At 48.1% G+C, this 65,141-nt stretch overlaps 3 protein-coding genes across 5 annotated transcripts; 1 reads left to right on the top strand and 2 right to left on the bottom strand.

Annotated features, from left to right (window-relative positions):
• Positions 1–6,015: 6,015 nt before the first annotated feature.
• LOC131418547 (putative testis-specific Y-encoded-like protein 3) lies at positions 6,016–10,431 on the bottom strand. The gene has a single exon (XM_058562966.1). The coding sequence runs from the start codon at positions 9,642–9,644 to the stop codon at positions 8,556–8,558; it is 1,089 nt and encodes a 362-aa protein (XP_058418949.1). The 5' UTR covers positions 9,645–10,431; the 3' UTR covers positions 6,016–8,555.
• A 1,417-nt stretch (positions 10,432–11,848) lies between these two features.
• Positions 11,849–25,433, bottom strand: PLAGL2 (PLAG1 like zinc finger 2). The gene is made up of 3 exons (XM_058562961.1): positions 25,356–25,433; positions 19,639–20,011; positions 11,849–17,019 (listed from the first exon to the last, which is right to left on the bottom strand). The coding sequence occupies exons 2-3, from the start codon at positions 19,896–19,898 to the stop codon at positions 15,789–15,791; spliced, it is 1,491 nt and encodes a 496-aa protein (XP_058418944.1). The 5' UTR covers positions 19,899–20,011; positions 25,356–25,433; the 3' UTR covers positions 11,849–15,788.
• A 200-nt stretch (positions 25,434–25,633) lies between these two features.
• POFUT1 (protein O-fucosyltransferase 1) lies at positions 25,634–49,857 on the top strand. 3 transcript variants are annotated; one of them, XM_058562963.1, is made up of 7 exons: positions 25,634–25,785; positions 27,426–27,547; positions 31,503–31,685; positions 32,849–32,961; positions 43,214–43,406; positions 45,644–45,886; positions 49,104–49,857. In XM_058562963.1, exons 1-7 carry the CDS (start codon positions 25,653–25,655, stop codon positions 49,290–49,292), a joined length of 1,176 nt encoding a protein of 391 aa, XP_058418946.1. In that variant the 5' UTR covers positions 25,634–25,652; the 3' UTR covers positions 49,293–49,857. The 3 variants fall into 3 exon arrangements, with proteins under 3 accessions (XP_058418946.1, XP_058418947.1, XP_058418948.1); XM_058562964.1 differs by lacking the exon at positions 49,104–49,857 and adding an exon at positions 48,288–48,405; XM_058562965.1 differs by lacking the exons at positions 43,214–43,406; positions 45,644–45,886; positions 49,104–49,857 and adding an exon at positions 33,240–34,922.
• Positions 49,858–65,141: the final 15,284 nt, after the last annotated feature.

The raw sequence follows: 65,141 nt of genomic DNA, 5'->3' as shown, positions 1-65,141 counted from the left end.
ATGCTGCTGTGAACACTGGTGTACAAATATCTGTTCGAGTCCCTGCTTTCAGCTCTTTGGGGTATATACCTAGGAGTGGAATTGCTGGATCATATGGTAATTCTATGTTTAATATTTTGAGGAACTGCCATACTGTTTTCCACAGTAGCTGTACCATTTTACATTACCACCAGAAATGCATGAAAGTTTCCATTTCTCCACATCCTTACCAATACTTGTTATTTTCTGTTTTTTGATAATACCCATCTTAGTGGGTGTGAAGTGGTACCTCCTATTTTTTATTTGCATTTACCTAATGATTAGTGATGCTGAGCATCTTTTCCTTTGCTTATTGACCATTTGTACATCATCTTTGGAGAAATGTCTGTTCAAGTCCTTTGTGCATTTTTAAATTTTTTTTATTGAGTTGTAGAAGTTCTTTATATATTCAGGATATTAATCCCTTATCAGATATGTGATTTGCAAAATATTTTCTTCCATTCTGTGGGTTGCGTGTTCATTCTGTTATAGTGTCCTTTGATGCACAAAAGTTTAATTTTGATGAAGCCCATTTTATCTATTTCTTTTGTTGCCTGTGCTTTTGGTGTTATAGCTGAGAAATTGCTGCCAAATCCAGTATCGTGAAGCTTTTTCCCTGTTTTCTTCTAAGAGTTTTATAGTTTTAGGTCTTACATTTAAGTCTTTGATCCATTTTGAGTTAACTTTTGTATATGGTGTAATGGTCCAACTTATTATTTTTTTTTTTTTTGTGAGGAAGATCAGCCCTGAGCTAAGGTCTATTGCCAATCCTCCTCCTTTTTTTCCTCAAAGCCCCAGTAGATAGTTGTATGTCACAGTTGCACATCCTTCTAGTTGCTGTATGTGGGACGCGGCCTCAGCATGGCCGGAGAAGCGGTGCGTCGGTGCGCGCCCGGGATCCAAACCCGGGCCACCAGTAGCGGAGTGCACGCACTTAACCGCTAAGCCACTGGGTGGCCCCACAACTTATTCTTTTGCATGTAGATAACCAGTTTTCTCAGCACCATTTGTTGAAAAGACTGTCCTTTTTCATTGAATGGTTTTGGCACCTTTGTCAAAAATCATTTGACCATATATGTCAACTTTTTTAACATATGGAATACAATTAAAGCTTTTAATGTCCTTATCTGCTCATTGTAACATCTGTTTCAGTTGTGGGCTGGTTTCTATTGTTTCTTTTCCTCATCATGGATCATGTTCCTGCCACCTTATAGGCCTGATAATCTGACTGGATGCTGGACATTGTGAATTTTACCTTGGTAGGTACTGGATATTTTTGTAATCCTGTAAATCTTCTTGAGCTTTGTTCTGGGACAGTTAAGTTACTGGGAAACAGTTAATCCTTTCAGTTCTTGCTCATAAGATTTTTTAAGCAATTCCAGAACAGTGCTCATTCTAGGGCTAATTATTGGCCACGACTGAGGCAAGACCTTTCTGAATATTCTCCCCAGTTCCCTATGATACTCTCCCCAGTGCCATGGCTGGTGGGAATAGACACTATTTCCCACTCAGGTGAGCACTAGGCACTGTCCCCTTAATCCTTCCTGATGGCTCTTTACCTGGCCTCAGCTGGTTTCCTCACACGCTTGTGCTGATTAGTATTCTGATGACTACTCACGGGCACCCTCTGCAGATCTCCAGGGGTTTTTCTCTGCAGCTCGCTCTCTCGTATTCTGTTCTATGAATTCTTGTTACCTTGGTCTCCCCAGACTCTCAGCACCATCTCCTCAACTCAGAGTGCGACTGGGCTCCACTTCAGTTCCCCTCCCTATGCTGCAGCCTGAAAACTCTCAAGGCGGTAAGCTAGGGCAATCACAGGGCTTACCTTGCTTGTTTCCCATCTGTCTGGGATCACTGTCCTTTACTGGTCGATGTCCAGAGCCTTGAAAACCACTGTTTCATGTATTTTGTCTGGTTTTTCTGCTTGTTTCAGGTGGGAGGATAAATCTGATTCCTGTTATTCCGTCTTGGCTAAAAGCAGAAGTCTCTACTGCCACCTTTTTTACCTGTAAGGACACAGGGTCTTTGTGAAGGAATGTATGAGTTCTGTAAGTGTTCAGTAAGCTCAGTGCTCACTCACACAGTAGTTGCTCAATTATGCCCTCACCCACCAATGGTGAGTCTAAAGGGCCTGACCCCTGGGAATCTTAGTTTGACAGTGACTTGGCTGGACTTGAGGAAATCTCTAGGTCCAGAAACCTTGTATTTGAACCTGTGCTAGGCCAGAAGTCAGCACCTTCTAACCCTGAAGGTCATCATGGGGTGGAAGTGCCATCTAGGGGGTCCCATAGAAGGGCTGAATTATGAGTGAGCTCCTAGGGATGATGGTCTTAGCTATCCCACTGGACATTGTGGGCAAACATCCATTTCACCCCTGGTGCTTGGTCCGGGCAAGTCATAGTACCATGCTACCCCTTGCCGATAACTGATTCAAGAGCAGACATGTTACCCAGTTCTAGGCAAGGAGATACAGGACATGGAAAGTCTAGAGTGGCCTCTGGAAGAGGTTTCCTCCGTTTTAAGGGAGGCATGGGAAGACACAGTTGGCCTTCTCTGGAGTTGCCATATCCCAAAGTGACTCTTTGAGCTACTGCCACCATCTTGGCAGCAAACTGAAGATGGAACCAACAGGAAGAAGGGCAGATCACATAAGAAGGCCCAAGTCCTTGAAGACATCATTGACCTGCGGAATCAAACAGCCCCAAAGCCCATCTCACCTCTGGATATTCACAGAAGGAAAAAAATCTCTAAGTCTATTAAAGTTAGAGTTTCTGTTAGATGCAACCTAAAGCACTGTCACCAAGCTAGCCACCTGGAGGGCTAGAGGTATATGTGGAGGGGCAGGTACCTTGAAGGGACTTCTTCGTCCTGCCAAGGGATTCCAAGTTCTCCTTTAGATCAGAAACAGGCTAAGAGCTGTGTAAAGATGTGCCCAAGGCCACACAGTGGGAAATCAAGAGCATGCAGGCCTATCAGCCTCCCAGCTGGTGCCTGCTCCACCACGGCCCCGTGCCCTTGAGATCCTGAGTCAGCCCTGATGGGGGGGCCTGTGGGGTGGGGACCTCAAAGTTCACCAACCCAAGTCGACATTTAGTTCTGCTGAGCAAGGACAAGCAGATACCAGAGACTTCCTTGAATTTTTGTGCTGAAATCGTGTCCTTGGAGGAAAATATCAAAGTCCCCCAAGCTGTAATCAGGGTGGTTACAGGTAACAGCTAATTGCTATAGTTTCTGGACAGATTTTTCTGATTGAAAAGAACTTGTTCAAAGTTCTTTCCCAGGCCAACAGAACAGGGCAGACCCTTGAGAGCAGAGGTGAGCAAAACCCTGGGGTTAGAGGCTCATGTTTGCTCTCCACACCAGAGCAGGAAGCGCCCCCTCACCCTGACCTCCTTCCTCCACCCTTGGAGCATATGTAAGCCAGGCGGCCATCTCTCTGTAGGAGGGACCAGGAGTGGGCCCAGAGACATCACCTCAGTTCCAGAGGCTGCCTGGAAAAGGACTGCCTTGGACCATACAGAGTTCCTATCCCTAGAGATAGTCTTCCCTTGCCACCTGGAAGACCCTCCTGAACCTCGAGGATGTGAAACATTCACTCATTTCACAAAGTTTCTGAGCCCCAAACTGTGCCAGGAGCTATTCTAGGTAAGGGGTATTCAGCAGTGAATAAAACAAAGTCCCCACAAGTGTAGAGAAAAAGGCAGAAGGATAAGTGAATATACAGTATAATGTCAGGTGGTTGTAAGTAGTATAACAAAATCCAAATCAGAGAAGGGGGAGGGAGAGTGACCGGGTGTTTTTAGAAAGGGTGGTCAGGGAAGGCCTCCCAGAGGGGGTGAAATTGTAACAGGTGAGCTGAGAAACCTTAATGAATCGAGGAGCCAGCCATGCCAGTACCTGGAGAAGAAGGTTCCAGGCAGAGGGAAGAACAAGCACGGTCGTGAGTCAGGCTGGAAGACTAGCGGAGCTGGTGTTGCTGGAAAGTGATCTCGAGGAGGAGAGGCGTGGGAAATGAGCTTAGAGAAGTGACAGGAGATCAGGTCCTGAGGGTCTCGCAGGCTGCGAGGAGCCCATTGGCTTTTCCTCTTGCGGGCCATCAGAGCCGTTGGAGTCTGGAGCAGAGGAAGGACACGGCCCAACTCAGGTTTAGAGAGCCAGTCTGGCTGCTGTATCCGTACAAGCCCCTGGCACACAGTAGGTGCTCACTAAATGTCGGTGGTTATTATCACTGTTTTCAGTCTCTCGGACTCTTAAGCCCACTGAAGGCAGAGACCTGAATAGAGTCATCTTGTGCCCCCAGTGCCCAGTACAGAGGGGGGGTGCTAAGACGGGTGGATAAATAAGTGCGAGACTCAGGACCGAACGAGTGAGCAAGCAGGAGTGGGTTCTGAGGATGAGACTCATGCCCCAGAAGGGTGGCTGGGACACACGGTTGCCAAGGCCCCTTGCCAAAGTCAGTCACAGCGTGAAGGAAGCACGCCACTGGTCACGCAGCAGAAAGCTCAGGTAAGCACCTGTTTTGTAAGCACCATTGTCTAGGGCCTAAGGATGCAGCTGGGCCCAAATTTGGGCTGCAGGAGCCAGAGTGCACCTGCCAACTACCAGGCGAAGGGCAGGCAAACCATGGGGGGCACCAGCTTCCAGGGTTGCCAGGATGCTTTGAGGCTTATCCTGATTGCCCTGGGAGTGTCAGGGACAGGTGTTTAGCACAAAAGCGAAACCCAGAGGGTGCAGTCCAGATAGGCACTGGTGTCCAAAATTCGGGTTCTAGGCTGTACTTGGGAGGTGGCAGAGATTGTTGTGGACTGGGCCAATCATGGAGGGCTTCCTGGAAGAGCTGGAGCCTGGACATATGGATAAGATTCAAACCGAAGATACTAGAGAGCTAGCGTTGCAGACACTCCCCACCTCTTGCCTCCAGCTGCCCTGTGAGCTCTGCCACCTCTGAAGCACATCTGATACCCCTCCCCATTATCCACCGGATAATGCCTCAACTTTGCATTCAGAGTTCTTATTTCCAGAAAATGGCTTTAATGTACCCCTGGAGCCTTGCTTCTCCCAGGCAGCCACACCTAGGGCACATGCTGTGCACTGAACACAGCATACGTTTTCTAGCCCAGTGCCTTTGGTCACGCTGTTTGCTCTAGCAGGAATTCCCTTCTCCAGTCCCACTTTCCAAAGTATCGCCCAATCTTCAAAGCCCAGCCCAGCATCAACTTCAAAGAAGCCTCCACCCTCTGATCCCACATCACACACAGCTGGGATGAGCTGTGTGCCAGGCTGGACTTAGCTGGGTTCTGTTTCTTTCAGGTGACCGTTATATACCAGTTAGGCCTCTTATCCTGGTGTAATTATTAGTAGTGCCCCTTTCACTCCCAGATGTGTTCCAGCTAGATGACAAGTTACATGGTCACCCTTCATTGCCCCCACCCTGTGTGCCCAGCTGAAACCCTCTGGGCAGGGTCCACACTGTCAGGGCCCAGCACAACACTCAGACACTTCTGGATAGTCATTCACTCACACAAGGAACTTCTAAGGTGCACGTGAGGCAAAGCAGCAGACAGATAGGTCCCTGTTCTCCTGACGCATTTTGGAGGGGAAGGAAGGTAAGAAAACAAGATCATCTCAGAGTCACAGATGACATGGACAGAATCATGGTGGGCAGGGGAGAAGAGACAGAAAGGGTTCGGGGATGACTCTAGACAGGCGGGGCAGGGAAGGCCTCTGAAGAAGCATTTGACTGATGCCTGAACAAACTGAGGGAGCCAGAGATGAGAATATCTGCAGGAAGAAAACGAGAGAGAGAGAAAAGCAAGTGCCAAAACTCTGAGGTTGGAACGTGCTAAGTGTGTTTAAGGAGCAGCAGAGAGGCAAGTGTGGGGGACTGACGGGAGATGTTGGCAGGGACCAGAAAATGCTGGGCTTTGTCAGCCATGATAAGGAATTAGGATTTATTTTTTCCTGCCAATGGAGGATGGGGGAATAACATGTTCCGAGTTATTTTTCCCCAAACTGAAAGGTTTTTATTTCTTCATCGTGCATATAGAAGACAAAAGTGCCATTAATCCTCTTCTAATTGGACAAAGCCACCTCATGAACATTTCTGTTTAGAAGCAGAGATGTCAGTTACAGCGATGTCAATTACAACACGGCCACTGGGGCTCAGAATCAAGACCATCAGAGTTACAGATTTCTTTTTGCAGGTTATCTTCACAACACGTGAGGAATGTGGTAACAATTTCCAGTCTAAGTCCTACAAAACCACCTTATTCAAACTACTTCTAAGTACAGGGTTATATTAACAGGCCACAACAACTTGATTACAATCATGAATAGCCACACAAGTTTCCAAATGGCATAGAAAGATTACATTGACATTCTTTTAAATGTTCTCAACGAAAAGCGAAAAACAATAAGCAGGCGTGGACAGCTCACTTTCCCCAGTGGGCAGAAACGGAGAAGGGGATGCCTAGGGTCTTACTTAAAAGCAGCAAAATGAAAAATTACATATAGCATTAACTTTCTACATACACAAGGTTATACCTGGACCGAGAGGACCTCTCAAGTTGCAGTGTTCTGTTATTAGTTCTTTTATTTTTTTTCCCGCCAAAGCCCCAGTAGACAGTTGTATGTCGTAGTTGCACATCCTTCTAGTTGGTGTATGTGGGACGCGGCCTCAGCATGGCCGGAGAAGCAGGTGCGTCGGTGCGCGCCCCGGATCCGAACCCGGGCCGCCAGCCGCGGAGCACGTGCACTTAACCGCTAAGCCACGGGGCTGGCCCAGTTCTTCTAATTTAAAAAACCTATTGGTGAATCAAAAAAGTTAGGAAGAATCAGGGGGCTCTCCTCCCTCCACCCTGCGGGCTCTCAGCCATTCCTGCCTTTCCGCTGGCTCTGGCTCTGTTGCACTCCCCTGCTGAGAGCACCTGCCCCTTTATTTTGTGTCAAGGTCTCTCCATGTCCTGGGGAGCAGAAGACAAGGCCTTCCATGGGAAGGGGCCTGGGTATGGTGACCCTCCAAAATTAAATGGAGACAGCCCTCAAAGCCGGCAGAGGGGGACTTGGTGGAGGCAGCTAGGTTCTTGTACCTACAGTATCCCATGGGGGGTGTGGACCTGGTGGAAGAAGAAAGTAGAGTTGGGGCCAAAGTTAGTCTAAAAGGACACAGCACAAAACAATGAACTATCCCTGCCGCTGGGGACCTAGACCTCCTGGTCTCTCTGTTCAGCAGCCTGGCACCATCCCCCCTTAAAGATTCTAGGCCTTGCTGACCAGGCAGGGCATGGAAGCAGAGCAGGCAGAGAGAGCTTGGGTGTACGGGACAACCTCCCTCTCTGGAGTCAGTCAAAGACAGGCAAATTCAACAAGAAAGCCCATCTCCTCAGCTGTCTGTAAAGAACCTTGCTTCTTCAGTTTATTTTGTTTCTGAGCTGTCACTTTAAAGAATAAAAAGAAAGATGTGAGGACTGGGCAGGTGTACACAGCCCCCATGACCAGAAACACCCCCTCCCCAGCACCTCCAATCTGGCAGCCTAAAAACAGGTGGAGACAGGAGGAGCTGGATTCTGTGTGAGTCCAGTGACTGGGGCTCAAGGAAGTAGGATTCTGGAAGGGACCCCGTCATTGCCCTGCCTTGAGCAAACACCCAGATATGCCAGTGCAGCAGAGTTCCTAGGGGTTTGGGGGCTCTCTTGTGCATTGGCAGGTGGCCCACTTGTGTCCACAGGCAGTTCTTGAGGTCCTTACAGACCTGGGAGCAGGTAACAAGGTTAGTGGCAGCCTGGGCAAAATTCACGAGAAGGGCAATGGCCAGACGTTGGTAGGGCACGGTACAGACCTTCACAAGCTGATAGCAGGCTGCAAGGTAGGACCAATGCAGCCGTAAGAGGAGCAGAGTGGTCACAAAGAATGCATTGCCCACTTCTCTGTGTCCTTGACCTCACCCATGCCCAGAAACCTTCTGCTGGCTGCATGCCCATTCTGCTAGGTGCCCAACAATCCACTAGCCTGGGGTGGCGTGGCCTATGAATGTCCAACGCCCTGGAATGTCCAAGTCAGGTTGACAGCCAGCACCAAATGCACCCATTTCATCTTGGGTGATGAGACTTGGCTCGCCACAGCCAGTGTGCAGGGCCAGCATAAATATGAAGACCAGCATGTTGTGGCCTTGAAGCAGTGGGCCTCGAAGAGGCACTGGTCCTTCTAGCAATGACTTGTGGATGCCCATGTCAAAAATGGCAGAAAGGCCATGATCAAAGATAGGTCCTGGACATGAAGACAATGGCAGTACATGTCCATAGCATTGGGTGCTTGAGTAGACACTGGCAAGTGACAGTCACGTGACGCATGAAGGCCACATGGAAACAGAAGAGCTTGGCCACGAAGGCCACAATCTTGGAGCTGAGTCCACTGAATGTCCAGAGGGGCCAGAGTGCACAGAAGAGAAAGCAGATAGCAGAGTGCCATCACTAGCCTAAGCACAGGTCCACAGGAGGCAGAAGGGACTCTTATGTAGGGGCCAGGTCCCAGGGCAGGACTTAGCCAGACTGGCACCCGTAGGGCCTAGGGGGCACCTCTGTGGGCCACCTGGCTAGGCCTCGCCTGGCTCTGTGGGGCCTATCCCCCAGCAGGTAGTATTGCAGGGGGTTGGGCCACAAGTCCTCTTTAATAATCTGGGCAACCCTGTCAGCCTCTGGGAGGCTGTGCTGTGAGAACCAGGTGAAGAAGCTGCGGACAGTGTCCCGGTTCCTGTGTACCAGAGCAGGGGGTTCCTGGCCCCGGTGCCATCGGATGCGAGTTGCGATTGATACTACCCGGCCTGAGGATCTGCACTCATACTCCTTCACGATCACCTTGTTCTGGAAGTAGGGGTTGCTCCAAAAGCGGAACTTGAACTTGCAGCCAGTCCTGGCGTGCCTGAGCTCCCTCACCTCCAAATTCATCAGGTAGTAGAGCATGTCTTCATCTCGGGGGCTGATCATGGCTGACAGCTGCGGGTGGTTCAGGAAGGCGGTGACCCAGAAGCCAGGAATATTCTGGATGATGAAGCTCCTACGGGCTAGGTGCAAACGGCGCATGCGCCCAAACCTGCGTTCCAGTCGCAGGTAGGCCCTATCCGCCTGGGCACTCACGGCCTCCAACTCCCACTGAATGGCCTCCAGTGGGTCCACAACTGGGCCATCAAGGTTAAGGGGCCCCAGGCCCTCCTGCGCTTCCGCTTCCGCTCCCACCTCCAGCTTCTCCTCCTCTACCAGCTTCTCCACCACCTCCATCTCCTCCCCTACTTGCTGCTTCTCCACCTCCCCCTCTGCCTCCTCCTTGAAGATGGCGCCCTTCTCAGTCGTCACTTCCTCGGCCTTCCCGCCGGCCCCAGCCCGAGCCCCCCACCCCTCTGCGCCACAGGTTTCTGGGTCCTCATTCCCGATAAAGCCGTTTTCCGGGCTCCGGTCAGTCGCCGCAGAGGCCGCTTCCCAGCACCCTGGGACAGGCAGGGCCGTCCCGGGGTCGGGGTGCCCGCGTCCCCCGGCTTCGCGGGCCCCAGCCGCGGGACCAGGGCCCCCTCCCTGCGCGGGGCCGGACGGCGGGCACGCAGCGGTTTTTAGGCTCCTCGCACCCTCGTCCGCCATCACCTGCAGGAGCCTGGCCTGGAGGGGCTCGGGGCGCGGGCGACACTGCGGGTTCCGCGAGAGAGACCGCTCGGCGCCTGGCGGCAACCGCGGGCGGGAGGCGGGGAGACGCGGTCTCCTCCTCCGGGGGGCGTGCTCCGCCCCTCGCGCCCCGCCCTTCCGGATGTGATTCGCAAGGGTCCCCCGACTGCGGGGCTCAAGGGGCCTGGAGGCTTGGCGGAGGGGCAGGGGGATGCGACCGTGGACGCCAAACAGAACTGGCCCCTGATTAGTAGGGCGCTGGCGGGGGAGGTGGGGTGAAGTGCAGGGATGAACCAACAAGGAGCAGCTCCGAGCAGGCACCAGGGATCAGTCCCAACCCCCGGTCACGGATCAGAGAGAATATTCCATCACCGCCGCCACGCCAGGCGATTACTTTTCCCGGCATCTGCGCATCTGCGGTAGCCAGGTGGGAGCCGCTCAGCGCCCACCCTCGACTGTGGCTTTGCACAGGATAAATTAGCCGTACGCAGAGGACTCAAGAGGTATCCCTTGCAAAGACTGACCAGACTCAAACTGGGAGCCGCAGATGATGGTAATTGTCGGACACATGGAGGTGCTCAAATATTTATAAGAAAGGAAGAAACAAGATCGGAGTAGAAGGATCTGGGACAAGGGAGGTCTCAAACGCTGCCAACCAGGGAGCAAGTGGGCATCTGCCTAGTTTCCTCCACATGAGGTGAATTGTCCTAGGCCGGTAGGCTGAAACGTGGACATTGCTTCACCCTGTCCTAGGCCCAGGGGCTACCCCTTGCTCTGTACCAGACATTTCACAAATGTGAACTCTAGTCTGAAGTACAGGGTCTGTGCTTGCTTGGATAGGATAAGATGGACCAGCTCCTGCAGCCCTGATCCTGCAAATGCATCCACACTTCTGTGGTCTCGGCTCCCAAACTTGTGGCCTATAGAAATCAATACACCTAATGCCCATACCCCTCCACCCCCCCCCACCTGGAAGTCCTTGCCACCTCCTACAGAAAGCCTTCCCCCTCCTCCCATCCAATGAATAAGATAGCTCTGAGCCCCTAGACCCATCCTAGGGTATGCACCCCCTAGAGGGCAAGGTGGATTGCTGTGGGGCCCTAGCTGGGATCTGACCCATTGGGGTGAACAGTGAACATCTGTCAAATAAATGGAAGGCCAAAGAGATGAAGAGCCAGCCCACTGCCTTTGTACCCAAAACACCTGTTACACACATTAACACTTGTTAATGTCCCATGGACTCTGGGGTTGGACTCCAGAGTGACTTGCACTGCTTGGCTATGGATGCTGGCGCCAGACCACAGAAGTTAGCTCAGTCTGAGCCCTGGATGGGAGGATCTCAGTATGAGATGGGGCCCAGCATAGTGATGACCACGTTCGTTAGAGACTGACCAAGCAATGACGTCAGGTGAAGTCACGCCAGCCTCTCAACAGTCTGTCTGAACCCAATGAGTAGGCACAAGCATGGGCAAGGTCAGGTCCTAGCTCTGTCACTTACCAACTGTGCACCTTGGGCAGTGGATGAACAGTACCCCAAATTCCCTTTGAGAAACCACTCCTCCCCTTGTCTCAGCCTTGTCATCACTGGCGTATAGTGACTGGTTTGGGGATGGTACAGAACCCCAACAAGGCCAATAAGTAAGACAGGAGATGCTTACTGGGGCTTCTGTGAATAAAAGGACTCCTCTCTCCTGAGAGAGCCTGACAAGCGTCCCCTTCTCTTCATAGTCAGCACTGTGTGAGAATGACAGGTGTGGAATCGTGGCAGCATTCTACTCCTACACAAAGGGACAAGCCACTTTGTGGGGCCTGAAGATGACGTCACAACTGCACAAGATAGGGCAGAGAGAAATAGGAATGCTAAGGCCAACCATGTTTGAGTCACTGGATCAATCCTAACCTAAAGAGCACTCTACATCTGGCATTTTGAGTTATATGAAATTTCATTGTTTAAGCCAATTTGATTTTTCTGACACTTGCATCCAAGATTATGTGATGCCACTTACCTCAAAGACATCCCATTAAGATCTTCCATTTCAAAGTACAATGTTTGTAGGTGCTAATGTGAAGGGTTGTTACCATCTGCCTACACTCACCATCCCAATGGATGCTAAAGATGTCTGGAGATTCCAATTCTTCCCCAGGCTCTCTCCAACCCTTTCCCAATCAGACAGGTTCACAACTTCCAAACACATCATTCAGAAGTTTTTAATAAACAACTTCATTATAAAAACTTTTTTTGAAAATGTAATTCTGTAAAACATTGAAAAATCTACTTTAACAAAGATACGCCCTGTGCATTTTCTAATGGCACTTATATTTTACAATTAAAAACCTTGTTTTATATAAAGCCAAAAATACTCCAAGAGGTTATTCACTGTGTTTACAAAGTGCTAGAAGGTTTTGTCTTGTATTTTTCTCTCTTTAAATAATCTGGCATTACGAAAGAGTGGCTCCAAAGCCTTGACCACTGGGAGGGAGGGAGGCGTATGAGGAGCAGTGGTGTTCCAGGAGTTCCAGTGCCGATTACTGAGGTGGAGAGGTGCATATGGGGAGAACTGGCTAAGGAAGTCAGCTTCCATCCAAAGAAACTAGACTGAATACTTCTAAATCCTTCAGAGAGGCACTGATCATCATGGTGAATCCTCCTGTCAACACCAGAACACCCCTTTTCCTTGCCACAGACCCTATTCTCCAGTGGTGAAGGTCACAGCCAGTTCCTTCCACAGCAGGTTCAGAGCTCCAGGAGAGGCCAGGGTGGGGTCTCAGAGGAATCTGGACTTTTCTGGCCAACACCTGCCTAAGGCAAAGTTTCTTATTACATAAATATCCTTGTTAAAAAGCAAAATATTGATCCTGTACAATATAAACTGTTAAAAAAAAATCGTGCTTAAAAACAGCTCCTAGATAAGAGGGGAGGTGGTGAGGGGTTGGAGGAAACAGCTACCAAAAAGAAGGGGGGGTAGGGATTTAAAAGTCTACTAGGGAAAGTCTAGGGCAATGGGAGAATTTCAACTTAGGACAATATCTACGAGCAAAAAAGTAATCACACCTGCTTCCCGGATTTCCATTAACAAAATGCCATTTGTAAAAGGTTGGGGGAAAAAACTCATTGGTGCTCCTCTCCCTACCTCTCACCTCTTTTAAGATGTGCACAGATCCTTTGAGCTGACACAGCTGGGCATGTCATGCCCTGGCCCCCAGGACTGCACTCAACCCAGACCAGCTATTGTGCAGGGCGTGAGGTGCCTGCCCCCTGTTCAGGGTAGCTCATCGCTGACAGAGGTTGGAGGAGGTGGTGGGGCAAGGAGACATCACTCCTTTTTCCTGGTCCCTGTTTGGTCTCTGCCACAAGCCATGGCTCCTTTCCTGGGCAGACGCCCCTCAGGCTCTCATGGCCTCAGTAAGGGTACTGAAGTGGGTTTGGTACTGAGTGTAGGATAAAGCTATTCTTATCCTTTGAACAACCAGGCCAATAAGGCTTTTTTTTTTTTTTTTTTTTAATTTTGGGAAGAGAGGTTTAAGAAACAGCTGGGTGGCTATGGTCCAAAAAAAGGTAAAGGCAGATGTTCCTCTGCACCAGCAAAGTTCACAGTGATAGGGAAATTCTTTATGGGTGTTGAGGGCATTGAAGGAAGAGGAAAGGAGGGGCAGGATGGAAGGGGAGGGAAGGAGGGGCAAGGCCCCAGTTACAAGGTTTTAAATAGTTGCTTTGCCTGTCCTATGAGTTTCCCAGCATCACTAATGGGGGGTAGAATTCAAGGAAGGGACAGGAAAGAGCAGAGAGGAGGGGACTCCTCTAACAGCCCGACACTTTATATTCTGTGGCCAGAGGCCCATTTACCTCTGTAAACTAAGGGTGCAGGGAAGGTGGCAGGGAGCGGTGAAGGGTTGCTGGGTCTAGTGACAAAGACCAGAGACAAGGAGAATGGCAGCACTGAGTCCTGCTTAGATCCTCACATACCATTCCCTGTAATACGAGTCCCAATAACATGCACAGCATGCAGGAGGTGGCTGCGTACCAAAGCGGACGCTTTTAAAAATAAACCTTAATTAGTCCCTGGGACTCACTGAAACTAATTTTTAGAAGCAAATCACCTAGTCTGATTCTAACCTTGCCAGACATTTTTATATCTGGTTTTGTTTTGTCTTCTTAAAGGTATCCCAAGCTACCTTACTTAAATCAAAACATGCTTATTTACTTGACATTACTTCCAATCAAGGGCCAGGGAGCTACATTTTAAGGCTTTCACCTCAAACAAAGAGTACTGGCCTGGGCTGAAGCAGAAGCCTGGGTCTTGAACCTGCTCAGTTCCTGATGATAAATCAAAGTGATTTCTAGAGAGAAGGGGGAGAGGGGGAAGACTGGGAGGAGGCTGAGGCAGTTCCTTGGTAGTTTGTCCTGAAACCCTAGTGGAGAAGCCAGCATGAGGCACCCGCTGAGAGAAGTGCCCAGAAACTGCTGGCTGCATCTGTAGGAGTTAACAGTAAAGAGGTAGAAGTGTGTTTCTGAATCAGAGTGGAAGTGTCTCAAGAGGGTCCCACATTAGTGGTCCCTGAGCTGCCTCCCTTCCACGAGTGGGAAGAGCGAAGCCTATGCAGAACTGAGATGAAACAGATGGAGTTCAGCCGGGCAAGGCCTGTTGCTGTCTGTGGCAGGGAGCCCCACAAGTCAGAAAAGAACTAATCATTTGTTGCAAGAAGCCCTGCTGCTGAGTGCCGGGGGCAAAACTGAGGGGGGCCACAAAACAAAGGTGGAAGTCTTTCGATGGAGGGCAGAGAAGCCTATGCACAGTGTCCCTGAGTCCGTGGGGACTGCAAAGTGGAGAGAGGAGGGACACTGGATAAGAAAAAAGTTTGGTATGGGAGGCAATGATGTACCCACAGATCAGGACTCAACTATCTGCCCAGTCCCAACTTTCTGAAAACTCTTCTTCCAACAATTCCACAATTTCCTGGAAAAGGAACAGGTAGGAGAAAGACAAATGACGGGTTCACACCCTCTCCTTTGCTATCCACACCAGCCTAGAACTAAAGTCCCTCCTTCCAAGACTAATGATAACAGCTCATGATGTTCAGGGTAGGGGATAGGGAATAGGGAGGTGATAGAAGTGGGCATGCCTTTCATTTCTTCCCCTCTCCAGTTCAAAAGGAGGATGAGGGGGCCATGATGTACTTGGAGAAAAACAGAATTGCAGATCTGTGAGAAAACTGCTCCAATCTTCTTCCCTGCCTTCTGTGGACGCTGCTGAGGAAGGCAGAACAGACACAGTCATGGAAGATGGCAGAGACTGAAGCAGTCCAAAGTCAGTTTATTTCCCCACAGGGGAAAAATGTGACCTCAAGTGAAGAGAAGTCAGCGAGATCCGACTCCGCCTTGTAAACAGGGCTCCAGTAAACACCAGGTACCAAATGGTTCTGGCTGGTGCCAACTGGAATGGACTGGTGGGAATGGATTCATGGTGTGTAAACAATGTTCACCGCAATCATTCTAAGGCTAACAGCTTGGCAAGGGAGGTGAAATGATGTGTCTGAGGCGACTGTGTAAACGGTACCGTTGCTGGACAACACTGACTGAAAATGGAGGTGTTGGTACAGGAGGGATGGGGGATAGTGGGGAAGAACAGAGGCTCTTTTTCTTGCCCATTGGTTGGAAGCAGGAGATGGAGCCAAGTGACCCTCTCCGGAAGTCTGACCAACTGCTGTGGGGTCTGCAGGTTGGGACCAGAAGGCAGGCTTCTTGGGCTATTTCTCTCGAGGTCATCCAAAGTGAAACCTTCCGGGTCTCCAAGAGACCTCTCCCTTCTCCGAAGAAAAGGAGGTGCTGATGCTTTGGAGATGGAGAGGGCTAAGTGTGGCTCCCGATTCAGATTTAAAAAATAAAAGTAAAAATACCTGAAGTCCTATGGTATGAGATCTTTTCATGGGGTTGGGGCTCAAGGCTCCTCCTGGAACTGATCCTGGAGCCTGAGCCCCCAAACCAAGTGCTCCAAACAGATACTGGAATTTTTTCTTTTTGAACTCAGCTCTGAAAGCTCAGCTGCCTTCACGGGGGATGCAGATGGGGTAGGTACTGAGGCTCCCTGACAGAGCCCAAGACTGAGCTGAGAGCCTCCTTGGGGACTACTGGAATGCCTGGTGGAAACGAGGCAGGGTGGTGGTGCTCAGGCCAGAGGTGAAGACAGGAGGCAAGGAGTGCAGAGGCCCGAAGTTCAGCGGTCCCCCAGCTCCCGGGGAATCTTGAGGCTGAGCTTGCAAAGTGGTGAGCAAGGGCTGTGCCTCGGCCTGGGAGTAGCCCATGACCAGGCCTCCTGTGGCCCCAGGCGGGTTACACGGGGGCAGGTTGAGTGGAAGAAAGCCCAGTAAGTGGGAGAAGTCCACATTAGCAGCGCAGAGGGCCTCAGAGAGGTTGGCGGGGCTCTTGGTGAGCAGTGCTTCATCTAGGAGGGCCGCAGCTGCCGCCGGCTGAGGTGAGGCGGGCTGGGGTTCAGCGGATGAGAGAGACAAACTTCCAGGAAGCTCCGCCAGAAAACTATCCACCTCCACTTTGGGCAATTTGTCAGGCAAGTATGAGGTAGATCCAAGCTGGTATTTTGGAGGAAGCTGAGGTGGGGAAGAGATAGGTGAGGATTCCAGAGGGTAGCTCATACCCATGGGCAGCGTGTTGTGCACCAGGGAGTGTGGCACGCCCGCGCTGGGCATGGTAGGGATGTGGGCACCATACATGCCCATGGGCAACATGCCAGGGAAGGCCTTGGCCCCCATCACGTCCCGAGAGGCCATGCACAGCACAGGGCTCAGCTCTTCCTTCACGCTGACTGTGGAGCTGCAGCTGAGTAGGCCTAACATGTCCACTGGCTCTGTCTTGATCTTGAGCAGCTCCTGCGAGTGGCTCTTCTTGACATGACGCGTCAAGTGGTCCTTGCGGCCAAATCGCTGGGCACAGTACTGGCACAGGAAGTCCTTTCGGCCTGTGTGCACCACCAAGTGCCGCCGCACATCCTTACGAGTATAGAACCGCCGGTCGCAATGGTCACAGGGGTGCTTCTTCTCCTTGGCACCGCCTGCTACCCGGCGTGAGTGGGCCTTTAGGTGCTCTAGCAGGGCCTGGGTACTCTCAAAGGTCTGCAGACACACCTTGCAGCTGAGGTCACCGCTGCTGGCAGCATGCATGGCCAGGTGGCGCCGGTAGCCTAGCTTTGTATTATAATTCTTACCGCACTCGGAACAGTGGAGGGCCTCTTTGTTGGGGTCGTGGGTCTGCAAGTGGTTCCGCAGATGGTCCTTGCGGTGAAACATCTTATCACAGTACATGCACTGGTGGGGTTTCTGGGCTGAGTGGGTGGCCATGTGCCTGGGGGTAGGGATAAAGCATAGAGGAGAAAGAAGGGAGATCACAAGGGCTGGCCAGACAACCGAGGTGTCCATTAACAGGGAACTAGATATAAAAATTATGGTAGAGCCACGCAATAGAATGAAATGGAATACCACCAACTATATTCTATAGATATCCTTGCCCACCTACAAAATCACATATGTACTGCTCTTTGCAGCGTATTTTGTAGTAGCAAAAAATAAGAAACAATCTAAATATCCATCAATAGGGAACTGGTTAAATAAATTATGGTAAGTCCATAAAATGACTCAACTTTTAAAAAAATAAGGCAGCTTTATAGGTACCCACAGGGAACAAGCTCCTAAATTACAGTCAGTGGAAAAAGCAATGAGATACAATAGTGCATGTACAATGGTACTATGCATATAAAAGACGAAAAATATATGTATTATTGCTTGTATGTGCTTACAATATTTCTGGAAGGATAGTTAAGAAACTCACAATACTGGTTGCCTATGGGGAGAAGAAATGGGCAGCTTATGGGTGTGATGGAGAATTTTCAAAAGGTATACCTTTCGGTACCTTTACAATTTTGAATTATGTGAATATATTACCTTTTCAAAAAATTATATTTAAAATTTCTTAAATAACACAATAAAGGGAAAATGAAATACATCTAAACTTCCTGATCTGGAACAAGGGAAAATGAAATACATCTAAACTTCCTGATCTGGAACAATCTCCCAAGATATAGGGACTAAGTCAAAAAAGGAAGTTCAGTATAGTGTGTGTAATACAATCCCTTGTGAAAATAAAAAGGGAAGGGAATACATGTTTGAATGTCTCAACAAGGATACACAATAAAATGACCCCACTCGTTGTTTTGGGGAGGAGAATAGTAGCTTCGAGTGTGAGGACAATTCATTTTTCACTGCGTGACCATCTGTACCATTTAAATTGTTTGCAAACCAGCAACATTTAAAAAAAACATTTCTATGGCATGGCACCTCAGTGCCTTACCTGCTCCCATCTGGTTGGAAAGCAGCTCAGAGTCCGGAACTGCAATCCAGAGCATACATTCATACATTCAGAACCAACTCAGCAAGACTTCGAGGGCCCACCACTTGCTGGGCCCTGTGTGAGCTATGTCATTAACCTTCCCCATAAGAGGCCGAAGGGCAGCCCCGTCACCAATAAGGGGCAGAGGGAGAATTTAAACACAGACCTCCTTGAGACCTGGGTTCACTTAGGTATGCCACCGCTGTCTCTGGTATAGCACCCAAGGATCCTTTCTATCTGGACAGTTTCAGACAATATTACCCTCATGCTACGTGTGAGTGCTCAAGAGTGCTCACACCTATGAGGGTTACTATTAACCTGCTGGTTAATAACTGACGTGATAACATATGAGAGGGAGGTGCTGAGTGATCCACAGTCCATTTCCCTCATTCTGCAGGTGAGGAAACTGAGACCCAAAGAGGTATAGTAACTTGCCTAAGATCACACAGTGACTATAGGTGGAATGGGAGCTTCTGCCTCCTGGACCAGGACCTTTCCTGCAGCCTCCCACTGACACCCAGACTGTCACTAAGAAAGTCTAAGAAGATGGCCCCAACTGGAGTCCACCTAAGACATAGCAGTACACAGAATCAAAGCATTCCTGAGGACCACAGAACTGTCATGAGGGCAATCCCGGTCACACACTACCCTGTTACCTGTTTTAGTTCCTTCCTATCAATTGTCTTCCAGACAAGGAACTGAGGTTTTCTGTGGTCATCTTGTTCACGTATTTACTTGTTTACTGTCTGCCCCACTTTAAGACAGTAAATTCAAAGAGGGCCAGCAACCCCATCTGTCTGGCTCACTACTCTGTTCCTAGCACCAAATACTGTGCCTGGTATTAGCAGCAGCTCAATAAATCACAGTTGGACAGATGAAGGACTGTGCATCAGGCAGACGATCTCATTTGTAAAGGACATGCTCCTCTGATGGAAGGGCAAGGAAAAAATCAAAATCGCTTCTGAGCAGGCCTACCACCCTTCAAAGCTGCTCTGCCATATCTGCTTTACACCAAGGCTTTCACATTTCATTTCACTTTAAGTAGAGGTTCTTGGGATTACAAGTTTCAGGAAAGCCACTGACGCAGAGAACACCAGGGATCCTATGGAGACAGAAGTAATCATCTGAGTGGCAGTCTGGTTCAGTAGAAGAGGCAATGCAGGACCTAAGAAGTTATGTGACCTTGGATAAGTTACTTCCCCACTCTTAGCCACCACTTTAAAATTTACAGATTGGACCAGAGGGTCTCCTTTTCCTTCTAAAGTTCTAAGACTCATTCCTAATTTCTGGCTAAGATTCTCACCATTACCTGACAGGGGTGAGGGAAAAATAGTATTGAAAAAAACATTTAATCTAGTTTGTTCATGGTTGTCTGATATTGTACCCATCAGATTGTAGTGTCTGAATTAAAAAATACCACCATTAGTTTTTAGTGAGCGACCTCAAATGGCTGGTGTTCAGGGTATACTTATGGGACAAATTAACCTCTACTCTTCTGCCACAGAAAAAGCCCCACACTCAGTGGAGTCTCTCTAGCTTTGTCCTGTGGGAAGGAAGAGGTATAGGAGTGTCACCTACCTATACAGCTTGTACTTGGAGGCAAAAGCCTTGCCACAGTGCAGCTGAGGGCAGCTATACGGTCTCTGCTCTGGATGGGGGAGGCTGTGAGGTCTCAGCTTCTCCCCATTTGAGAAGGGTGTCCCCGAGATTTCACATTGGCACTTCACTTGACTCTCCGCCTCCCGGACCCGAGGCCTGGGAACTAGTTTCCAGCCCACTTCCTCCTCCTGCTTTGCATCTTGAATCCAGGGGGGAACGCTGGTGAAAAATGTGGTCATGGCAAGGCTAATGGCGAAGGGCCATGTTATTCAGAAAGCCTCCCCATCAGCTCCACACGGGCTTTCTCTCTGTCACAGCCTTCAACGCAGCCTTCAGAAAACAATCTCTTCACCTGAAACATCAGAACACCTGGTGTTAGGGAGCCCCATACCATGAAAACATGGGCTCTGGAAGCAGACAGATCCCCGTTCCAATCCCAGCCCTTCCACTTAGAAGCCTTGTGACTTGCAGCCAATTACTTACTTCCCTGAGCTGTTTCCTCATTTACAAAATGGGCTTAATAATCTCCTAAATCATAAGGATGTTTTGAGGATTAAATGAGATAATGAATATAAAGCATTCACCAGAAGACTGGGCACCTAGTAAGCGCTTAGTGGTAACTATTAATACTAGTACTACGTAGGCTAACAGGAAACAAGATAATCTGAGGAAGTAAAAGCCCTAAACTCCAAAATTTCTCTTCTGACTTCACTTTTACATCCTTTCCACTAAATTTGGAGATAGCAGCTCCTCCTCCTCCCCTTTACCCTACCTCCCTCTCACTCACTACTTTCCACAGTTCTCCTCCTCATGGAGGTGCTAAGGAGCAATAAAATGCCCAAAAGGCAACAAAGGAGAAGGAAGGAGAAGGCTTTACTTAGGAAATTTACACCCTAGAAAGTCAGGCCCTGTGCCAGATGTGTTTCTTACCAGTGCACCAACATCAAGAGGTTCTGTCTGAGGAGGCAACAGCAGACTCAGCACTTCCCCTAGACCAGTACTGGTCCCATCCTGCCCTCCACTACCTCTCTGGGTTTTGGGGCCCAGACCATGCTTCTTTAGCAAAGCCTGTCCAACACCTCAAGGCGTTGAGTGGCCCCTACTACAGACCCTCATGGCACACATGCATTCCTCCATTATGAGCAGGTAACACACTTGCATTAGAACTTAGTCTCCTCCACCAAACTCTGATTCGTTGAGGGCTCAGATCATATCTCTTTATCTCCACACACCTAGCATCTAGAAGAGGACTCTCAACTTTCTTTTAGACAAGTACATTAGTCACTGAATGCAAGCTGATTCTCATAGGCTAACTTATGCTCAGGAAGGTCTGGTTTAAACTGGGTTCACAGCCCTTCCAAAGTGAGGAGCCAACATCATGAAGTCTGATCCTTTCTCTTGTGGCGGCAGGGAGGCTAGAGCAAAGATGACACAACTTCTTTCCTGACATCAACTCAGAGGAAGAGAGGATGGGAGTTACCATACTGACTCTCAAGAGTGGGACAAAAGACCCACATTCACACTCACAAGCTCATCACAGATTACCAACAGCAATGCAACTTGCTAAAACAGGGGGATTCCCTTTGAAGAGGTCATGCCAAAATTTGGTCATGAGGCTTTTCCACGTGAAGGGAGCAAAGGGGGTATCTGGGGATTGTCCACAAGAATCTGGGGAGGGCTCCAACTGCACAAACTAGCTGTGGGCCACAGAATGCTTGCTCAGCTCATCAGCACCTGCTGCTTACAGTGACCATTCATCCAACGGACTGGCTGTGAACGAGATGATGGGATCAGCGGGTTCATGCCCCAGAGAGCTTTACTCATCATTAACGTGAGCTACCTCCTGTTCAGGAACCATTCCTCTTGTTGAAGAAGCATTGCAATGTAATATGATAAACATTTCCCCATCACAAGTGGAGATTTGCCTAGAAAGATCTGCACAAAGGTGGCTGCATTTTGCATGAGTCACATGCTGGGAAGGGGTAGGCAGCACTAAACACTAGTCCCACTTGAGCCTTCGAGTCACCATGGCATATTTGCCTGCTTTACTATAAACCTCAAAGGCCTCTGACGTCTGGCTTTCATTGTTTAAGCCCCCTCCTTCTTTGCAAGGGTGGAATTACCTGTTTATAACACCAGTGATTACTATGTACCTTGGAATTCGGTAGAGAGCAAGCACGAGTTTGAATGTCTAGTTTGGAGGGAATTTCCCCTACCTTCAAAGTCAAATTCTGCTCTCCCTTGATATCTGAAATCATGCACCTTAGCCTCTGGAAAATGGGGAATGGCAGCCAGACGGAAGCAAGTCACATCACTTTGGCTGATGTAAGAGGGGAGTATGGCCCTGGAAATTCCGCACAAACTCAGAAAGAGAATGGTACGTCCCCCACCTCCCACACGTCCACCTCATCTGTTCTCCTGAACAAGCACAAACAAGACACAGCAGTTTAGTATGCTGCTACTGAAAGAGTGAGTAATGGGCTTCTAGGAAAGAGGCCGGTGGTGGCTAAGAAGAGCTTGTGAGGTTGTACTGACAGAACCAAAGCAGGAGGGCAGCAGCCATGTGCTTGCCCTGATCTGCATTTAATGTGGCTATGGCTTTAAAAAGAAAACAGCCAACACCCTGATCCTATTCACCTCATGCTTTTAAAAAGGCACAGCAGAAATCCTTACCTACAGTCACCAACAGGCTGCTGGATAACCAAAGCTGCTAGTGTTACCTTAGGAACCCTTTTGGGAATCTGGTCTCTCTTCTTCTGTCCTTTGTCTGCAAACTCCTCTCATCCAGGTAGATGCCTGGGTTTCTCTCACATTATCAGAAGGTCTGTTCCCTCAGACTTCCTCCTCAACAAAACTGTGAAAGAATTCTGCTTCTTTCAAAGCTGCTCTGCTGGTCTCACACTAACCTTAACAACTATAGAGAAGCTGACAGAACCTGTTCCCATAAAACAAACAATCAAGCCCTCCCAGTTACTGGTATAACTCAGTATATTTTCATCCTGAGATTCCTTCTGGCGCCTGATCTTAAGGAGGTAGCGTGGAAAAGAACCTTGGACTTGCTATCAGAAGAGCTGCCACGTACTGGCTGTGAAACCATGGGCAGGTTACTTTGTTTCTCTGAAACTCAGTTTCCTCGATTTCTAAAATAGAGATTTATTCTCTTTACCTATAATATTCTCATGGACAACTAAGTGAAACAACACTCTTCAAAGTGTCTGATATAAAATGTGTGAATACACGCAGTGCCGTCTCTAAGGTCTAAATTGTGTCTGCCTCTTTTCCACACGGTGCCGGAGTAGTACTTTTTTTTTCCCCTTTAATGTTACTTCTCAGGCCTTGGAGTGAGTTTCCTTCCCTTCCCAAGATCTCCCCAGAATGCAGCCTTCCCCTTTTTCCTCACAATTAACCCTCAGTACATCCTCTCTAACCAGTCCCCCTTACTTTACCTTCCTCCAGCACCACATCCCGGGCCAGAGTTCTCCCACTTTAGGAATCTCTTCCATTAAGGCTCCATACCCCAAATACAAATGCTGGTTAAAAACTCTGTACGGCCCTCTTTGAAAGCTGAGAGGAGACAAACTGCTCCCTAGTCTGCCTGTCCTCTGTTGTGTGCCATGACGCCTACTGCCCTCTGATGAAACTATAGTTTTTATGGTGTTACATCACCTCTATAGAAACTGCGTTCTTTCTCCATTATTAGCCTGTTTCCTCATCTGTAAAGCTAAAAATACTTACCTCACAGGCTTGTTGTAAGGATTATTTTAGTCGGGTATGCAAAGGGTTCAGTATAGGGCTTGGCTTGCTGTAAGTACCCAAAAAAAAGGCAGCTATTATCTCTGCCTTTGTATTGACTTGCATGTTCCCACCTTCTGCTGCCACTTGAATTCTCCCAACCCTCCCAAAAAACTGTTGAGAAGTAGCCTCCCTGCAGCAAGGAAAGGGTTAATCTCCAAGTGTTCTTAACTAGAGAGACCCACAGAGGATTAACAGCTCCACTTCAGTGACTACCCTAAAATAGCTTTTATCCCTCCTGCCCAAGAGCTACTTGGGGATCTGAAGAACTCAATTCAACACCTGCCGAGGAGGAAACACAGCCGGGAACGTTCCTTGGGGTGGACAGAATCTTCCCTTAAGCAGCACCCAGAATAGCAACTGGGAAATTATATATAGACTTAGGGGAAAAAAACAGATCCTGACCTGGGCACCAGAAACAAATCCAAAAGACACACTGACCGGCTGGAAAACAGTGAGAAGGAAAGAAGGAAATGGGAATAGCTGCCCCTCTCACACGCTCTAGAGCGGTGGGAGAATTAAATTACAGGGAGGCTGGAGAGTCTCAATGACTTGCATCATTCCAGGAGACATCAAACAGGATTAACAGGGGTTGGATTTACTCTCGGGCTGCTAGTTCTTCTGTCAGTATAGACGGGCCCTCTTTGGAGTCCCTTTGATTCACTATTTCCTCTGATTCCCACTGCCTCCCACTCCTGACCAGGGCTTGGGCAAATGGCTGCAACTCACTACAGCCCCATCTTCACGAAAAGGAAAGCTGATTAGATCGCCACGCCAATCCGGTGGCCTCACCTTGGGGGGGAGGGTTAGAAACCCAAGGCCAGACTCGATCACAGTCCCAAGCTGACAGGTGGAAAAACACACAAGCCAGGAGACACGCTACACTTGCAGGTGTCAGCACCAACAACTCCTTCACACCAGTTGTCCCTTATCTTCCACCTTACAGGTCCCTTTCCCCCACCAAGCTGGGGCGGTGGTGTGGGACTGGATTTGCAGGAAATAGCCTGGCTCCTCCAGCAGCTTCTAGAGCACCCCACTGTGTGGTGGGAAAGGTTCAACTCCCCTGGGGTAGGGAGAGATGGGAGTGGACGGCTGTCGGAGAAGGGACAGAAACTCCAGGAGAAGTCTGGAGGAGACCTCGGGGATGGAAGGAAGGGCAAGTAGGGTAAGGAATCACGAGCGAGTTAAGGAACCGAGGTAAGGAATCACGGGGGGTCTCTAGGGGACCCCCCCAAAAGAGATAGGGGGATTATAAGGGCCAGAGGATTCCAGGAGTTGAAGATAGAAGTGAATCCCCTGAATTTCAAGACAATCTCAAAATGGGTATCCGGAGAGAAGACGTCTAAGGTTTGGGAGTATAGACACTAAGAAGAGAAGTAGAGCGAGGGTTTATTGGGGTTCCCCAGAACCAGCTATCTGAGGGAAGCTTCAAAAGGGGTTATGCGGCTCTGGAGGATGAAACAGAGGGACTACGCGGAGCAGGAAAGGGGGTTGTGTGGGTCCGGGTAGGCGTGTCCGAGAGGGAGCAGGTGCAGCTTATCTGCGTCCCCCAGCCCCGGGTCCCTGGTAAGGTCAGGAGCGCGTTATCTGGGTCTCCAGGGAGCCTGGGGGTCGGTGTGGGGGACTCTCAGGGCTGCGTCTCCAGGTTTCGGAAGGGAGGGGGCCGATGGGGTTTCTTCGGGTCCCCCAGACCCAGGTATCGGGTCCCGGGAAAGTTTTCGTCCCCTGGGACCTATGTGGGCCCGGGTTGGCGCAGAGGGGGCCCCCGGTCGGGGGTGTGGGCGACCGCGCTGAGGGGCCCGAGATGAGGGGCGCCGCCGCTCCGGGTGCCGGGCGCGCGGGCGCAGCGAGACGGCCTCCCGCCCCGCTCCCCGCCGTCCCCTGGGGCCCTCGCCGGCACTCACCGCGCTCGGGACCCCGCGCTGCGGGCCGGGCCGCGCTCGGGCTCCGCCAGGCCCGCTCAGGCCCCGGTAGTGGCGGCGGTCGGGCCATTGTGCGGTGCATTGTGGGAACCGCGCGAGCGGGCGCTCGGGCCGTGGAAGGGGCGGTGCCGCGGGCTCTCTATGGTCCCGCCCGCCGGCTAGAGCGGCCGGGGCGGCGCGCGGGTGGCGCGCGGGGACCGCCGGGAGCGGGGCGGACGCTCGCGCCCCTCCTTTCCTCCCCGCCTCCGCGCCGCGGCGCGCTCGGGCTCGGGAGCCGACATGGGCGCCGCCGCGTGGGCATCGCAGCCCCTGCCGCTGCGTGTGTCTCTCCTGCTGCTGCTTCTGCCGCTCCCGGGGCTGCCCGCGGCCTCCTGGGACCCAGCAGGTTACGTGCTCTACTGCCCATGCATGGGTAAGGCCTCCTGAGCCCTCTGCTCAAGTGGGGAAACTGAGGCCCAGAGAGGAGAAGCCACTCCTCCTAGGCGCCCAGAGACACCTTGACAGGTCCAGGAAAGAACCCTCGCGCGGGGCCAGGCCTGCTTCTCGTCTCTCTGCCCTAGTTGCAGAGGTGCTGAGGGGCCTCTGTGTCCACCTTTCCATTTGGCAGATGAGAAGACTGAGGCCAGGAAAGGTTAGGTGTCTTGCGTAAGGTCTAAGCTAGCCCGGAGTGCAGTAGATGGAGTTAGTGCAGCAGGACTTGATGTCACTGACCCAACGCTGGCTCTGGGCGATTCTTTCATTAATTCAACAAATATTTATAGGGCGCTTACTCTGTGCCCAGCCCTGTTCTCTGCTCTGGAGATATAGCAGTGATAAGACAGAAAACTCCAAGCCCTTGTAGAGCCTTCATTTTAGTTAGGGAAGACAGACAATAAAAGATAAACATAAAAAAATAAGAAATTACGTAGTATCTTAGAAGAGGATGAATGCTGTGGGAAAATAAAATAGAGAAAGGTAAGGGAGGTTGAAGGGTGCAGTTTAAATGGGGTGGTGGATCACTGTAAAATCCAATCCTTCTTAAAACCCTCCAGACTCCTGACCATGGTGATTTGGCCCTCTGCCCATCTCCACCACTCCCTTCTCCCCAGATCCTCCAGCTGCAACCGCACTTGTCCCCTTTCTGTTCCTCACACATACTCGGGTCCTGCAGCCTGTGCAATTGGCTGTGCTATTCCCTCTACCTGGAACATCCTCCTCTTCACTTCTGCCTGACCAGCTCCTTCCCATCTTCAGGTCACAGCTTAAATGTCACCAGAAAGGACTTCACTGACCCCAACCCAAATAATCTCCTCAGTGTTCTCCATCACCAAACTTTTTTCATTCTTTTTCTTGAAATTTTCAGAATGTATCACTATGTATTTGTTTACATGTTTAATGTCTCCCTAGCTGAACTGGGAGTGTCTTGAGGGCAGAGACCTTGTCTTCTGTGCTCACTCCTGTATTCCAGCACCTAGCAGAGAGCCTAGCATGTAGTGGCCTCTCAGTAGTATTTGTGGAATGAATGAATGGAAGCCATGCTGGGGATAACAAAAAGAGTCAGACAGGGTCCTTGCCCCTTGAGGCATTCACAGGCTGAAGAAACAGCCAGTACAAAGGCCAGAAAGTGGGAAAAGACATTCTAGGAAAAGTGAAGAACCATAAGTAACTCCAATCCAAGGTGGGAGGCAGAGGAGGGAGACTGGAGTATGGCAGGGCTGAAAGGATCCCAGTGAATGAGGCATTGGGGTTGCCCCTTCATGTGCAGGTGAGTGGAGATAGAGGTGGAAGGGCACTCCTGGCTGAGGGAACAGCAAGAGCAAATGCATGGGGTGGGGATGAGAAGTGTAAAGCAGGTTCCAGCAAGGAACCTGGAGTGGCTGAGGCAGAAGGGACAGGGCCTGAAGGGACTTGAGTGTCAGACCCAGGACTCCAGACTTGATCCCATGCTGCCAGCTCCTCTGGCTCTCCTTGGTGTCCTGGCCCTTGCCACTCCGGCTCCATATCCTTTCTGAGCCCTGCATGCCCCATGCCCTCAATGCCCCAGCCTCCTCTCACCCACAATATACCATCCAGGGCGCTTCGGGAACCAGGCTGATCACTTCTTGGGCTCCCTGGCATTTGCAAAGCTGTTGAACCGCACCCTGGCTGTACCTCCTTGGATTGAGTACCAGCATCACAAACCTCCCTTCACCAATGTGAGTACCTCCCACGGACCTTAGCCCTTGTCCACCCTTCCCTAATCCTGTTCACCTCTGCTTGACCCCAAGTCCTTGTCTGGGCTTTACCTCCTACCCCTCTGAGCTTGCCCTACCACCACTCAGAACTGTCTTCCCTGGAGTAACAATGGCTAACAGTGGCTGTCTGCCAGGCACTGTTCTGAGCACTGCATGAAGATTAGCTCTTTTCTCCCTCATCACATCCCTATGAGGAAAGTGGGGTTTAGAGAGGTTAGGTAGCTTGCCCAAGGTCACACAGTCTTGTCAGTTGTAGAGCTGGAATTCAAGCCCATGTCTGTCCTACTCCGGAGCCTGTTACCTGAACCTAAAGCCCCATTTCCAGCCCTGGTTGGTCCCACCCTCTATGTATCTCATTGGTCAAAGGGTAATGGGTGCTATTGTCAGTTTTGAAGAAGAAACTGAAACACAGGTTAATTAATAACATGTCCAAGGCCACAAACCCAGGCAGTCTGGCTCCAGCACCGCCTCTCACCCCACCAAGGGACTCCCTTAGCATGGTGATGCTCATCATCCTCTAGTTCTTCAATTGGTCCTGTGTCTGTCTTTGTTCACTTTGTATCCCTAGGAGCCTGGCAGTAGGAACTGAATTAATATTTAATGAATTGACTTTAAAAGTTTTTAATACGCTTCAAAACTTATATTTAGTAAGTATAAAACACTGTATTTCATTCTTATAGTCTTTTCTCTGCATTGGTTTTATTTTTTCCTTTGCATGCCTGTATTTAGAGAGGTCTTTAATAGTTAGAGGTTAAAAGCCAAAGTATGTGAAATTATAGCCTGGCTTGGCCGCCTACTGGCTGTGTAGCCTGGGCAGGGTACTTGACCTCTTTGTGCCTCAGTTTCTTCATTTTTAAATCAACTGAGCTCAATGGCGTAAGGTGCGTAAGACACAGGAAATCCTCAGTAACTGGGAGCCATTGATGCTCAGATTTTTGGCACTCAGCTGTTATAGTTGAGACACTACCCATTCATCTCCCTCTGGTTGCCTGCTTTCTCTCGCCTTGCCTTCTCAGCCAAGAGTGTTTTGGAGTCTCCACTTCTTGCTTTGTACAGGTTACTCAACCTACCACAATTGGGCTCCCCTTCCCCACTGGGACCCTTCTCACAGAGGTCACCGGGGACCTCAGAATTGCCAAGTCCAGGGGTCATTTCTCAGTCTTTATCTCAGCTGACCTCCCCGTGGCACCTGGCCCCATGAGCCTCTCTCCTCCCTGAACTTCCTTATTCCCCTCGCTTCTGACACACAGCCTGTTCCTGCTTCAGCCCTGACCTCTGGGCATTTTCGTCTTTGTGCTGTATCGGGGGCTCCTCTCTCTCCACCCACTGTTTAAAGGTTGGTGTGTCTCCTCTTTCTGTTTGCTTATTAGCCATGTGACCTCAGATGAGTTATCTAGACTCTGTCCGCCTGGATTTCTTCATAAGTAACCTGGAGATGGTTGTATTCCTACCTCTTAGAATGAGAGGAACAACCCCATGAAGTGTGATGAGCACAGCACCTGGCGCTAAGACAGCACTCAATAAATATTAGTTGCTATTATTACCATTATTTGCTTTGCTATAGATTTCTATAGACTCTTGTGGCTTTCACTCTTCTCCACATACCTCCTAAGTTTTATCTATGGCCTAGATTCTCCTCTGACCACAGGCCTGTGTTTCTAACTCCTAGACCCTTGAGTCTACTTGTATGTCCCATAGATATCTCAAATTCTTAAAGCCAGAACTGAACTTGGCATCTTTCCCTCAAACCTATGTCACCTCCTATATTCCCAGCCTTAGTTTCTGTCACCTCCATTCACCTGGATACCAAGCCAGGAACCTAGAAGTCATCCTAAATGCCTCCCTTTACCCTCTACTTCACCTTCTTTTACATCTTCTAACCTGTCCATCTTCACTTGGACTTGTGAGAGATGCTCAAAAGTACGTACTGAATGAATACTTGAACAAATAAAAGGACTATTGCGGTAGCCTCCAATTCCTCTCCCTCTAATTTTACCATCGATACATTCTCTCCTGGGCCAGCCCGGTGGCTTAGCGGTTAAGTGCTCGCGCTCCGCTGCTGGCAGCCCGGGTTCAGATCCCGGGCGCGCACCAACGCACCGCTTCTCTGGCCATCCTGAGGCCGCGTCCCACATACAGCACCTAGAAGGATGTGCAACTATGACATACAACTATCTACTGGGGCTTTGGGGAAGAAAAAAAAAAGGAGGAGGATTGGCAATAGATGTTAGCTCAGAGCCGGTCTTCCTCAGCAAAAAGAGGAGAATTAGCACGGATGTTAGCTCAGGGCTGATCTCCCTCACAAAAAAAAAAAAAAAAAAAAAAAAATTCTCTGCCCTACCACCAAAGTAATCTTTCAAAAACGCAAAGCGCGGGGCCGGCCCGGTGGCGCAAGCGGTTAAGTGCGCGCACTTCGCTGCGGCGGCCCGGGGTTCGCTGGTTCGGATCCCGGGCGCGCACCGACGCACTGCTTGGTAGGCCATGCTGTGGCGGCGTCCCATATAAAGTGGAGGAAGATGGGCACCGATGTTAGCCCAGGGCCGTCTTCCTCAGCAAAAAAAAAGAGGAGGATTGGCGGATGTTAGCTCAGGGCTGATCTCCTCACAAAAAAAAAACAAAAAAAACAAAACGCAAAGCGCATGTTATTTCTGCTTAAAATCCTTCAGCAGGACCTTGTTGCTAACAGTTAAAATTCCCAAAGTCTGTTCATTGGAATGCCAGTGGCTCCTGCAAGAAGGGTGCAGTGGTTAAATCAGTTTGGGAAATTATATTCTGAGTTTCCCGTCCCTCCAAAATTGGAGATTCAAAATGCCCATTAGCATATTAAAGGCTATGCTATTAAAGGCCTTGAGAAGTCCTGTAGTAAAGAAACCAGCTTAACACAGCATTTCCGGGGCCTCTTTAACTCTGGAGCGTTTTTATTGCAGAACCCTTTATCCACATGTTTGGGAACCCTGTCCTATAGGATAAAGTCTAAATTTTATTCCATGATGTTCTAAGAAATTTTTTTTAATCTAGAAAAATATAGAGATTAATACAATCACTATCTGTGTACCCACCACTAAAGTGATAATCATTAACATTTTCTCATCTTTGCTGCATCTTTTCTTTTTGTTAATAAAAGAAGTACAATGTTACAGATAAAGTTGTTAAAAGATACAATCTCTCTTGGTTCCTGAGGCTAATCCTAGTCCCTCCCCCTACCACAAGAGGCAACCACTATCACGGATTTAGTGTCTTTGGTGTGACTCCTTCCAAGTTCTTTCCTAAACTTCCACTGTATAGGCTCTGAGCATCCTTGTACCCATCTCCTGGTGCAAAGTGCAAAAACTTCTCTAGGACAAATACTTAGAGGTGGAAGGAGCATTTTAAATTCTATTAGAGGCTGCAAGATTACATTCCAAAGGGGTGGTTCTAAAATGTACGCTTCTACCAGCCATGTATGAAAATGCGCGTTTCCAAACCACATCCTTTCCAACAATTAGACTTAAGCTTTTAAATTTTTGCTAGTCTCACGGGTGAGAAGTGATGTCTTGTAAGTGTAATTTGCTTTTTCCTAATTACTAGTGCACTTGCACATCTTTTGAGTGTATTGGCTCTTTGGGTTTCCTTTGCTGTGAGTTGTTCACTCCTATACTTTACCCATATTTTCTTTTTTGTCATTTGTCTTTTTTCTTATAGATCAGCAGGCATTTTTTTAATGCGAGGGATATTACTCTTTTTTCTTTGGTTTGCAGATATCTTCTCTAAGTCTGTCTCTGTCCTAACTTTGGTGTCTTTTGCCAAAAGTTTTTCAGTGGCATGTGGTCTGAGCTGTCTGGGTCTTGGAATGTGTAGTTTTAATACATGTCTCTAAAATAGCCTCTAGGAAACTGAGGCAGGACCCCTGCTGCTCCTTTTCCCCCTTTTCCTATAGCTCCATGTGTCCTACCAGAAGTACTTCAAGCTGGAGCCCCTCCAGGCCTACCATCGGGTCATCAGCCTGGAGGACTTCATGGAGAAGCTGGCACCCACCCACTGGCCCCCCGAGAGGCGGGTGGCATACTGCTTTGAGGTGGCAGCCCAGCGAAGCCCTGATAAGAAGACATGCCCCATGAAGGTGGGTCTTGTGGGTCTGGGGGGCTCTTTCTGCCTGTTCCATGTCCTCTAGGCCCCCGAGACACTGTGTGATGGCAATATGTGGGGGAAGGCACCAGAAAGGCTTAGAGTAGAAAGGTGGAGATTTAAGTCCCATTTCTGGCATTTGTCTGCATTGTTACCTGGCAGAGGACTTGCTTCCTCTGAGCCTTTATTTCTACCTAAGGATACTAGTCCTGCTCTGTCTCACTCATAGTGTCATGAGGGCCAGATGGAAGAGTGCTTGTAAACTGTAAAGTGCCACATCAGTAATAATAGCTAATACTCATAGCACTTAACTACATGCCAGGTACCAAGCTAAGAACTTTACACGTACTAACCCACTTAATCCTCAGACTGCTCCATGAGGAAAGTACTATTAATATCCACAGTTTCGAGAGAGGACGCTGAGTGTGGCACAGAGAGGTTCAGTATTTTGCCCAAGGTCACAAAGCAAACCAGTGGTGGAGCTGGGATTCAGCCCAAAGTAATTTGACTCCCTTGTCCACCCTCCTAACTTGCATACTTTCCTGCCTCTCAGCCGGTAAATGAGAAGCAGTCATAATTTGTAGTAGAAATTTGTAAATTTCTGGTGCTTTAGGAATAAGGCAATCTGCAATATGTCTTTCAGTGGTTATGCTAAAGTCTTGGGGGGTGGTTGGAGGAGCCATGAAATTTGAGAAAGGAGACCTGGCTTACAGCCCAAACACTGCCCTCACTTGCTGTGTGAGCTTGGGCAAGTTTCTTACCCTCTCTGGGCCCTCATCTCCATCTTGAAAATAAGGCCATTGGATCAGCTGGTCTTGAAAGTCTCTTGAAGCTCTAGCCCGTGGTCCCAAATCCAAGGTCTGTTTCCTCCCCAGACCCCCACCAATTCTGCAGGGTCAATGGCATGTGGCATGTGAGTAGGAAAGACTCCTTCACACACTGTGGTGAACATCTGCTGGAAACCAGACTGGAGGCCAAGCTGCCTTCCTCAGCCCCCAGACCGGGAATGACACGGTGACAATCCTACTGGGCCATCCTGTGAGGGTTTTTCAGCCTGAGTCAAATCACCCAGGGTTCCCCCACCCACAGTTCCTTGGCCCCATACCCAGTCGGTTTTCCCTCCCCCTCAGTAAGCCTTTGACCACTCTCTTTCTGCAGGAAGGAAACCCTTTTGGCCCATTTTGGGATCAGTTTCATGTGAGTTTCAACAAGTCGGAACTTTTTGCAGGCATTTCTTTCAGTGCCTCCTACAAAGACCAGTGGATCCAGAGGTACTTAAAGGGGACAGCATTGCTGGGTTTAGGGGAGGGACGTGGGGCTCATGTACCTTCCTGATCCTCTCCACCTCTGCCACACCCTGATGTATGAGACCAAAGGTGCGGCCATTCTGTCTGTTGAACTTGGGATCCTATGTGATCTGTTCCCATCTCAGAGCCTGACACGGCGGGACGTTGACCTGCCACAAGGTTGAGCAAGAGTTTATCAGGCGATAAAGGATGTCATAAAAAGACTATTCTGCAGTCACATGAGTCTCGATTTCCTCCTCTAGGCGTGAGAATCACTCCCCTGTTACCTTGCTCTTCACAAGGCGAAAATTGGAAGCAGCTTCTAGAGAAGAACAGCTTCAGGTGCAGACTAAGCAATGATGTCATCCTGATAATAATTGGATGTACTTTATTAATTGCACTCCACTAGGCCCTGTTTAAAAAAAAAAATAGGTTAGCAGGGCATAGGCACATGCTGTGAAATATTTATAGAGCGTCTGTCATGTATGAGACATAGTACTCAAAGGCCAGGGGTGATATATAAAAATGAGGGAGACCCAGCCTCAGCTTTCACGGAGCTACCGTCTAGTTGTAATGATGATAACTAACACAGTGCACTTGCCCTTGATGCTATAGCGTGGCAAGAAAGAGCGTGGGCTTAGAGGTCAGTCTCAGCTTAGGAGCTGTGAGGAGCTTATGAATTCATGCGTGGTCACAGCACTTGGCTTTTAGTAAGCCCAAGATAGACTGATGTAGAGAAACGAGCACAGGCTCAGGATAAGACAGACCTGAGCTCTGACCCAGCCCTGCGTCTTTCTTAGGTGACCCTGAGCAAGCCACTCCAGCTGTCTGGCCTGAGTTTCCTCCTTGGTTTAATGGAAGGAGCATTATGGTATCTGCCTCCTAGTGTATAAAGCACACGGCACATAGTAGGGGGCCTACCAGTGTTAGCTGTTGCTGTTATTATTCACATGCTTTCTTTTATTTAAGCCTTTGAGAAATGTCATGAAGTGGATATTATGATCAGTTTCCATTAGAAAGGTGAGGAAACTGAGCTTGGTGAGGTAAAATAACTTGCCCAAGGTAATGCAGCTGTTGAGTGGGCAGCCGGGGTCTGTATGTAAGTCTTTAATAGCTAATAAGAGCTAATGTTTGTTTAGTACCTACTATGTGCTAGACACAGTTCTAAGTCTTCCCCTAAGTCTTCTAAGGTAATAGCTCCTTTAATCCTTCCACCAGTCTGGGGGACAGATGTTATTGTCATCTGTGCTTTACACGTAAGGAAATGGAAGCAGAGAGGAGTGAAGTCACTTGCCCAAGGTCACGCAGCTTGAAGTGGCAGAACTGGGATTTGAACCCAGGCTGACTCTAGAGCATCCATTCTCAGTCACTGTGGAGAAAACAGCTGTGCCTTTAACAGCTGGCAGTTCCTATCTGAGACTTGCCTTCAGAGCTAGTTCATGAGCTAGTGAGGATACTCAGTCATGGCAGATTCCAATCGCCCTCATTGTTGATCTCAGGACGTTCCCATTTGATCACTCACTTGATTCTCCCCATTCAGCTCTGAATGACGGGAGCTATGGCCAGAAGGCAGACCTGCCCTCCAAAGATGGAGATTTGCCCCATTGACAAAATGCCAGGAAAAAAAAATGACACCAGCTCTAAAAGCAGCTCCAAAAGCAAATTCCAGAAAGCCAAAAAAAATCACACAATCTTGGTTGGAAGAGAAGGGACAGTGCTGCGTGGACACATCAGTCGGGGAATGTTGCTGAAATATTTGTCCATTGCCCCATAGTCGTGTTTGAGTTCATTGAGTTGTAGGAATTGGGTGAGGCCTTGGGGAAACCTGTGCCTTACAGCCAAATTTTGGGGGAAGGAAGATTAGTAGGGAAGATGAGGTCCCTGGAGGCAGTTTGAGAGAGTTAGGGCCACCTAGGCAGCCGCCTTCCTTCACTCCTTCCTTCCTTCCTTCCACATGTATTTTAAGTTTTCTTTTTTTTTTTTTTTTTAAGATTTTATTTATTTATTTATTTTCCCCCCAAAGCCCCAGTAGATAGTTGTATGTCATAGCTGCACATCCTTCTACTTGCTATATGTGGGACACGGCCTCAGCATGGCCGAAGAAGCAGTGTGTTGGTGCGCGCCCGGGATCTGAACCCGGGCGGCCAGCAGCGGAGCACGAGCGCTTAACCGCTAAGCCATGAGGCCAGCCCCTTCCACATGTATTTTAGAAGCACCTCCTAAGTGTAAAGCACTGGTTGGTGGACTCTGGGGATACAGGCAAGAATAAGGCAGGTAAGGCCCTTGCCCTGATGGAGCTGAGTCTAATGTGGGAGACAGTGAATAAACTTTTACATATGATAGTTCCAGAAGACATAGTGCTATGAAGGACATAAACAGGCGATGTGTGATTGGCAGGGCTGAGACCTTGTCTTCATCAGCTCGGGCTGCTATAACAAAATACCATAGACAGGGGGGCTTACATAACAGACATTTATTTCTCACAGTTCTGGAGAACGGGAAGTCCAAGATCAGGGTGGCATCATGGTCGGGTTCTGGTGAGGACTTCTTGGCTTGCAGGCCCTGCCTTCTTGCCCTGTGTTCACATGTTGGAGAGCGAGCAAGCCCTCTGGTCTCTTATAAGGGCACTGATCCCACCCTGAGGACTCCACCCTCATGACCTCCTCTAAATCTAACCACCTCCCAAAGGCCCCCTTCCTAATCCCATCACATTAGGGGTTAGGGCTTCCACATATGAATTTGGGGGCACACACAAACCTTCAGTCCGTAACAGACCTGAGGGATGAGGAGCCAGGCGTGCAAACAGCTGGAGGGAAAGAGATCTTCATAGTGGGGACATCGAGCACAGAGGCTCTGAGGCAGGAACAAGCTTAGTGTGGCCAAGGGGCAGAAAGAAAGCCAGTGTGGCTGGCGTGGAGCACGTGAGGAGAAGATAGGATGTTCCCTTCGCCTGTTGCTGCATAATAAAGCACTCCAAAACTTAGTGGTTCAACAACAGTTTATTACTATATCTCAGAGTTCTGTGGGTTGATTAGGCTTAGCTGAGCAATTCTTTTGTTTGTGTTCTGTTTATCCATTTTCTTTATGGAGTCCCAACTGTACAAAGTTACAATCCATGTTAAACATGTGATTTCTTGGAATGAATCCCCTATAGAATACCCACCACAGATTTGGTGGGAGATTCGTTGTTTTTTTCTCAATAAAAAAGAAAATTAAATGTACTCATAATCCCACCACCCCTCAAAAAAACACTATTAGCGTTTTGATGTATGTACTTCCACCCTCTAGACATTTTTATACGCGTATACAAACCTATAAACATTAACTTAAAATGAAATTATTATATATAGTTTGTAATCAGTTATTTAATTAATGATCTTTTGTGAGGAGTAATTAATATCAGTTTTTACCAGGTTAGTAAATATTGTTGACAAGATTAGTTCTAAATATATAAAAACATGAGATTTCAAAAAGTGGTTACTGGTATGTATATGTGTATTTATGCCAATGGAGTGTATGTGTGTATTTATTTATTTTAACCATTTTTAAGTGTACAATTCAGTGGCATTAAGAACATTCATATTGTTGTACAACTGTCACCACTATCCGTCTCGAGAACTTTTTCATCATCTCAAAACAGAAACTCTGTACCCGTTAAACACTAACTCTCCATTCCCCTTCCCCAGCCCCTGGTAACCTCTATGCTACTTTTCTGTCTCTATGAATTTGCCTATTCTAGGAACCTTGTATAAGTAGAATCATATAATATTTGTCCTTTTGTGTCTGGCTTATTTCACTTAGCTTAATGTCTTCAAGATTTATCTGTGTTGTAGCAGATATCAAAACCTGAAAAATAGTCCATTTATGTATAGACCACATTTTGTTTATCCACTCTTCTGTTGATGGACACTTGGGTTAGCTGGGTACTTCTTGCTTGTGGCCTCATATGGCTGCACTCAGCTGTTGGCAGGGGCTAGAGTCATCTGAAGGCTCGACTGGGCTCCATGTCCAAGAGGGCTCCCTCATGGCTGGCAGGTGATACTGGCTGTCGTCCGGGAGCCCAGCTGGGGACGTCAGCTGGTGTGCGTACACTTGACTTCCCTGTGTGGCTTGGACTTCTGACAGCATGACAGCCGGGTTCTGTGGGCGCATCCAGGGAGTGAGCGTTCCAAGAGACAGGAGGTGAAAGCTGCTGGCTCCCTAAAGCTTGGGCCTGGCAACCAGGCAGTGTCACTTCTGCCAAGTGCTATGGGAGGCGATATAGAGCCCACCCAACGGGAGGAGATTTGAAGAATTAACCTGCCACAGAGGGCAGGAGATAGGAGAAGTGGGCAGTTGGCAGACCTGCAGGGCTTCGTAGGCCTTGGTGCAGCGATCTGATAAGCCTGTGAGTGCTTGTAGGGGTGAGTTTGAGAGTGTATGTGTTTTAAACATTTTGTAAAATAGTGGACACTTGCTTGCTGTGGAAAATTGTCCTTTTGGGATGGGGGTACGGGTGTAGGGAGAATGACATTGGAAAGGGTCAGGCTCTTCCCAGGCTCACTGTGTGACTAGACGGATTGCTTCCCTCCTCTGGCCACAGTGCTCCACCTGTAAAATGAAGGGGCTAAGCAAGATCAGTGGTTTTCAGACTGTTCCTCAGAGTTCTTGAGAAGTGCCTGTGGCGCCACGGGGGCAGCACTGGTGGCCGAGTCGGAGGACCCCAGCTCCCCTCCCTCACTGCCTTCAGCCGGTAAGCCTCTGGTATATCAGCTAAAAGTGCATGTAGCCACAGGTCTATCTGGGGGGACACCCACACATTCAATGCATAACAGACCTGAAGGATGAGGAGCCAGCCGTGCAAACAGCCGGAGGGAAAGAGAGATCTTCGTGGCGGCGACATCGAGTACAGAGGCTGAGGCAGGAACAAGCTTGATGTGACACACCAAGCTTGATAGCCACAGGTCTAATTTAGGCTACATGTAACAAGACCCAAAATAACAGCAGAGTAACAAGATAGAAGTTTATTATTTTCTTAAGTAAAAAAGTACTAGAGTATGCAGCCCAGGGCTGGATGGCAGCTCCGTGGTGTCATCAGGAATTAGGCAGGCCCCCATCTCTGCTCAGCGGTCCCAGCACTGGCTTTTATCCTCAATGTCACCTCCTGGGCCAAGATGACTGATGAAACTTCAGCCATCACACCCTCGCCCCAGGCAGCTGGAAGGACAAAAGGGGCAGAAGAAGGACACATCTTACCTTTTTAAGGAGACTGACTTCCTGCTTGCTTGCGGCTCATTGGCTAGTACTTAGGCACATAGCCATACCTGGCTACAAGAAGTACTGCTGAATGTCTTTATTTGGAGCTGCTATGTGTCCAGCTGAAAATTGGGTTCTAGGAGAAGGGGATAAGAGGTATTTCTTCCCCACTAAGTGATTTCTGAGGATCTTTCCATCTCTGCTGGTTCTGAGTGTGTAAATACCGTGGTGGAGGTTTAATTCAACAGACGTTTATTATACACTTACTGTTGGAAGGCTATGGACCATCATGCTGAACCATTCTTGTGGCATGAAGGTAACAGGTATTTGAGCACGTGGCTTATCATTCTCCCAGGCGGCAGCCTCCCTGAGAGGACATAAACAGGTGATAAGTAATTGGCAGAGCTGACACAAAGGAAGAGAAAGAGCCAGCCATGCAAAGAGCTGGAGGGGAAGGTAGATCTTCATGGCAGGGACGTCGAGAGCAAGGCTCTGCCTCGTTTTGTGTCCCTGCATCCTCTGCACTCAGCGTGGTGTGTGTCCACTGGTGTACATCCACAGATGTATACTGGCGGCAGAAGTGGATGCTGTGCATAGAGAAACCCCAGCTTGTTGGGAGATATCAGTAGAGTAGGTGTGGTGAAGAACCACAGAGGTTCACTGCACCCAGCAGCAGGAGAGCATGCCTTCTTCAGCTGGATAGTGACCGGGCTAAGGGCCTCACCTAGGGTGGACAGTTAGGGGGCAGATGGAGCTGGTCAAGCTTTCTTTCCAAACCCTTTCTTTCCAAACAAGACCCTTAGTGCCCCCTTTCTTTCCAAACAGTACTCTCATTGGGAGCAAATGAGCACATCAGTCTTGGCCTCTTGCTACTTGTCAGGTCAGAGCTGATGTCCCACTGGGACAGGTGTGTGCCGATCCAGATCTAGTAGGGGGATGGATATTCCAAATCTAGAATTCACCAAGGGTCAGCAGCAGGTTCTTTCTGAGAGGGCACAGGTCCTGATTTGATCTTTATTTTATTTTTTATTTTTTATTTATTTATTTATTTTTTTGTGAGGAAGATCAGCCCTGAGCTAACATCCATGCTAATCCTCCTCTTTTTGCTAAGGAAGACCGGCTCTGAGCTAACATCTATTGTCAATCCTCCTCCTTTTTTTCCCCAAAGCCCCAGTAGATAGTTGTATGTCATAGTTGCACATCTTTCTAGTTGCTGTATGTGGGACGCTGCCTCAGCGTGGCCGGAGAAGCCTTGCCTTGGTGCGCGCCCGGGATCCGAACCCAGGCCACCAGTAGTGGAGCGCGCGCACTTAACCACTAAGCCACAGGGCCGGCCCCCTGATTTGGTCGTAATGTTCCAGACCCCTGGGAGATCACGAGCTGTTGGTTCTTTTTGAAATCCTTTAAGGTGGCATCTGAAAGGAGCTTGGCTGAGGGCCTGGCCCATGTTAGGTGCTCAGTTAATATCCACTGCTTCTTCCTCTAACCCCTGACAACCTAATCTGGTCTTTCTGGTGAGATCCCTGAATCCTTCTCATTCATTCATTCATTCATTCTAAAAATATTTATTGTACTGCTGTATATTGAGACCTGTGCTAGGAGCTGGGAATCAGAAGAATAAGCCACAGACTCAGCTCTTGAGGTGGTTGTTGACTGGGGTGGAGGAGACGGGAGTGAGATGTAGTAGTTATGAACACAGATTCTGAAGCAGACTGCCTGGATTCAAGTCCTAGCTCCACCAGTTCCTAGCTGTGTGACCATGGGCATGTTACTTAACCTTTCTGTGCTTCAGTTCCTCATCTGTAAAATGAGAGTAACAATAGTACTTACCTCACAGGGCTCTTATGAGAATCAAATGAGTTAGTATACACAAAACAAGTGGAACATTGCCTGTCACATAATAGGATCAATAAATGATTCACACCTATGTACATATAAAATTAAAATCTGTCGAGACGAGTGTTGCACAGAATCAGGCCATCAAACACTTGCTTATTGCATCCTCGGCACAGGCCCTGGACCAGTGTGTGTGGGAAAGATGGTGAATGAGACTGCTCGGGCCCCTACCCTCACGGGCTGACAGTGGGGCAGGGAAGAAGTTGTTGAGCACATCAGAAGACAGCAAAGGAGAAGTGGGACAAGGAGCCCTCCCCTAGGAGCTGAGGCTTGGGAGTGGCAACTGGTCTTGGAGGTTTGGAAGGTGTTTGCAGAGTGAGGTGTTCGGGTTGGGTGTGAAGAATGAGTCGCATGTCCATTGCAGCACTGTCCTATGAGTAGAAGATTGGAACCACCTCACTGTCCAGCAGAAAAGGACTAGACAGGTAAATTGTGGTTTACTTGTGCAAAATGGAAACCTTCAAGAGACACTAACATGATCTCGTGATCTACATGATCAGCATGGCCAACTCTCTAAAACATAAAGTTGAATTCTTAAAAAGTTGAAATAGGTTACGTGCAGTATGACGATGGTGATGGTGATGGTGATGATGATAGTCAGAATTTTCCGAGAGCTTTCTGTGTGCCAAGCATTGTTCTAAATGCTTTGCTTATTTTAATCTGTTTAATCTTCTCAATAGCCCTATGAGGTAGGAACTGTTATCAGCTCTATTATACAGATAAGGAAACTGAGGCACAGAATGAGTAAGTCGCCTGCCAAGTTAGTAAGTGGCATAGTCAACATTAGAACAAGGCTGCCTGGCTCAACAGCCCATGCTTTTATCATTACACTGGGTAAAAAGCACACAGACTAATACCTTTTTGTATAAATAGTAACACTGTAATCATGCATGAAACCACAGTACCTAATGGGAAGAAGAAGAAAAGAAGGAAGAGAGGTGATAGGATAGAGCTTTTATTTAGGTGTGTATTTTTTTAAAAATCGGGAACAGGGGCCGGCCGGTGGCGCAAGCGGTTAAATACGCGTGCTCCGCTGCGGTGGCCCAGGGTTCGCCGGTTCGGATCCTGGGCGCGCACCAACACACTGCTTGGCAAGCCATGCTGTGGCGGCATCACATATAAAGTGGAGGAAAATGGGCACAGATGTTAGCCCAGGGCCAGTCTTCCTCAGCAAAAAAAAAAAAGAGGAGGATTGGCAGATGTTAGCACAGGGCTGATCACCTCACAAAAAAAAAAAGAAAATCGGGAACAAAGCAAGGTATTAATATCTGCTAATTTGAGTTACGGGTATGTAGATTGGTAAACTATTTTCTGTATTTTCCTGTGTGCTTTGAAATATGTAATAATATTTCATTGAAATTTTTATTGAGATAATTGTAGATTCACAATCATTTGTAAGAAATTATACAGAGAGATCCCATGCACCCTTTACTCCTTTCCCCTGATGGTAACATTTGCAAAGGTGATAAACAGTACAGTATGACAACCTGCGTGTTGACATGGATACAATCCACCCATCTTATTCAGATTTCCCCAGTTTTACTTGTACTCACTTCTGTGTGTGTGTGTATGTGTGTATTTAGTTCTATTCGATTTTGTCACTTGTGTAGGTTCGTGTATCCACCACCACAGTCAAGATATTGAACAGTTCTAACATCACAAGGATCCTTGTGTGGCCAGTTTATAACCACACCCACCTCCCTAAACGCACACACACACACACACACGCACGCATGCACGCACGCACCCTAGCCCCTGGCAACCACTAATGTCTTCTCATTTCTGTTCTCTTCTCTATTTTGTCATTTTGAAGATGTTATATAAATGGAATCATACAACATGTAACCTTTTGGGATTGGCTTTTTTCACTCAGCATAGTTCCCTTGAGATCATCCAATTTGTTGCCTGTATCAAGAGTTAATTCCTTTTTATTGCAATAGTATTCCATGGTATGGATGCTCCACAGTTTGTCTAACCATTCACTTGTTGAGCGACATCTGAGTTGTTTCCAGTTTTTGGCTATTATGAATAAAGCTGCTACGAACATTCATGTACTGGCTCGTGTGTGAATATAGGTTTTCATTTCTCTGGAATAAATGCCCAAGAGTACAATTGCTGGGTCATATGGTAATTGCTTGTCTAGTTTTAAAAGAAACTGCTAGACTGTTTTCCAGAATGGCTGTGCCTGTTTCATAATTTTAAGAGGATTTTAGCTATCAGAGGGAAGGCGTTCCAGGTAGAGTGGAGAAGTCTGCAGAGATCTGGAGTTTGAAAGTGCATTGCGAGTTTATGGAACAGCAGGGTGTTTCATGTTGCTGGAATATAGTCTGGGTTTAGCTGATGAGGGACCACAGGTTTGCTCCTCACTCATTCAGTCAGCAATTTTTACTGAACTCTTAACATGTGTCAGATGCTGTACTACGTGCCTGGAGGCACTGTCTTCAGAAGCCTGAGTCCAGGAGAAAAGACAGAGGTGAAATAATTGCAAGGTGCATAGTGTGTAAGGGGGAAGGAGAGCCTTCAGGAGAGTATGATGGGGGCATCCACAGACCTCTGGTGCTTTCCATGAGCCAGGGACCATGCTTGTCTCATTCTCCCCTGGGCCCCAGCACATAGTAGGCAATCGATAAATACGTGTTAAATGTTGAGTGAACGATCTCATCCAGTATACATGTTCCCTGTGAGTGTCACCTGTCCATTGCCCTCTGTAAGCAGCTGCACATCCCAGTCCCGCCATGTGGGTAAAAGGGCAAAGGCTCGGTCCAGACACCCCACCCTCGAGTGAATTACCGCACCACAGATTGGAAGCCAGCGTGACATACAAAAGGTTGGAAGCTCTACTGTAAATTTTTAATTGTTAAACAAGCAAAGAGGGTTGTAAATTCTGTGTGGCGGGACAGTATTGCATAGTGTGCCTGTTGCCGCCGCCAGGGTTTCTTATCGGCCCGTTAGGGTTTCGCAACCTCTCCTGCTTCTTGCATGTTACAGAGGCCCCTCTGCAGGGTCTCTGGGACATGGTGCAATGCCCTCCTTTTTCCCGTGGGGGTGGCGACCAGGCTCTCTGTGCATCCTCTGTCTGACTTCCCCTCATCTGTCTCATGCCTAGATTTTCTCCAAAGGAACATCCAGTGCTCGCCCTACCAGGGGCCCCAGCGCAGTTCCCCATCCTGGAGGAGCATAGGCCGCTCCAGAAGTACGTGGTATGGTCAGACGAGATGGTGAGGACAGGAGAGGCCCAGATCCGCACCCACCTCCTCCGGCCTTATGTGGGCATTCACCTGCGCATTGGCTCCGACTGGGTAACTTCCCCCTTCCTCTCACGGCTGGGTTGGACATAACCCTAAGCGGGGACCGTGCCTGTGGGAGTTGAACACTGAACCTATTGCGCCAAGTCCCAGCCAAGGCAGAGAGGTCTTTCTCAGCCAAGTCCATGGGACTCTGTCCCATGATCCTGCTATAGACACGTCAGAAGTGTGGCTCCAAAGTGCTTGTTTGCCAGCTCAAATTTTTTTTTTTTTTTTTTTTTGGTGAGGAAGATTAGCACTGAGCTAACATCTGCCAGTCCTCCTCTTTTTGCTGAGGAAGATTGGCCCTGGGCTAACATCCATGCCCACCTTCTTCTACTTTATATGTGGGACGCATGCCACCACATGGCTTGATAAGCGGTGCGTAGGTCCGTGCCTGGGATCTGAACCTGTGAACCCCGGGCCTCCGAAGCAGAATGTAGAAACTTAACTACTATGCCACCAGGCCAGCCCTGCCAGCTTAATTTTTAACAGTTGCCATTTTTATCCTCATTTTGCAGATGAATAAACTGAGGTATCAAGCAAGATCCTGGGCCAGGCAGCTAGCCAGAGAGAGACCCACAGCCCAGGAGTCCTCTTCCCAGCTCAGTGTTTAGTCAGTAGACTCCTTGTTGAAAAACTAGTTCTGGAGATTGTGTGGGGCTCCCAAGAAATGAAGATATCCTCCGAATCTGGAGGCTGCTTAAATGTGCAGAAACCTCAGATTATCCTCCATGTGAACATAACAGGAGCAATGTAGACAAACTCCTTGATTTATATAAGAAGATATGTATATGTACGTTTGTATGTTAGAAATGCTCATTGTGAGGCCGGCACCACGGCTTAGCGGTTAAGTGCGCGCGCTCCACTGCTGGTGGCCTGGGTTTGGATCCTGGGCGCGCACCGACGCACCGCTTCTCCGGCCATGCTGAGGCTGCATCCCACATACAGTAGCTAGAAGGATGTGCAGCTATGACATACAACTATCTACTGGGGCTTTAGGGGAAAAAATAAATAAATAAATAAAATTAAAAAAAAAAAAAGAAATGCTCATTGTTCTTTTTTTTTTTTTTTGTGAGGAAGATCAGCCCTCTGCTAACATCTGCCAGTCCTCCTCTTTTTTTGCTGACAAAGACGGGCCCTGGGCTAACATCCGTGCCCGTCTTCCTCCACTTTATATGGGACGCCGCCACAGTGTGGCTTGCCAAGCGGTGCATCAGTGCGCGCCCGGAATCCGAACCGGCTAACCCCGGGCCACCGCAGCAGAGCTCATGCACTTAACTGCTTGTGCCACCGGGCCAGCCCCAGAAATGCTCATTGTGGAAGACTTGAAAAATACTGAAAAGTGGAGAAATTAGGTCAAAATTCATTCAGAGTCAATTGAGGAAGTAATCACACATTTACCCACTATACTCCCTCCCTGCCCTCCTTTCACAAAGAAAAGGAGCCAGGCCCAGAATATTTTATGAGTGGTTTCAACTAAACTTTCAAGAAACAGGTAGTTCCCATCTATACTTAACTAGAATATAAAAAGATGTAGGTGCTATTTTTTATAAAGCTAGCATAACGCTAATACCAAACTCAGATAAGGTTGACTCAGAAAAGTATAGCCCATTCTCACTTATGAGCATAGATGCACAGATCCTGAGTAAAATATGAGCAAGTAAAGTCCAATAACATTAAAGAACATACAAGATAAACAAGTAAAATTTATCCCAGGAATGCAATGAAATTCACTATATTAATACCCAAAGAAGAAAAATCATATAATCATCTCAACAGAGGCCAAGAAAGCAGTTGATAAAAGTCGACATTCATTCACGATTAAATAAAAATTAAAAAAAAACTCTTACCCAACCAGGAATAGAAGGGACCCACCTTAACTTGATAAAGGCTATCTCTCTGAAACCCACAGCAAACATGTACTGCATGGGAGCTATCAGAAGTGTTCCCGCTGAAGTCAGAAATCAGATAAGGCTGCCTATTATCACCACCACGGTTCAGAATTGTACTGGAGGTCCCAGATAATGTAGTAAGACCAAGAAAAAAAAATCTGTAAAAAGCCAATATCCCGCTACCCAGAAATAACCACTGTTACTGTTTTGATGCATTTCCCTCTTCCCTCAATGTTTTTTTTAAAAACAGAGTTGAGATCTTCATTGTATTGCCTGCCTTTTCCACTTACCGGCTCTTGCTTCTGGGGTTCCAGCCAGTTGCTGTCTTTAACTCTGTCCCCCCACCCCATCCTGTAGAAGAACGCCTGCGCCATGCTGAAGGACGGGACTGCAGGCTCCCACTTCATGGCCTCTCCGCAGTGTGTGGGCTACAGCCGCAGCACAGCGGCCCCCCTCACCATGACTATGTGCCTCCCCAACCTGAAGGAAATCAGGCGGGCCGTGAAGCTCTGGGTGAAGGCACTGAACGCGCAGTCGGTCTACATTGCCACGGATTCTGAGAGTTACGTGCCCGAAATCCAACAGCTCTTCAAAGGGAAGGTAGGTGCGGGCCAGTGGGTGTGCAGTGAGCAGGGAATCAAGGAAAGAGCTAGGGTGCTTCATGACCTCCCACCCCCAGGCTTTTGCTTGGACATCCAGTTCCTCTCTAGTCCCTACCCATCTTTCAAACCCCAGCTCAAACACCTCCGCAGTTGCTCTCCAGTTTTTCTCCACTCCTGTATCTAACGTGTCCCTACTGGGAGCTGTAGCTCCCAGCTCTTTATCACATCTTCTCTTGAGACACTTTCTAGACTGTGTGAGACTAGGGTAGAAACATGTCTTGTTTCTTCCCGGGAGTTGTGGCTCCTTGAAGGCGGGATCCAAGGCTGACTCACTGTTCTGTTCCTTGGCATCTAGCCTGGTGCTTTGACCTCCTCCAGGGCTGAGACCCCACCCTGACATCACCAGTATCTAGGACAGTGCCTAACATGTAGTGGACTCTCAGTTTGTTAAATAAGGGCGTAGACAGTGGGCCCTTGGTAGAGATCCAGTGTAGCAGAGAAAGTAAGAGCATGGACTTTGGAGCCAGAGAATTGGGCTCCACTCACTGTGCAGCCTTGCACAAGTTACTTTATCTCTCTGTGCTTCTGTTTCCTTGTCTATAAGATGGGAGTGAGTGTAGTACCTAGATCATAGAGTGATTGTGAAGATCAGGTATAAAGAAATTAAAACAGTTCCAGTACAAAATAAGTGCTCAATAAAGTTAGCTGTCATTGACAGTAGAAGTAGGTGGTTGATGAGTAAAGGGAAGGCTCTTTTGTGCTTAGTAAATGCTGAAGGAAGCGGGGAATAGTAGGTATTCAGTATATGAACAAATAACAGAATGTGCTTGGCACTGTCTGAGTGGAGAGTCGGCAATGAGTAAGTATGTGTGGATAAAAGGACTGAATTAGTAGTAAGCATTCAGTAAGACTTTGTTGAATGAATGCAAGCCCTCGATGCTTGTGCAGAACTTAAAAGGCAGACACCTGCTTTCTAGCAGTGGATGCCCTTGGCTTTATGTCGAGGGGCTCCCTGTCTCTCTCTTACGCCAGACACCGGCTGGAAGCCCCGGCTTGTAGAGAACATGCTGAGTCAGTGCATTCTGGTCTTCCATCCCACCCCACTTTAAGGAATGTCAGAGCTGGGAGACCTTGGAGCACCTCTGCTCAACCCTGGCGTGTTGTAGCTGAGGAAAGCAAAGTCCCAAGAAGGGATAGAATTTACCCAAGAGGTCTCAGAGCTAATTATAGTGGGCATGACACAGAGCGGGTAAGTTTCAGGGCGTGGGTGGAATTGTTCGGGGGATTTTGCCATGATTAAACTAGTATTATTTCTTTGCTACCATCCACATAGTAAGATGATGATTTTTGTTACATCAGAAATCTCTGTGTGACAGCAAAGCACTTTCAGCCCCAGCTCTGCCCACACCCCCACCTCTGTACTAAGTGGAAGCACTTGGAGAGCCCCAGGGAGTTTTTGTGTGTTTTAGAGTTGATGTGTTTGTTACGCCTTGAGCCTCCTGCCATTTTCTGCTTCCTGTTGCTGTGCTGTCCTTGCCCTTCCCAACTCCTCAGCCCCCCGCTCCACGGGCTCAGAGCCCACCCTTCCTCCTGAACTAAGCCTGCTCCGCCGTGAAGCTGGGCAGGTGCTGAGCTGCGGATACTGATAAATAAGTTGTGGGGCTGCCCTGCAGGGCTCACAGTCTAGATGCAGGAACGAGACTCTGCAGAGGGCCATCATATACTCCACAAGAGAGGTCCGCAGATGGAGGTGGGGCTCACTCGTCCAGTCAACAGATGTTTACCAGGACAGGCCCCAGTCAGCGTGACAAGCAAACTGACACAGCCCCGACCCCAGTCAGGTGCAGGAGGTGGACGTTAATCAGAGTCACTAAGGAATGAAAACCATCAATGGAGATGTGTGCTCCAAAGTAAAGAAACGTGGTTCTGTGGGAGTGTAGAACAGAGGACCCTGGCCTTGTCCGGGGGGGGCCAGGGAGAGCTTCCCCAAGGAGGTGACACTTGAGCCACAGAATGAAGGTTAAGTAGGAGTTAACCAGGCAAAGAGACAAGCACCCCAAACAGAGGGAAGAGCATATGCAAAGGTCCTGAGGAGGAGGGAGCCTGGTGTGTAGTGGCTGGAGCTCAAGGGATCATGGGGGAGGTATATGAGGAGATGGAAAGGTGGCCTGAACGGGGCCTTGTGGACCTCATTCAAGATTTGTCATCTTTTTTTTTTTTTTTTTTGGTGAGGAGGATCAGCCCTGAGCTAACATCCATGCTAATCCTTCTCTTTTTGCTGAGGAAGACCGGCTCTGAGCTAACATCTATTGCCCATCCTCCTCCTTTTTTTTCCCCCCAAAGCCCCAGTAGATAGTTGTATGTCATAGTTGCACATCTTTCCGTTGACATGACCCCAGCATGGCCAGAGAAGCGGTGCGTCGGTGCGCGCCCGAGATTCGAACCCAGGCCGCCAGTAGTGGAGCGCGCGCACTTAACTGCCAAGCCACGGGGCCGGCCCCAAGATTTGTCATCTTTATCTGAAGAGCAATAGGGCACCATTTAAGGGTGTACAGCTTGGGGTGGAGGGAGGGACAGCCAGGTAGGAGTATCTAAAAAAATTTCCTCTGGCTATTCTGTGGTGAGCAGACCAGGAGGAGAGGCAGCAAGGGGAACAGTGAAGAGGCAAGAAATTATGGTGGCTGCCAGGGAGTGGTAATCCATCAAGAGAAGGGTTCACCTCTGGGGAGTATCTCTGGGATAGATTGGACACGACTTTAGGCTTGGAGGCATCCAGACAGCAGAACTGGATGGGTGGGGCGCTCTGGTTAGATCAGCTTGTTGGGGGAAGCCAAACCTGTCAGGCTAGGGCTTCAGGAGAAATGTGTAGAACTTGAGCTGAGCTGTGAGAGTATGGTTGGGATTTTAATGGGAAAGGAAAAGGCATTCCAGGTAGAGGGAACTAACAAGCAAAGGCATAGAGTGTTTAGAGCTGAGGCTGGCAGTGGGGAAAGGGTGCTGGAGAGAGGGGTGTTCCATGTGGGGGTGGGCCGAGGCAACACTGGACATCACTTCTCTCAAACGCCCAACCCTACATCTGAATCCTCTCTGCAGCTCTTTTTATGTCTGTAACTTCAGCACAGGAGAAGAAGGCTGGGGGTATGGCTGCAGGCCTTGGTCAAGCCGGCCACCTTGGCCTGCACCCTGGCTAAAACGCCCTGCCCTTCCTCCTGCAGGTGAAGGTGGTGAGCCTGAAGCCTGAAGTGGCCCAGATCGACCTGTACATCCTTGGCCAAGCCGACCACTTTATTGGCAACTGTGTCTCCTCCTTCACCGGCTTCGTGAAGCGGGAACGGGACCTCCAGGGGAGGGCATCTTCTTTCTTTGGCATGGACAGGCCCCCTCAGCTGCGAGATGAGTTCTGATCCTCGCTAGAGCACATCACCAGTGTGAGCTGGTCCCTCCAGCCAGGCCTGGCAACCAGAGATGCTTCCAGAATTGATCCCCAAGGGAACAGGCTTCTCTTCTCTCTTGCCACAGACAGAGAAAAGTACCAGGGACCTCCTGGAGGAGGAAGACAGTGCATCTCCCGGGGCACAGGACTTCAAGCTCCTGGGAGCCAGAGCACTTCCCCTCCTCTTGTGCTTCCTGCTGTTTCTCCTGGGAATTTCTCACACCAGCAAAGCAGTCCAACCTCTGTCTTTTGGTCTGCCCTGTTCTGAGCAGCCTGGGATGCTGAACTCTCTTCAGAGAGATTTTTTTTATATATAGAGAGATTTTTATAGTTTTGATACAAGGTCATGACTACCGTAGAACTCTCCCTCATTTTAAAAAATCAGTGAAGTTCATTAATGTAGGTACATAAGTGACCTTAACTGAATGTGGATGAGGCTAGGGGTGGAGTGGGTGTTTTGGCTACTTTTCCGGATGACCCCCAAAGTGGCCCTCAGACTCATCCCACTGCCTGACCAGAGTCATTGTCGACCCTTCTTCCTAGGCCATTTCTAGGGTTTGGGGCATGAACAGTCTCCTCCGTTGTAAACTCTATGCAAATAGAAGTTATTAGTCAGGGTGCTGTGCAGGGCTCCACAGGCGGCTAAGTGCTGCTCGCACAGCATGTTCCCAGCAAGGAGCATACCCCATCAAGCCCACCATTGTCATATTACCCTCAGTTAAAGTCTCTTGGTAGTTGGTGGCCTGCCACAAACCTGGCACCATCGGGGTCTCATAACACATCAGAGGCCAGGGCTTGCTGGGCTGGTGGGATCCTTCTGAAGGCTGCTGTCTCTTCTGATCTCTAGTCCCAAGGAGCCTGGTTGTAGAATATTGCCATTGAGTTGGTATCCAAGGCCGCTCTTCCCAGCCTCCCTCCTGTGGCTGGAGCCCCCAGGCCATATTTTCACAAGAAGGTGTTTGTTGGGCCTCTGACCAGGTAGAAGATGCCCAGGACCCAGGAGCCATCAGAATTCCCAGTTTGGAAGCAACTTTTGCCCCTTCCTGTCCAATGTAATCTCCGCCAACCCCGTGAGGCTTAACATGTTAGAGTTGTAAGTTTCTTTGTCTCCCACATGCTGCAGTTGTAATAATCCGTGACTCCTGAGAAGCTATGATTTTTTGGCCTTTTGGTTCTAAAATTCAAGTTTAACACCTGCTGGTCTCTTCCCTGTCGGGTGACCTCCCTTGGCCTTTGATCCTGGAAAGGTAGAGGAGACTGATGAGAGCCAGGCCCAGAGCTCCATGCAGGGCTTCTCTCTTGCTTACGTTTGGGAAGAAATACTTCTTTTGTCAGGGCAGACTGGGTCAGAGGCTGCAGGGCAACAAGGATCTCAAACACCAAAGGTGGCATTTGCTACTTAGAACTGCCTCCCAACTCTTAGCAGAGAAACTATACAGAAAGGGCTTTTGTATTTTGCCTGCTGGGAAAACTGAAATGTTTTAAATCCTGGGTGGACTCTGAGAGATGGTTTATCTGTTCAGACTTGTTCAGGAGCCTCATTCAGAGACACAGAAGCCCTGTGCACCCCTGCCTCCATCCGATAGTTGGGAATGTGTGGCTTACCGGCTGGCTTCACTTGCTGGATTCATTTGCCATTCACAGCCTCACACTAGGCACATACGTTAGAGTCTCGGGCTCTAATGGGCCATCCAAATCATGTTGATTAGCATCGGCAGTGATAACAGCTTGTGTTCTGGAGGAGAGGGTGCAGGAGTTGTAGTCAGATTCAGCGTGTTGCATAGGCAAGCACTTTATTCCTCTTTGGCCCAGTTTCCTCACCTTTAAAATGGTGATAAAACTGACGGGGTTGTTGAAAGGCTCAGATCAGATAAAGCACATCTAAGAGCACATTGTACACTTGAAAGAGACAAAGGCACCTATGTGGCTGTTGATTAATTTGACTGCCTCTTGTGTCATACCTACTCTGTGCCAGGCACTGTGCTTGTTAAGTGCTTTATGGGCATTCTCTGGTTTAGGAGACCCACCCCATCCCTGGGAAGTAGGAACTGTTAATATCTTCTTTCTGCACAAGGAAAAAATGAATGCTCAGAAAATTCTCATAATTTTCCCAAGGCCACACAGCTGGTGGTATTAAGCCAGGATTCAACCTCCCAAAGCCAGTACTGTTAGTCACCGTGCTCTGCTGCCTCCAGGTCACAAGGGTGCACTTTATGCTGTGTGTGCCATGGAGGCCTCCGATGGAAAAATGATCAGCACCTTAGTTGCCATTGGGCTCCTGCTATGGGTCTGCCACTGCAAAGGTTTTGGGGAGAGGGAGATCACCCAAGGAACAGAAAGCCCATGTGAAGCTGGCAGTTCTCTTGGGTGGTTGTTTAGTTCAACATTCTTTCATTCAACATATATTTATTGATCACCTACCATGTTCCAGGTTCTGTGCTCGGTACTAGGGATTCAGCAGAGAATCAGACATAAGGTCTTTGTTCTCAAGGAATTTACATTCTAGTAAGTAGAAGAGACAATAAACAAATGTACCATGGGAGGTGTTGATGATTAGGTGTTATAAAGAAAAATAAAGGGTGTGGGGGTGCAGAGGGTGAGCAGTGCTGTTTAGACAAGGAGTTCAGGTAAGGCCTTTCTGAAGAGCTGCTGTGGAGAGGGAGGGGCACACTCATTCAGACATCTGAAGGCAGCGCGTTCCTGGCAGACAGCAAGTGCAAAAGTCCTGAAGCTGGAGTGAGTGAGTGAGTGAAGAATAGCAAGGAGGCCAGCATGGCTGAAGCGAGGCAGGGAACAGAGCAATAGATCAGAGCAGGAGAGGTGACTGTCCTACAGCCTAGAGGGCAATGGTAAGGTCGAGACGGGGCTTTTATTTGGAGAAAATGAGAAGCCTTTGTAGGGTCTGAACAGAGAGAGGTGTCATGGTCTGATTTACATTTTTGAAGGACCTGTCTGGCTGCCACGTGGAAAAGAGATGAAAGGGAGGAAGGGTGGAAGCGGGGAGATGGATGCAGGGCTGCTGCAGGGATGCAGGGGAGAGAGAAGATGGGACTCAGGATGGCACTCAGGCAAGAGTCGTTGCATTGAAGGTGGTGGGAAGTGGTCAGATCATGGATATACAAAATTATTTTTAAATTTCAATTTTTTTTAAGATATGTCTTTGCATAGTTTTAATCATGCAATATATAGAATTTAATGTCCTGTTTTTCACTTAATAGTATATTTTCCATGTTGGTACATAGCCTGAATAAACATCTTTAGTGACCTAAAATTCCATCGAGGGCTGTCCCACAGTGTATTGTTGTCCTATTATGAGAATTTAGTATGTTCTCAATTTTTCACTATTATGAAAATATTTTTATTTGTAAGGTTTCTTTCTGTATCTAAAATTTTCATTAAGATAAATTCCCAGAAGTGGATTTGTTAGATCAAAGACTTAAAAATAAAAACTTTTCTTATGGAAAAACTCAAATATACATAAAAATTGTGTTGAATCAAATGAACTCCCAGTTTCAACAACCTTCAACATTTCACCAGTCTTGTTTCATTTACCATCCCACCCCCATTTCTGTTTGCTGGAGTCTTGTACAGAAAGTCTAAATATGTTTTGAAGGAAGAGCCGACAGAGTTTCCTGACATGCTGAATTGGGGTAGCAGGGAAAGAGAGAAGTCCGGGATGCTCTGAGGTTTAGGGCCCAAGCAACAGGGAGAAGGAGTCGTCCTTGACTTGCAGAGTAACCTTGAGGCGGGTCTTCTCACCTCTCTGTCTCACCTCTGAGTTCCAGGTGCTAGTGGTGGTCCAGGCAGTGTTTCTCAAAGGTGGTCCCCAGAGGTTCCTTGGATGCTGGTTGATAAGGCAGATTCTGGGGACCTACCCAGACCTGAGGGATCAGAATGTCTGGTGGGTAGAACCCAGGAATGTGCATCTTAAGAAGCACCTACAAGTGATTTTGATGCCCAGTGGCCCAAGACGCACTTAAATTGTGGTCCTCAGACCAGCAGCATTGACATCACCTGGGGAAGCTTGTTAGAAATGCAGACTCCCAGGCCCCACCCCAGAACTACTGAATAAGAATCTCTGGGGATGCGGCCCAGGAATGTTTTAACAAGCTCCGCAGGAGCTAAAGTTTGAGCAACAGTGGTCTGAAGGCTGTGGGCATCGTGCACTGTGGTCAACCAGCAAGCAGCTATGGAGGGCCCTGGCAAGCCTCGAAGGTTCCACCAAGCGTGGTCAACGGGATGGCTTTAGGAGGTGCCCAGTAGTGCTTAGTTTGTGTTGTAACATTGACTTATTTCTCTTATTGTGCATTGGGGAAAATAATACAACCCAATAATCAAACTCTTGATTTAATGGATTTCATTGTTTTAGGATGGGACCAATTATATGTACATAAAACAATGGGAATTATATTTTTTAAAAATTAAGTATGGGACTGGCCCGGTGGCGCAAGCGGTTAAGTGCACGCGCTCCACTGCAGTGGCCCCGGGGTTCGCCGGTTCGGATCCCAGGCGCACACAGACGCACTGCTTGTCAAGCCATGCTGTGGCGGCGTCCCATATAAAGTGGAGGAAGATGGGCATGGATGTTAGCCCAGGGCCAGTCTTCCTCAGCAAAAAGAGGAAGATTGGCAGATGTTAGCTCAGGGCCGATCTTCCTCACAAAAAAAAAAAAATTAAGTATGTACCAGTAGAGGTGGGTTGTGGATTAGGCAGAAACAGAGGAGCTGGTATTCATGTGGGAAATGCTGTCCTGATACCTCATAGATCCTCCAGGAGTAGGGAAGGGAGCAGAAAGGAAAGAAAGAAGGAGAGACAGGATGGAAGGAGGAAGAAAGAGTTGAGCTCTCATTTCCATGTTCTGTTCGCTCCACAGAAGCTTAGTGAATAATAATAATAAGCTTTCCCTGGCCCGAAAATCAGGATCCCTTTCAGTCCTCAGTTTTCTCTCTATCCTTAGTGGAGTTGACAGAAAAAAACATAGCCTGAAGGCAAATCCTGTGCTCTGGATTATGTTGTCAGAATTAATTCAAATTCTTACTTGAAAACGGATTTATTTCAAGGTTGGGACCTTTCCCTTGAAATGACATTATTTAAGGGCAAGCAGGTTTGGTTTGTTTTTACATCTAATCCTTCACTGATCATCAGCCCTGGACATCAAGCCCAACCAGGTAAACAGCGGGAGGGGAAGGAACAAAAGGCATTTCCCAGAAACCGCCTGCGTCCCCTGGCAGTGACTCAGCAAAAGTGGGGAACAGTGTCCACCCAGGGCTGGCCGAGGAGGGGCACCCCATCACTCTCTGAAAATCCACCTCTCTCAAAAAAGTTTGGGTGACACGTTGAGCCATTTGGCGTTCGTTCTCTAGAGCCTGGGGGAAGTTCCCCCTCCCTAACAGGGTACAAGATGGTTTAGGAGGTGCGGGGCACGAGCGGGAGAGAACTGTCTTTTCAGTGTTTTCTCAGTCCTGCAACAATGCCAAAGAGAAAGTCTCAGTTCGCTGCCAGCATGTCATGCACTTCTCTACCACTTGCTAATAATCTTTTCCTAGTAACAGAGAAAGCAATGTTAGCTAGCTAGAATTTAGTTAACACTGTTTGCTTTCATTATATTTATTTTTTGGATACTTCGTATTTTCATTTGCTCGTTTACAGATGTGGTTTAAAGTTTCCTTTTAAGAAATTTATTTAGCTTACAAAAAAGTGAGTTGATTTAGAGAAAAATATTAAGTAAATGATGTGGTATGATGTATGAAGATGAAGTCTGGGAGACCCTCGCTCAGCCTGGTCTTTATGTCGGCCCTGCAGACCTCAGAACAAGAGCCATGGGGCTGTGGGGGAGGGGCAAGTATTGAAATGCAGTAAGAGAGAAACCCTGCTGTCCATTCATCCTCCAGTCCCTCCAGTCACAACTCCATGTTATTGTCAAGGCTTTCTGTCTGCTTGTATAATACTCATTAACGTTTCAAGATCTTATTCTAAGAAATCTTCCTCTTCTGAGCTCCCATAGCACCTTGAAATTTGAAACTTTCACCTTGAAAGTGAATAAGCACTTTACAGAAGCTAACTCATCTAATTCACAGAATAACTCTATGAGGTTGGTCCTCTTATTATCTCCATTTTACAGATAAAGGCACTGAGGCACAGAGAAGTGAAGCAACTAGCTTAAGGTCACATAGCTCATGAGTGGCAGAGCTGGGATTCCAGTCCTGGAAGTATGAAACAAGAGTCAATACCCTTAAGCCCTGTGCTGCACTGCCCCTCACGTCACTTATCAGAAGACATTTGCTTCTCAGTTTCTCCAGCTAGACCAGAGTTTCTCCAAGAACAAGAGCCATGCCTGATGTATCTCCCTCTGCCAGCACCTGACCCAGTGCATGGCTTATAAGAGTGCCCGTTGTATATAAGTTGAAGGCATGAATATGCAGAGGAAGTGGTCTGGGTAGGTGAGATGACTTCTGGCATCGTGGAAGATTCAGGGAGAAGGTAGGAGTTGAGTTCAATGATGCGTATGATTTCATCAGGTACTCATGAGGAAGAAGAAAAGGAATTCTGGATGGAGGAAACAGCATGAGCAAAGGTGCAAATAGGGGACCATAAATTGTCTAGTTTGGCTGGATTGGGGGAAGAGTTTGAAAAGTTCATTGGCAGGCCAGCCCCGTGGCTTAGCGGTTAAGTGCGTGCGCTCCGCTACTGGCGGCCCGGGTTCGGATCCCGGGCGCGCACCGACGCACCGCGTCTCCGGCCGTGCTGAGCCCGCGTCCCACATACAGCAGCTAGAAGGATGTGCAGCTATGACATACAACTATCTACTGGGGCTTTGGGGGAAAAATAAATAAATAAAATTATAAAAAAAAAAAGAAAAGTTCATTGGGGTCAGAACGTGGCAGGAGGGCAGTGCCTTGAATGCAAGAGTGAAGAGCTTGTATTCCTAGGAGCAATGGGGAGCCAGTGAGGGCTATGATGCAAGGGAAGTGACACACTCAGAACTGGGCATTAGGGTGGTTGATATGACTGTGGGTTTAAAACAACTGCAGGGAAAGTCTGTAAAGTGAAAACCAGAAAAAGAGCTAAGTTTGTGGGGAGCGGTGGGCAGTGCCATGCGTGGATCTAGGGAGGCGGAGACCGGAGATGAGGCGCATAGGAAAGTCTGAGCAGCACCAAGGGTCCGGAATGCCAAAGTAAGAGGTTTGGTCCTTTCCCCTGGGGAACCAGGGGAGGCTTTTAAACCGAGGGTGTTTGATCAGATCTTTATCAGAGCTTGTCTCTGGGTCAAGGGCAAGCAAATAGGGTGAGGGTGGCAGGAGGAGTTTTTCAGGGCTCACGAAGGGGCCCCCAAGCCATCTATGAGAGAAGGGGTCCCTGTGGTGCTAAAAGGCAGAGCTGTGTAAATTATTCAAAAGTTTTATTGAGAATAAATTCATACACAAGGTAAAAAATTTTTAAAGTACAAAAGACTATGTTTGTAGAGTGAAAAAACAGTGCCTGCTTCTGGCCCAGAGCCCTCCCCAGTGGCAAACACTGCTAACAGTTTCTTATAAGCCTTCCAGAAATGTTTCATGCCATCTATAGGCATACATCCATGTATATATCCTTTTTTTAAAAAAAAAAAAACACAAAATTGTATGTTTGGCTCTTGCTTTTTTCTCATAACATACCTTAGAGCTTTTTCCATATCAGATATGCAGATCTTTCTCCTTCTTTTTACCCTCCTCATAATATTCCATAATATGGATGGACTATAATGAGTTTAACCTATTGCGAGACATTTAAGTTTGATGTTTTTGGCCATCACGAACAAAGCTGCAGTGAAGAACCTGGAACAGGTGCCATTTCCCACGTGTGCAAATGCATCAGCGGGATATGTTTATGGTAGTGGAATTGGTGGGTCACAGGGGTGTGTGCATTTTTCATTTGATTGGCATGGCCACACTGCCCTCCAACGAAGTTGTGCCAGTTCATCCTCCCTGGCGTAGTGCCTGTTCCCAACACAGTCTGGTTTCATTGGTTTTTCATGTGGCTTAGGGAGAAGCCACTGGTCTTGGGTCTGGACGCTTTGATTTCTGTCCTGGTGCTGCAGTGTGCTGGCTGTACACAGCCTAGGAGACTTGGGTTTGAATCCCAGCTCAGCCACTAACTAATGTGTGACTCAAACAAGTTATTAGCCTGTCTGAATCTCAGTTTTTGCATCAGTAAAATGGAAAAAATGTCTTCAGTCAAGTCTCATCTTGCTTTAAAGTCAGGTCCTAAAGTATAAAGACAAAATTTATTCTCTTTCTGCCCTAATTTGTTAAACCCGTATGTGATGTAACTCCATTCTACTTTGTAGGATTGTTATAAGAATTTAAAGAACTAATATTGCCATAGTATCTGGCACATAGTAGATGCTTGATGGTAACAGTGTTATTATTTCGCAAAACTGCAGAACTTTTCTGAGGCTCAGTTTCTTCAACTATGAACCAGCAGTTGGCACAGGGCTGCCAGAGAGATTCCAAGGTGCATGAAAATGTTTGACAGCTATTAGGAAGGCCCCAGATGTGGGGGATTAAGCCTTACTGGGATTCTGGCAGCCCTGCTAGGCACTGCCTGCTATAAGCTTCCTTTCCATCTCTCCTTGGCTTTTTTTTTTTTTAATAATTTTATTTATTTTCTTCCCCCAAAGCCCCAGTAGATAGTTGTATGTCATAGCTGCACATCCTTACAGTTGCTGTATGTGGGACGCGGCCTCAGCATGGGTGGAGAAGCGGTGCGTCGGTGCGTCCCCGGGGTCCGAACCCAGGTTGCCAGCAGCGGAGCGCACGCACTTAACCGCTAAGCCACGGGGCCAGCCCTCTCCTTGGCTTTTCAATGTTGTGTTTGCTCATAGTGAGACCTTCTTCTCCCAGCCGTTGTCAGAGAGCAAACAGGAACCCTGAGCACTCAGCCTGCTGGCGAGATGGGCCAGCGGGAGAGACCCCCTCCTGTCTCTACAGGATTAGGCTTCTGAGGAGTAGGGTCTGGAGGGAGCCAAGGACCCAAGCCACATAGGCCAATGGTGTACAGGGGGAGGCAGGTAACTGCCTCCTTGTGGCAGGAAAGGCCCTGGCTCTCTCTGAACCCTTGTCTCCATTTCAACTATAAAATGAGGGCTTTGGAGTGGGTGACCTTTGTAAAAGGGCATTAGGTTTGGAGTCCAGAGGCTTGGGTGCAAGGCCTAGCTTTAACATTAATCCAGGATGTAGTCACTGAAACTCAGTGTCCTCATCTGTAAAATGGGAATACAAATTAAACCTTTGAACCATTATGAATTGAGTCCCTCCTCCCATGGAGCTTGCTTTCCTGTGGGGGAGAAACAGATAAGGAACAAAAAAATATATAATGTGTGAGGAAGTGATGAAGACTATGAAGGAGATGAAACAGGGTAAAGAGAAGGAGAGTGACTGGGGCAGTCAGGGAAGGCCTCTGTGTCCAGGTGACATTTGAGGGGACACCTGCAGGAGGTGAGTGAGTGAGCTGTGTGGCTATGTGGGGAAGAACATTCCAGGCAGAAGGAACAGCAAGTGCAGAAGGCCTGGAGTGAGGTTAGCCTGGCGTGTTTGAGGGACATGGAGAAGGGGTAGGGGGTGAGATGTGAGAGGGAGCATGGGCCAGATCAAAGTGGGCCTCGCCTCTGGCTTGTCCATGAGTGACATGAGAAGTCATTGGGAGAATTTGAGCTGGGGAGTGACATGATCTGACTCAGGTTTTATATGATCTATATCTTGGCATTAGCTATCTATGGCTGCATAACAAGTAACCCCCAAACGGAGTCTCTTAAAGCAACAATAATCGTGTATCTCTTCTCACAGCTTCTGTGTAGATCAGGAATTTGGGAGCAGCTTGGCTGAATGGTTCTGGTCTCTCACAAGGTTGTAGTCAGATGTTGGCCAGGGCTGCACTCATCTGAAGGCTTGACTGTGGCTGGAGGCTCCATTTCCAGGGTGGCTCACTCATAGGGCTGGCAAGCTGGGGTTGGCTGTTGGTAGCAGGCCTCAGCTCCTCTCTGCAGGATTGCTTGGGTGTCCTCACAACATTGTGACTGGCTTCCCGCAGAGTGAGTGATTCAAGGGACCAAAACGGAAGCTGCAATGTCTTTTATGACCCAGCCTCAGGAGTCTCACACCATCACTTCTGCCATTTTTGTTGGTCACACAGGCCAGCCCTATTCAGCGAGAGAGGGGACCACACAAGGGCATAAACAGAAGGAAGTGAGGATCACTGTGGGCTATCTTGGAGCCTGACTTCCACAAGTTTTTTGTTTGTTTGAATTAACATACAGTAAAATTTACTTTTTTTTTTTTTTTGGTGTGTAATTCTATGAATTTTAACACATGTGTAGATTTGCGTAACCACCACCACAAACAGGATACAGAGCGCTTCCATCACCCCTCAAAAAACCCTCATGTTTCCCTTTGTAGTGACACAGTCTCCCCACCCTTAACTGTGGTAACCGCTGATCTGTCACTAGAGTTTTGTCTTTTTGAGAATGTCATCTAAATGGAATCACACAGTATGTCACTTTTTGAAATTGGCTTCTTTCAGAATAATGCCATTGAGACTCCTCTAGGTTGTTGCAGGTGTCCGTAGTTCATTCCTTTCTATTGCTGAGCTGTGTTCCATTGTGTGGATATACCACAGTTTGTTTACTGACTTGCCCGGTGAAGGGGTTATTTCCAGTCTAGAGGGGATTATGACTAGAGCTGCTATGAGCATTTGGGCACTGTCCTCTTTCTCCCGTCCTTCTCCTACTCTGCTCACGTGTGTGTTCGATGTTATGCCACAAGTTTCTTAGACCTCTTTATCTTTTCAATCTTTTTCTCTCTGTTGTTCAGACTGGGCAATTTCTATTGATCTATCCTCAAGTTCACAGATTCTGTCCTGCGACATCTCCATTCTACTGTTTAGCTCATCCGTTCAGTTTTTTGTTTTGGTTATTGTATTTTTCAGTTCTAAAATCTCCCTTTGGTGTATATATATATTCTATTTATGAAAAAGCTGAAGAAAGCTCAGGGTCTTAATCCTTACTACTTGGAGTATTTTTTTAAATTGTGGTAAAACATAACATAAAATTTACCATTTTAACCAATTTTAAGTATATAGTTCAGAGGCATGAAGTACATTCACATTGTTGTGCAACCACCACCACTTATCTGTCTCCAGAACTTTTTCTTCTTTCCAAACTAGAACTCCATACCCATTAAACACTAGCTCCCCATTCTCTCCTTAGAGTGTTTTTATAGCAGCTGCTTTAAGATCTTTTTCAGATCATTCCAACATCTTGGTGTTGGCTTCTTTTCATTGTCTCTTCCCTTGTGAATTGAGATTTTCCTTTGTATTGTGAGTAATTTGTCCTGGATGTTTTAAATATTATGTTATGAGCTCTGGGTCTCATTTAAATCCCATGGAGAATATTGATATTTTTGTCTTAGCAGGCAATTGGTAAAGTGGCTGCAAGCTTCACCTGCCTTCTGTGGTTGTGGTTCCAACATCAGTCCTGTTTTCAAACCCTCTACAATGCCACGTGCATCTGCCCTGTGTGCATGTCACTCATGGAACAGTCTGGAACTCGGGTGGTAGCCTAGCTCATGACTCAGTTCTCAAAGTCTGTGGTAAGCTGTTTAGGGGCGATCCACTCATGTGCAGCTGGAGGGTGAGCCCAGAAGTCCATAAATAACTCTGTGGGGTCACTTTCCCAAACTACCCCCCTCACTGCGATCTCCCTGGGACTTTCTGGTTCCCTGGGGCTTTATTTACCGGACGCTGATATGCATTTCCCACAACGGCACCCACGTCTGGGGCCAAAGCAATAGGGCTTCATCCCTCCATCTCAGGATCGCAAACTCCTCCAGTTAGAGAGGAAGGTTCCCCTTCCTCATAGCTTCAGGCTCCTGCAGGCACCTGCCACCACCTCTGCCACCATGAGCCTGGGGGCTAGGACACAAGAGAACAGATAAAAGGAAACAAATGGGGATCTCTCTCACTTTCTCTGAGTGTTAGGAAACCTCTTTCCTGTTTCTGGAGCCAGAACTAGAGGGTTTCTCCTGACACTCCCTCTGTTCACGCTGATGCCCACTTTTAGGTTTGGGGCTGCATTGAGACCAGCCTGGAAAATACCAGAGGGAAAAAAGAAGTGTAGACTCACTGGCAGATTGGTGGTACTTGGATTACTGGTCTTCCCCCATCTGCCTGCTACTATTGACATCTCAGAGCCCTCAACTAACTGCTCCATGCCTCTGTCCAGGGTTGGAGCTGCCTCAGCAGCAGAGGCAGGGTGGAGACTGCTTACTCCAGCTTACCGGAACTGGAAGTACCACCTCAGGTTTTGCATCAACCCCTCTGGCTGTTGAGCAGACAGTGGACTGAGAGGGGCCAGGTTAGAAGCAAGGAGGCCTGTGAGGATGTTGGGGAAGCTTCACAGAGATGACGCCTGGGTTGAGTCTTAAAGATAGGTGGTTGTTTTCAGAAGGATGGGGTGGGGGCAGAGCATTCGGGATGTTAGTGATGTCTTGGTGGGGTATCGGAGCACATTGGGAAGTCTGGGGTGAAGGGTGCAGGGCTGGGGCACCCTGGGAGAGAAGGCCAGGGACTAGGCTGAGACTACATGTTGGGAGGTGAGTGGTTGATTTCTGATTTCTATGAAATGAAGAAAAAGGCCAGGTAATGTTTTCCACTAGTGTGCGAGGAGGGGAAGCCCCCACCCCCAAACCTGAGACAGGATGTGGGGATGCTCGTGGGTGTCTGAGGCCTTGGCAGGGAAAGGTGGCATCTAGGCTGAAAAAGCCAATGGCCCCATTCCTGCAGAGAAAGAAGGGCATGATTTTACAGCTGCTGAAAGGGAATGCATTGTGCTGCAGGCGTTCTTGGGTCAGATAATCTATAAGAGGGGCCGAGGGCATGTCTGCTTCTGTACCCAAGATAATAAACCTTACATTTACCAAGGGAATTAGGTGGGGGAGGTGGGAGAGGATGGGGGACCAGGTGTTTAGAGGTAGGAGTGACAAAGAGCTTTTGCTATATTCTTTTTTAATTTTTAAATATTTCAAACCACATGTATTAGTTATCTATTGCTGTGAATAAATTACCCCAAAACTCAGCAGCTGAAAACAACAAATATTGATTACCTCATGCAGTTTCTGAGAGTCAGGAATCTGGAATCAGCTTAACTGGGTGGTTCTGGCTCAGGGTCATCGTGAGGTTACAGTCAGGATGTCAGCCAGGGCTGCAGTCATCTGAAGGCTTGACTGAGGCTGGAGAGTCTACTTCTAAGATGGCTCACTCACACGGCTGTTGGCAGGAGACTTCAGTTATTCCCCGTGGAGCCTCTCCACAGGGATGCTCTTGATATGGCAACTGTTTTCCCCAGAACAAGGGATCCAGGAGAGAGAGCAAGAGACTAAGATGGAAGCTGCAATGCCTTTTATAACCTAACCTCAGAAGTGGCATACCAACATTTCTGCCATATTCTATTGGTCACGCAAGCCATTGCTGGTTCAGTGTGGAAGGGGACTATACAAGGATTTGAATACAAGGAGGTGGGGGCAGTGAGGGCCATCTTGGAAGCTGGTTCACAGCATCTGAATAGATTACCATTTCAAGTTCTTTTGTAAATTTAAACAGATCGTGAGACATACTATTAATAGAAAAAAGCAAGATGCCTTTGCGTATAATCTCACTTAAATAAAAAAGAAACACAAGATCTATATCTTTCTATTATGCATGCATATGTAAGTGTATAGAAAAAGGTCTGGAAGGGTACACTTAAAGCTGTTAACAGTGTTACCTCTGAGGAGGGAGATGGAATGAAATGTTGTGAAAGGGAACTTACCATTTACACTGTCTTTTTCTTTATGGTTTGACTCATTGGGTTACTGTTCTAATTTTCTATTGATGGATAGAAAACCACCCCAAACTTAGTGGCATAAAACAAGAATCCTTTTATTGTGCTCACACATTCTACGAGTTGAGAGTTTGGACAAGGCATAGCAGAATTGGTTTGTCTGTGTTCCATGATGTCTGGGGCCTAAGCTGGTAAAACAGCTGGGGTCACTGCATTTGTGGTACTTGGGCTCGGGTGCCTGGAATGTTGGGCTCAGATAGGGCCATTGACTGAAACACCTACAAATGGCCTCTCAGTGTGGCTTGAGCTTCCTCACAGCATGAAAGCTGTGTTCCAAGAGGAAGTATCCCAGGAGGAAGCATTTGGAGAGGAGGCAAAGAGAACCAGGCAAAGCTGCATATCTTTTTATAACCCAATGTCGGAAGTCACGTGGCCTCACATCACCTCTGCCATACTCTATTGGTTAAATCGGCCACAAACCTACTCAGATTCAAGGAAAGAGGATAGAGACTCCCCCTCTCAATGGGAGGAGTGTTAAGGAATCTGCAGCTTTTGTTTTTTTGTGAGAGAGATTAGCCCTGAGCTAACATCTGATGCCAATCCTCCTCTTTTTGCTGAGGAAGACTGGCCCTGAGCTAACATCCGTGCTTATCTTCCTCTACTTTATATGGGACGCCGCCACAGCATGGCTTGACAAGTGGTGCGTCGGTGTGCACCCAGGATCCGAACCTGCAAACCCCAGTCCGCCGCAGCGGAGCGCACGCACTTAACCGCTGAGCCACTCAGCCGGCCCCTGCAGCCATTTTTTAAAAAACTGCTCCAGTTACTCATATGATTTTAAAATCTGTTTTAAATAAAGAGTGGGAAATAAAACTTGCAGGCTGTGGTCCTGAGAGAGTGGGTTGGGAGCACCTGGACACATGCTCACAGCTGCTGCATCCCAGACTCTTAGGTCCTTCATCTCCTTGAGCCCAAGCATCTCAGGGAAACTGAGATAACTTGGCAGTTAGTTATAACTTGTAATTCTTTTCTGTTGTTGTTTATTTTCAGTACCCGGAACCAAGCCCTTTATGTATGGATTTATTTGTTCCCCATGCCTTGTTCCAAAAAGGATTTGAGTAAGCCTATAAGAATTCATACAGCATAATCATGTGATTAAAAATATGTAAATAGATCAAGAAACCAAGGTGAAGGGAAAGGAAAGGTTGAAATAGTAAGTTGAGACCAGACGGGAAGTTAGTTCTTAACAATATATGCTGCAAAGTCTTAAGTAAATATTTGACATTGCAGGGCTGGAAGGGATTATAAAGGCTATTTTATCCTGTTCCCCAACTGGCTCTTGAAATCCCTTTCCAACACCCCTACCAGGTAGCCAGCTAGCTTCAGTTTGTACATCTCCAGTGATGGGGAGCTCACTACCTTGCAAGGCAATTCCAACTATTAGAGAGTGTGGACCCAGGAGTCACAAACTCGAATGCTGCTAAGGGTCAGGCAGGCAAGGAAAACAAAGGAGGCGGTTCTGTGGAAGGCTGGGGAGCATACAGCAAAGTGGAATTTACACACCCTTTTTAAGGGGGGCAATTGCTACTCCCTCCAGCCAATTATTGCCATGTGGGAACCCAGGCCCAGGGTGGCCAAATCTTTGGATATTTCAAGAGAAGCTGGAAACCCCAATTTATACGGGAAATCTCCTAGTTTTTAAATAGAGGCGATTAATTCTCGATTTTATAAAACATTGAGCAGGCCAAATAAAACACAACTACTGACAGATGCTGCCTACAGTCCACCAGTTTGTGAGCCTAGAAGAGGCCAAAGTCACGGGCTTTGAAGTCGGGTTAGAACAGACTTTGACTCCGGCTCTGCCACTTACTTACTGAGTAATTGTTTGGAGCCTCAGTTTTCATCTGTAAAATGGGGATAATAATAGTTCTTACCTCTTAAAGACGTAGATGTGTGATAAGAAAGGCTGTA

The sequence above is a fragment of the Diceros bicornis genome, chromosome 19, assembly GCF_020826845.1.
Source record: "Diceros bicornis minor isolate mBicDic1 chromosome 19, mDicBic1.mat.cur, whole genome shotgun sequence".
Lineage (NCBI taxonomy): Eukaryota > Metazoa > Chordata > Mammalia > Perissodactyla > Rhinocerotidae > Diceros > Diceros bicornis.
This window is presented reverse-complemented; position numbering and strand designations above follow the sequence as displayed.

Coding starts and splice junctions, on each gene's coding strand:
- LOC131418547 (XM_058562966.1), bottom strand. CDS start 9,644: ATGGCGGACGAGGGTGCGAGGAGCCTAAAAACCGCTGCGTGCCCGCCG.
- PLAGL2 (XM_058562961.1), bottom strand. CDS start 19,898: ATGACCACATTTTTCACCAGCGTTCCCCCCTGGATTCAAGATGCAAAG. Junction 17,020..19,638: donor TCCAAGTACAAGCTGTATAG/GTAGGTGACACT, acceptor CCCTACCCCCAG/GCACATGGCCACCCACTCAG.
- POFUT1 (XM_058562963.1), top strand. CDS start 25,653: ATGGGCGCCGCCGCGTGGGCATCGCAGCCCCTGCCGCTGCGTGTGTCT. Junction 25,786..27,425: donor GCTCTACTGCCCATGCATGG/GTAAGGCCTCCT, acceptor TATACCATCCAG/GGCGCTTCGGGAACCAGGCT. Junction 31,686..32,848: donor AGAAGACATGCCCCATGAAG/GTGGGTCTTGTG, acceptor CTCTTTCTGCAG/GAAGGAAACCCTTTTGGCCC.